This window comes from Nicotiana sylvestris, chromosome 8 (genome assembly GCF_000393655.2).
Source record: "Nicotiana sylvestris chromosome 8, ASM39365v2, whole genome shotgun sequence".
Lineage (NCBI taxonomy): Eukaryota > Viridiplantae > Streptophyta > Magnoliopsida > Solanales > Solanaceae > Nicotiana > Nicotiana sylvestris.
In genome coordinates, this window is record NC_091064.1 from 70793268 (window position 1) to 70865356 (window position 72089).

The 72089-nt window shown below is 41.1% G+C and overlaps 1 protein-coding gene and 1 long non-coding RNA gene across 2 annotated transcripts; both read left to right on the forward strand.

The window, feature by feature from the left end:
* The first annotated feature begins 22680 nt into the window (after window positions 1-22680).
* Window positions 22681-26895, forward strand: LOC138875189 (uncharacterized). Its single transcript, XM_070154013.1, has 6 exons — window positions 22681-23160; window positions 23452-23584; window positions 24326-24517; window positions 24627-24733; window positions 24848-25343; window positions 26843-26895. Exons 1-6 carry the CDS (start codon window positions 22681-22683, stop codon window positions 26893-26895), a joined length of 1461 nt encoding a protein of 486 aa, XP_070010114.1.
* Window positions 26896-48268: 21373 nt separating this feature from the next.
* On the forward strand, window positions 48269-52910 carry LOC104235030 (uncharacterized). Its single transcript, XR_713107.2, has 2 exons — window positions 48269-48702; window positions 52588-52910. It is a non-coding gene; the product is annotated as an uncharacterized lncRNA (long non-coding RNA).
* The last annotated feature ends 19179 nt before the right edge of the window (window positions 52911-72089 follow it).

Sequence of the window (72089 nt, forward strand, 5' to 3'; positions counted from 1 at the left end):
TACAAGATTGGAAAAATTCTGACCACAAGTTGTGGTGTGAGAAAGATTCCTAAAAGGGGGAATGCCCTGACCTTTGGATTTATTCACAAAACGGTTGCCTAGATGGCAAAAAGAGTACTAAAGTATTCGCAAGAGCTATAGGTTATGATAATGATAAGTGCATCAGTCAACATTCAAGGACGAATGTTCCAAAAGGGGAATGATGTTACACCCCATATTTTCGTACGTGAAAGTACGCCATAAGTAAATTGATGAAAGCTCGAAAAGGAGATGTTACATCCCGTATTTTCGTACATGAAAGTTTCGTCATAAGTTAATCAACGTAAGCTCGAGAATGAGATTATTTTGAGATTATAAGTATTAAGCTATTTCAAACAAGTAATACGTAAATTCGTGAAGGTGAGAGGGTGAGCAAATCGAAGAAAATGAGTTTTGTCGAAGTTTGACGTTTTGGGATAAAATACGGCCTAAGCTATAATACATGATATTTATGGACTTGTGTCATATAAGGTACCACTTGACCATGATAGTAAGTTATATAATGTTAAGAGTGAGTATTATTTTAAGTAATTTGAGATAATTCTTAATTATGTGGATAATTGGGTAATTATAAAGTTTTAGTGGGAGATTAACTAAGTAATTAAGTTAATTAAGAAATTATGGATAAGCCTAAAGGGACCCCAACGTGGTAGCAAGTCAATTAGGTGATAATGACTCTTAATTCATTTACTAGGTGGCATATTTAGAAATTTTTTGGGCTAAGTCATCACCTAAAAGTGGGCCCCACTCTTTATGATAAAGAAATAACCTCCCTACATCACTAAATGGAAATGGAAATGCTTGCTAAAAGTTACGGATGGGAATTCTCCAAAAATAATTCATATGAACCCTTACAATGCTTAGCAACGTGAGAATTGCGATTCTAAGGGAGTACGGTGCAATCTTTCTCAAGAATATCATACGGATTTTCCCCTACTTCGATCGTAACAACACGTGTTATATCGCGATTGTCGTGTGTTAGAGGGATTGTCAAGAGAACTGGATCAAGTATGTTAAGGCTATCCCTTCTTTCCTTTTGGCATGATCCAAGTAACGATATGTAAACTTAATGTTATTTCATAAATGGTTCTACTCTTAGTAACTAAGAAGGTCTACGTTATTCATTCGTGTAAAGTGATATTTAAGCATGTGTAAGTATGTTCTTAAGTCTCTATTGAGGTATTTGATAAAGATGTTAATGTTTATAATATAGCGATATATGCATCTTCATTTACCACTGTGCTACAGCCGGTTGGGCAGACATGCATCTTCATTTACCACCATGTTACGGCCAGTTGGGAAGACATGCATCTTCATTTACCACCATGATACGACCAGTCGGGCAGTCATGCATTTACCACCGGGCTACGGCCAATCGGGCAGTTACTACCGGTTGAGCAGTTATGTATTATTATTTACCACCGATTGGGCAGTTATGCATTTACCATCGAGCTACGGCGGGTCGGGCAGTTAGCACTGATCAGTTGCGCGGTCATGCATCATACGATATGGATAATAGTCTTAAAGAGAAGAATTATATATACAAGTATAATAAGTATGCATATACAGAGATTTAAGTTGATTCTTATATCTCTTTAATTAATGCTGACTTATTGTTATGTTTCAGTTCTGCCTTACATACTCGGTACATTATCATACTAATGTCCTTTTATTATAGACGTTGCATTCATGCCTGCTGGTATATGTAATCAGTTTGACGAGCCCTCATAGTAGATGAGGTTAGCATTCAACAAAGGATCGGTAAGACTCCACTTCATTTGGAGTGCAACTGAGTCTATAAGTCATCGTGTTAGAGTTTTGTTACAGACTTATTGTTAGGTAGGGGCCCTATCCCATTTGATGTCGAATAATCTTAGAGGCTTTGTAGACAGAGGTTCATTTTGTACAGTATGTCAGAGGCCTTGACTGCCCATATGTATTCATATTTTAAGAACGATGGTTCATTAATACAGCGTTTGCCCACTTATAGTTATACATTACGAGTTGTGTCCATATTGGCCCATGATAGTTACAAAAAAAAGAGTTACGGAGTGGTTCGCTTGGGCCAGTACGATACCGCACGCCTCCCCAGGTTTGGGGCATGACAAATCTGATGTTGATTGCCCACATATTCCTACCAAAGGAAATCAAGTCATGGGGTAGTTCCGAATACATAAAAATGACATTTGGTTCTTCTATTACAAGAGGGGGAGACCGGACCCTAGGTGGGTTGCCACGTATCCCACTATGGGATGTTAGATCGGGCGTAGTTCTGTTAAAATAAAACCCTAACCTTGTTGTCTTCAAATGTAGTACATATTGATTGCGACTGAATTGATAGGCTTCATGCTGACCCTGTCGTCCATTTTTGCTAGGATTAATGCTCCTCCCAAAAATACTCGATGGACCATATAAGGACCTTGCTAATTTGGCGCGAACTTCCCTTTGGCCTCTTCTTAATGGGGGAATATCTTCTTCAAAACTAGTTGCCTCGGTGTGAACTACCGAGGTTTGACTTTCTATTGAATGCGTTGGACATCCTAGTTTGAAACAGTTGACCATGACACATTGCATCCATTCTCTTTTCATCAATGAGCTTGAGTTGTTCTTGCCTGAAATCTATCCATTCTGCGTCATCTAACTTGGCTTCTTGGATAACTCTCAAAGATGGTATCTCGAATTCTACGGGTATTATAGCTTCTGTGCCATATACCAACATGTATGTCTTTTCCCTAGTAGATGCCTCATAGTAGTGTAGTAACCGAGTAGGACAAATGATAGCTTCTCGTTCCATTGCTTGTGATTGTCTACTATCTTCCGCAAGATTATCTTAATGTTTTTGTTGGCTGCTTCAACTGTTCCATTCATTATGGCCGGTAGGTTGTGGAGTTACGATGGATGATTCTGAACTTCTCGCAAATATCCCTCATGAGATTGCTGCAGAGATTGGCCTTATTGTCAGTTATGATTATCTTTAATTTGCCACCACCTTCTTCGTGACAGCCTTATATGTGGAAGCTTCGATCCATTTGGTAAAGTAATAGATGCCTACTAAGATGAAATGATGCCTGATTAATGCATCAGGTTCTATAGGTCCAATCACTTCAATTCCCTAGGCAACAAACAACCAAGGGGAACCTATTATGTTTAACTCATTTGGCGGATCGCGAATGAAATCCCCATAAATCTAACACATGTGACATTTTTGCACGTAGCAGATGCTATCACTTTCCATGGTCATCCAAAAATATCCAGCCCTCAGAATCTTCTTGGCTAAGGTGAAACCATTCATGTGGGGCCCACACTTTCCTTCATGTATTTCTTCTAATATTCTCGTTGCCTGAACGCCACCTATACACCTTAACAGACCCAAGTCCAGGGTACTCCTATACATGACTTCCCCATTAAGAAAAAAGTGATTTTCCAGTCGCCTTAAAGCTCGCTTCTGACCATTAGTGACACTTCTTGGGTATTCTCTTACTTCGAGGAACCACTTGATGTTGTGGTACCAAGGCTTACCATCTGGCTCTTCATATGGAAACAATATACATGCTGATCTTGAACCTCTATTTTGATAGGGTCGATGTAATTCTTGTCCGAGTGTTGAATCATGGATGACAAGGTTGCGAGAGCGTCGGGGAACTCATTTTGTATTATGGGAACATGTTTGAACTCGATCTTGGTGAACTTATTGCTCAACTCCTTTACACAATCAAGCATGGAAAGATCTTGACATTCTTGGTGGTCCATTTGCCTTGAACTTGGTGGATCAGCAGATCAGAATCTCCTACGACCAAAAGTTCCTTGATGTTCATGTCTACTGCCATCCTAATCCCGAGAATGCATGCCTCATACTTTGCCATATTATTTGTGGAAGGGAACCTTATCTTAGCTGAAGCTGAATAATGTTGTCCCAAGTCAAAAATTAGGACTGTCGTAACTCCCACTTCCTTGAAAGTGGCCGCTCCATCGAAAATCTTTCTCCACCTTGGATGTGACTCTGAAATGTCCTCCCCAAAAAATAACACTTCTTAATCTAGGAAATAAGTGGTAAGCGGCTTGTAATCCTTGTCCATCGAGTTTTCTGCAAGATGATCAACCAATGCTCGTCCTTTGATGGCTTTCCTCATCATGTACACAATGTCAAACTCACTAAGAAGAATCGACCATTTAGTCAGCTTTCCTGTAGATATTGGCTTCTGGAAGATGTACCTGAGGGGGTCGAGTCAGGATATTAGATATGTGGTGTATGCCAATTAGTAATGTCTTAACTTCTGAGCAGTCAGGGTCAAAGCACAACAAGTCTGCTCCAACAAGGTGTATCTAGTTTCGTATGGTGTGAACTTCTTGCTCAAGTAATAGATAGCTTGCTCCTTCTTTCCAGTCTCATCTTTTTGTCCCAACACACATCCGAATGCATTATCCATAACGGACAAGTATAGTAGCAGCGGCTTCCCAAGTTGAGAAGGAGCTAACACTTGAGGACTTAATAAATACTCGTTGATTCTGTCGAAGGCTTTTTGACATTTTTCTGTCCACTCTGTGACGACATCTTTCTTCAACAACTTGAAAATCTACTCACAGATTACTATTGACTGGTTTATGAACCTGGTGATGTAGTTCAATCTTTCGAGGAAGCTCATCACGTGTTTCTTGCTTTTGGGAGGAGGCAAGTCTTGAATGGCTTTAATCTTTGAAGGGTTTAGCTTTATCTATTTTTTGCTGACGATGAAACCTAACAATTTTCATGCGGGAACTCCAAATGCACACTTTGTAGGATTAAACTTCAAACTGTACCTTCACAACCGTTCAAGAAATTTTTCAAATCATTCAAATGATCCATACCCTTTCAAGACTTGATGATGGTGTCATCCACATATACTTCAATCTCCTTGTGAATCATATTGTGAAAGTGGGTCATTATGGCCCTCATGTAGGTAGCACCGACATTCTTGAGACCAAACGACATGACCCTATAACAATAGAATCCTTGCGGTGTGGTGAATAATGTCTTTTCTGCGTCTTCTTCGTACATCAGAATCTCGTAGTATCTAGCGCAACAGTACCGGTACCATGTTTGCCAATGATGTAGGTAGCGCAACAGTACCGGTAGCGCATCAGAATCCGGTATGGATAATGTAGGGTAGTTGAGATATGTACATCCTAATCTTCCCATCCTTCTCCAGTACCGGTACAATGTTTGCCAATAATGTAGGGTAATTGTGACCCTTACCATGTTTGCTTCTATCTTCTTGGTGACTTCTTCTTTGATCCTTAAACTCAAATCTGGCTTGAATTTTCTTGGTTTTTGCTTGACTGGTGGTCTGGCAGGATCAATGGGTAATCAGTGCGAGACAATGTCAATACTTAGTCAAGGCATGTCGTCATATTGCTAAGCTCTAAGTTGACATGTTTCTCCTATTTGTACCCCCTCTTTGAGCTATTTGTACCATATTTGAGATTTTGTTGAGGTTATTCTTCTAATTGAACCTGATAAACTGCTATTTCTTGATGAAAATTGTCTTTTCTAGCTGTGATAGCACACCTTACATATGCCTACATCATAGCATGTTATATATAACAGTCAAGGAGTATGAAACTTAATAATCATTGATCATGTACATGTATTCCCGCATATTTGCTTTCTCTATGTTATGAGCTGGACTGGTAGCCTGTGACCACACCGGGCGGATTGTGTTTATTAGCTTGTGAATTGTCTCTACAGCATATGAGTTGTCCATGCGGATCCACCTATTGATAGTATTAGCACGTGAGTTGTTCATGCAACATGTGAGTTGTCTGTGCGGTTAATTCTATTAGCACATAAGTTGTCCTTGTCGCATGTGAGTTATCTGTGCAGCGTCTGGATATGGATCCATCCTCCTAAGGTCACCCTTTCATGTTGCTCTCTTGATGGTGTACATGCGGATACTGAGAAAAACTGATCAGTGGTTTGGTTCGGATATGGAAAGGTTGATGCAATCTGGCCAGTTTCTGTTTGGATTTTTGCATTTCATCTTTATTTGAAATTTTCGTGGTTAACTAGCTAATTTAACTGCATAGTATCTCTATATGTGGAACATTGACTAAGAAGAATATTTGAGTAAATATGCACATACATACACAGATGTTTCTTCCTATGTTTTATAACTTGATTTCATTATTGTTCTGTACTTGTTAAAATGATGAAACTGTACAGGCTATAGCTAGTATCATTTATAGTTCTCGCTTCTTTTACCTCGTCGAGGTTAGTTATGATATTTATTAAGTACATTGGATCGGTTGTAATCTTACTACACTCTACACTTAATTTTGTAGGTCCAGGTGTGGGTACCAGTTATCAGCAGTAGACTTGCTTGTTGGACTGAGCTTCGAGAGGCGAGGTAGAGCTGCATTCTTGGCTGCAGTTTTGACTTGTATTTTCTTATGTATTGTTGTTTCAGTTCAGACAGTATGCCATTTAGTTTTTAGACTTGTATTCTGATCTAGAGCTCACGGCTCTATATTTACCAGTTCTGGGGGATTTATCTTGTATTAGCAGTATCATGTCATATTGAGATATAAGGCTTATGCTATTTCTATAATATTTTGCTATTTTGGTTCTTTATTGTTATATTGCGGCTTGTTGGCTGGCGTGTTAGGTGACATCACGACGAGTTAGGATTTTAGGTCGTGACAAATTGGTATCAAAGACAGGGTCATAGGTTTTACGAGTCGTGAGCAAGTTTAGTAGAGTCTTGTTGATCGATGCAGAGACGTCTGTACTTATCTTTGAGAGGCTACCAAACTGTTAGGAAAATTTTACTTTCTTGTTTTCTCATCGTGCGAAATTGTTATTTTTGGAAGTTAACCTTGACCCTTTTATTCTCTTACAGATGGTGAGGACACGTGCTATCGAATTAGGCGAACTGCCACCAATACCACCAGTTAGATCCGTGAGAGGCTGGGGCCACAGTAGAGACCGAGGTGTAGCTCGTACTACAACTAGAGCAGAACGTGTGGAGCCACCAGTTGCTCCAGCTAAGGAGCAGGTACCAGATGTGATTGAGCCGGTGGGACCAGCTTAGGAACCAACAGTGCCTATTGTGATTCCTGACCTCCAGGAGGCCTTAGTCAAGATTTTGACTATGTGCACTGTCACGACCTAAACCTCCTGCTAATATTTCTGTCTATCACCTTATTTTGAAAACTTTAACAAAATATTCTTTTGCTTTTAGCTCTCCTTGATGTATCCACTAGCTCTTCGGGTCATCTAACATTCTCTCTTGACTAGGGATGTGAGCCATACTAAGGTAAATATTTGTCCCTTCTAGGATTCTAGTGCCAATCTTCTAATTTTTTCTGTACATTCTAGTATTTCATATCTAAATATACTATTCTAGAGTGCACCATCGAGGTGTCATACAAGGAGAACTATTACCACATTTCCAATATCCTTGGGAAATGTTAGCTAATGCTAACAATCCATCCACCATTTTGGGTTACTCTAACCCCAGCTGGATCCTTATATCCCATCCTTCTCTTAAACAATATCTGTTAGCTCCCATAAGGCATAACTAAGATGGGTGTGACCAATTGTACATACCTCTATTACATTTGAAGGTAATTAAGAATACTTATATTTCTTTGCCTGAATTGTAAAAACTGATAATCATCACTAACTAGGTACCCCGTACCCTTCTTCACCTTGCTTATTTTACTTGCTGAAACTTGTATCTACCTTTTGATTCTCTTGTTGCTTTTTAAACCATATGGGTGGATAGATATTTATTCCTTAGGGATCCTTATCAAGAAGCTTACATGTCTTAGTACACACATAATCTACTGAAGACCTTACATTTACTCATCATAAGCATGATGCAAAATCGAGTTCCTCTAACTCAACTCTTCCACAGCCATATTCAGTCTCTTACCAACTGTCTTTGTGGATGTAGGTATCATCGTATTATGAATAAAGTAGAATTTTGGAGTTTGAATTCTTACAACTGAGCTCTACCATACGATCTAGAGTAAGAAGAAAGAGTGACATTCCTAAATGGCCTATTGCCTCCTACTTATAAGTGTGGCGCACAACGTACCCATAAACAAGACTCTACTATACATGGTTTGTAGACTCTCTAGGACAGAACTGCTCTAATACCAAGTTTGTCATGACCCAAACTGCAGGGCCGCGATGGGCACCCGGTGTCTTACTCAACCGAGTACTATCGTAACATATCTTTCTTATCATACCATCATGGGTAAGTGGACCAGAAAGACTATCATGAGATAACCAAAATAAAACATAAGGGAATACTCGACATAGGACGATCCAACATGATATACAAACTTATACTTGTGACATAAGGGCCTAAGGGATCGTAATGATTATTTGTACACTCAATACATAGGCCGACAAGGCCATACAATCATCCATATACATAACATATGTCTACAAGCCTCTAAGAGTACATAAATATCATAAAGGTCGGGATAGGGTGAAATCATCAACGTATACCAGCTTATCAGGTAGTGGTGCGTATATAACGCAGTAACCTTTCCCCATACCCCATATAAAAATAATATACGCGTATATAGTGCCATCTGGTCATGGGTCAATGTACATATATAAATGAATGCAATGCATAAGAAGTAAGTCAATAAGATCTCTTGGAATGTCATAAGATCAATATGCCTTCGGTTAATATCACGACATAAACTTTATTAACTTAAGTATTTTCTAAGACCAATGAACAGATGATATATTAATAGGACATATGGGGAATCAAGAACATATGTGTTTACCGTGAAAATGGTAACAACAATTAAATTTGTAAATGGGATTCTAAAAATACGTGATCTATTCCCGAGGTAGTTGCTAGAGCAATTGATGCTAATAATATGAAGTTTAATGATGGAACGCAAGCTAAAACGAGATAGTAATCGAAACGAAGGTCCTGCTACCCGGGTGTAGGTCTAATTTATGAGGGACCTCGGGGTCGATGACAGGGTCAAGTTCGAGCTATTGGGGATAATCGGGAATGGGATAACAACTAAGTATATAATCAAACAAGGCTTTTACGGCCAATACTGAGCTATATAATAAAGAGCAAGTAAGAGAACAATAGATATAAGGTGGCCTCGAGCCAGTGAGAACAAACAAGTTAGAAAGAAAAGAGAAAGAGAGAAAGAGATATTATTGCATTCGTGGAGAAAATGGAGCAACATCAGCCCCTTACAAGGTAGTGTGAGTCCCCTTTATATAGGAGGGGAACTCGACTGCAAGTACGTGGGCATTAATTACACAGTATGGATATGGGATGGCTTGACGTGATGCCTCAGCAGGGGCTCTGGATAGGCCAGCCTTGTCAGACTTAACCATGTGCCTCGAGAACTTCCCCTCTATCCTGGTTTTGATCTCTGTCTTCTCTGAGTCGGGCCTCGACGAGCCCCGAGGTCGGAAACTCGATCGTGGCTTCCTGTCTTCGGGGTCTTGAAGCATTCTTGCGAAATGACTCGACAGTGAGAAATCAAGTCCTCTGATTTTGCCGCGTACATATAGTCTCTATGTTTCCCAGAGCAAAATGATGGGAAATGATTTTAACACTTGACTCCTCGAGCTCCTTACGGTGATGTCATACCGATGATACAACTCCTGGCACGAGCTTTATGGCAATCGGGGCATCCATGGGCTTGTGTATTTTAGACTTCATTCAGCGCACTCCCGATTTTCTCTCTCCAAGGTAAAGGTACCGCTGTCCATTCGGTTTTTCAAGGAAGTATTAACTGCGTTCGTCGGTCAATCTTTCAAAGCCTTGATGACCGTGTCGTAACCTCCTATAAATGGGGGTGTTTTGGTGTTGTTTTTCCTATCCTAGAGCCTTCGTTGGCTTGCTTGTCTATGCCTTCCTATCATCTTCTTTTACCCTTGAACATCATGCTTGCGGCCCATGGCCTCAGGCCGTTTGGCGGAGCTCCCTTAGATCGTGTTGTAGCCCTTTGCCGGGACTTCCCTTTGCCGAGCATAATCATGCTGTCCCGTTACTGCTGTGGTCGTTGATATAATGGTTTTTGCTGCTGCTATTGGCCCGAGATGATGACGAATGGGGAGACGGTTTCCCCCTTATGTAGACAGTCATTCGGACTATGCACCACTGCTCACTCTCCTGCCCAGGCCTGGTGTGGCACTTCATCCCTTGGGTTCTTTCTTTCCCAAGGGATAAAGTGGCACTACCGGTTGTTGAGGCTGAGGCCCGCTGAATCTTCAACCTTTGGCTTCGGCGGGCCATGTATCTTTTCTTTGCCTCCTCTGCATCCCCTCCTTTTCCTCTTCTTCATCTTCTCCGATGGGAATCCCTTGGGGGATTGAGTTGGGAACCTAGAGGAGGTGGCGGTCGAAGGAATCGCCCTCGAGGATGCATGCTTAAGGGGGCGATGCTCGAGGACGCTAATACCGGAGATGGATATTCGAGGGTGGACTAAGCCCTCGGGTTTCATCACATGTACATCCTCTCGTTCCTCCGCTTTAGGTGTAGACCTTTGTAGGCTTTTGTAATTGTATGTAATGACCCCTCGAGGGTTGTTTGTACACGGATTTTTATAAATATGAATATACTCTATTGACTTCTGCTTTCGATCTTTGCCTTATTTCTGTATGTTCTCATGCCCTTCGAGGCCTTTTGCATGTCTTCTTTTATTATTGACCGCTGATATCTAACTTGGGCATGAACGTTTTTTTCGATCCTCTGCCGATCGCCATGGCTTTCTTCCAAACCCATCATCGTACCTCAGATTAATCCTAAATTGATCTGATAGGCTCGGGCTGTCGGGCCCTCCGAGTTGTATGGAGATAATACACCAAATTTTGGGGTCTTCGAGGATGTTATCCTGAATGAAGGTCAGCTTTGGGTACCTGGGGGTCCCTTTTGATCTTGATGCAGATAACCTTCTTAAAACGTATAGGATAGACTTATGCTAAGGAGTTGCCTGTACTCAGGCGCTGCCTCGGACCTTTATGGAGCTTTCATGATCGGAACTTCCTATTCTTATTCCTCTTTTTAAAAAAGGGAACCATGAGATTAGGTACTGCCTCACGTCAAGTGATGGTGTTGAAAGCTTCCCGAAGTCCGACTTCTTTGTGACAGGGATCCTTGAGGTAGAATGCTGCCTCGAGATTGGAGATAATACGTACGATTCCTTAAGTCCTTACTTCTCGTCGAAGGATGCTTTCTAGATCAGGTATCACTCCGTCGATCTGTATCGAGGCTGTTGGCTTCCCGGGGGTTACTCCGGGTAGGCTAGTTGTCGCTGCTTCTCACATAGATATGGGTCGGCTTCGGCTTCTTCACAAGACCTCACTATTTTTAGATAGCTGCCCTTCCGCTTCGGCATAGGGTTCTTCATTTCTTTAGGCGCAAAAAAGTGTTGGCGCACGCCCTTGCTCTGATCTGTTAGTTTTACCATAATCATGGCAAACACTTCGGGGCCGACGTGGCAAGGAGTGGGGAGTGCTGCTCCTGGCACTCAGGAACCGCGGGAGTTCGCTCTAAAAATGGTGTCTTTGATAAGAGGGGAACATCTGGAGATGGTGAGGGGATATTATGGATGGAGAGAGGGGATAGCGCTGCAAGTGCTTTCCCCGGATGAGAGTATTACGGACTCTACTGATGGGTTCTTGAGTTCTTGAGCGTATACTTATATCCTTTCGCATTTGGTCCCCTTGATAGGGTCGTGCTTGATTTTTGCTTGAAGTATCAAGTTACTTTGGCACAGATACATCCGTCGTTTTGAAGAGTGGTGTTGATGATGAGGTTCTTTACGGAGAAGGTTGGGCTTGAATTCATGCTTAACCACCTCGTCAGGCTATACCGGCCCTTTCATCACCAAGGCCTGCTAACCCTAAGGTGCCGTTCGTCCACGCCCTTTGTAGTTGATGATGAAGAGGACGGGGATCGAGAGTGGGCCAGTTGATTTATCCGGGTCAGGACGGTTGACATTATCCCTGTGGAGCTTTTGCCATTTCCCGAAGGGTGGAATTACGCACGTGAGCGGAGAGTCTTGTGCTTTTTCAGATTTAGCCTATAGCAAAAATCAGTTGAGTAATAATGTTTTCTCCCTTGTTGCAGCAACTTCATGGACGCCGGTCGAAGTCCTTGATCTGCCCGGATGGGTTCGGAGGCTGGTGACCCATTCGACCTGCGATGAGCGTCGATGGCGAGCTGTATTATGTGCTAGATGGGGAGTGAAATACTAAGGTATGTTCGTAGGCTGCCTTTGCCTTGGCCTTCGTATATTTGAGGTAACATTTCCTTCCTTTCTTTTCTACTGGCTTTGCCGTTCGCATGTATCGGATGATTCTTCGGGATGGCGCATTGCTCTTCCGAAGGGGAGAAAGAGGCATCGGCCTCCGATCCGAGGGACGAAGGTGATAAACAATTTGGCACCCGTAGTGTGGAAGAACTTTTAGTGGTGCTGAACAGGACCGTGTCTCCGAGGGGAGGGAATCGTCCGAGTCTGTTGTTCCCGGAGTATCTAATTCCCGGGTGGCAGTTCCTCCGAGTGAATATGCTTTGTCCAAGGCCGGTTCTTCTGGGGCCGAAGAGGCATTATCAACAGGAGTGTGTTCTGACTTCGAGGAAGTCCGTCGGCTTTACTTCGTGGTGAGTTTGGGCACAGTTTTCCTGTATTCCGTGTCCTTCTCCCTCTATTGAGCTTTGCTTGTGTAGGCCTGTGATAGGCTTATGTCTGAGCTGCTCCGTCAAGGGGCTAAGCTTTAGAAAATTCTGGACGAGGGCGAGTTCCTTAGGCTCCTTAGCGAGAAGAAGGAGGTTGAGTTGCTGCATTAGCGATATGAGGCATACCGGAGCTCGAATTACGAGAGCTATTTGATGGGGCAGGTAACTTTTTGCAGCTTATGCTTTGCTCCTTTTGGCCCGTAAGGTTAACCCCCTCTTTGTTATATTAGCTATAGAGAAAGATGGAGGCTTTGGAGTACCTCAAGGGTGATATCGACCGTGTCAGAACTGCTTGTGGTGAGCTAAGGGCTCAGGAGCAAGCTCAGGCTTTATAGGAGACAGGTGCTTCAGCCAAGGTCCCTGCCTTCGAAGCCCAACTCCACTTGGCTCGTGACAATTCTAAAGTTAAAGCGGATATGATCGCTAAACTTGAATCCGATCTCTCGAAGATCAGGGCTGAGAAAATTAATGCCCCGGCTAAAGCGACACTAAGCCAAACCAAGTCTGATCAGGAGATGGCGATTCGTATGAAGGACGCTGCTGATGCTCAAGCCGAGCTGAACCGAGCCCTCGACCAGGAGAAGAGGATCGAGGAATATGTTCGTTGCAGATCCCGAAGAGAGGTACTCGAGGAGATCGGTGCAAGGGGCTTTCTTATCTCGGAGGAATTGGCTCGAGCAAGGGCGGACGAGCGTGACACACGGTCACTTCTTGCTGACGACATGAAGAGCGAATTCTCAAGCTGTAGCCTTGTAGATTCCGCCTTTTCTTGCTTTGTATCAGATATTTGTAGAGCATGTTTATAGATGGCGCCTTTTTTGCGTACATAAGATAAGAGGAGACTTGAAGCTTTATTTCTTCTGCATCTCTTTCTGTATTGCTTTTGACCAGGCGGGCTGGTTTCGGAGTTTAGGGGGATCCTCGCAGGTCCGGAACTTATCGGGCAGGCTTGGAAGCTTTTAAGTGCGATTCTTGACGAGAGTAGGCCTCGAGGCCTCTGTTTTTTCCCAGCTATTTAGGCTCAGTCTCTGAGTCAGGCCTTGACTCGAGCTTGCATACCTTTAAATCTTCTATGCCCGTGTGGGCAAGTAGTAATTGCTCTTATTTTTTGCCCTTGGGCATTTGTCGTTTCGACTATTTTGGGTCCAATCTCCGAGTCGCATTGCGATTCCAGCTTCAATCGGCCCTCAAGTTCTTTCCTGCTTGCATGGGCGGACAATGGTGGACTTCATTTCTTGCCCTAAGGCGTTTTGTTGTTTAAACTATTTCGGGTCCAGTCTCTGTGTCGCATTGCGATTCGAGCTTTAATTGACCCTTAAGTTCTTTCGTGCCTGTATGGGCAGACAATGGTGGCCTTTTGTGTTTCGGGTCGAAGTGACCTTACAGGCGCGTGGCTCGGAAGTTCACTCGGCCGGCGACAATGGCATTTATGCCGTGCCCTTAGGATTATTGTAGTTTAACTATTTTGGGTCCAGTCTCCGAGTCACGTCGCGACTCGAGCTTTAATTGACCCTTAAATATTTTTGATTTTTAGACCAGCGATAGTACCTCTTATGCTATTTTGGTCGTTGAGACCTTTTGATATGTGGCCCGGAGGCTTGCATAGTTAACTATTTTGGATCCGATCTTCAAATCGGGTTACGATTCGAGCTCATTTTAATCCTCTAGTTGTCAATTTTCAAGCTGGCGATAATGGCTCTTACGCTGTTTTCAATCGTAGGGACCTTTTAGTGTGCGGCCCGTAGGCTCGCTTAGCTGGAGACAATGGCTCTTACGCTGTTTTGCCCGTGGGCTATTTGTAGTCTTATTTGTCACTCGTTAAGGTCTTTTGAAATAGTTTTGCCTGACCCATCGTCGGTTCTGGAGAACCTCGACTTCAAGTCGTTATCGGCGATGTTTGAGCACCTCGGAAGGTTTTTAGCTCCTAGGTCGAGTAGATCGACGCCTTGTGATTTGGAGCTGACATGGTCGATGCTCGTTTTTGCCTGTTGAGGGAAGCCTGTTTTAACCGGTTCTTTCCGAAGTATATTCAAAGTAGTGGCCTGCGACTTTTGTTTAGCGACGGTCGGGCATCCCCGAGTCGTGTTAGTTTGGCTGTATCAGCCGTTTTGACCATAGTCAATGTGTTTGGCCGGAGCCATTTTTTATCCCAAGTGATATCTTAGGTGTCTACACCGAGGGTATGCCCTTTCAGGACTCTTACAAATGCGACGTATTGCCTGAACTTCGGGATTTTCATGCTTATTAAGGTCTTACAGTTTGCCATGCCTGTTGAGGTCTTACAGTTTGTCATGCCTGTTGAGGTCTTACAGTTTGTCATGCTTGTTGAGGTCTTACAGTTTTTGTTGTAATATAGAATAGATCTGGATATGTCGAGTCTGCCCGCTAGGGGTCTTATAGTTTCGGGTTTTCTAGCGCATGACGATAAATGACAGTCTCTGAGTCATCAAATTTTTTTAAGCTTGAGGACCGCTTTTCGTGAGCTCGAAGTTGCCTTGTAAGGGCTTTATGAGCCCGGAGTTCCGACCCTAGAGTCGTGCGGGTGTTGAATTGCTGATGCTAAGTCTCCGAGTATCTCGGGACGCATTTGGTGGAGAGGCCTTCGCCGTGAGCTTGTTAAAATTCCCCTTTCTGGAGTATGAGATGCCGAAAGATATTCTTTATTGCTTGGTAAAACATACATTGTTTCATTGTTGTGAGCTCAGCCTGTGCGGGTATGGCTCCTCGGACCATTCGATCTGGTACATAATTCCCTATTGAGAATTAGTCTACCGCTTCTCGGTCCTCCCGAGGGGATGGTGCCTTTAGGAGAAGATCATCACGCATCATCGGACTATAGAAGAAGGCCTGCGACCTTATCGGATCCTCCTCTAGGGGTACGTTGCTCTGCTAATAATCTTGCTGACGAGGCCCTCTTCGGGGCGGAAGTCCGATTTAGGGGAAAGAGCATGGGGGACCCCTTTTCTTTTTTTTAAACGCCTAGGGATCTTCGGGTAGAGTTAGAACTTCCGAATGTCCTGGCCAGTTGTCTGCATACATGTTAGTGAAAAAATAACAAGGGAGTAAAGCAGTTCTTCCTCACCGCGGGATGCGTAGGTGACATTGTAAGATTTGGTATGTTCCTACCCTTTCGAGGCTTGAGTCCCGATACATCCCTCCGCTATGTTTTATCAGGCTTGGACGAAGATGTGGTTTGCTTACCCTTTGATCCTTCCGAGGGTAGGGGCATTGATGCCGACGACGTGCCATGTGGTAAAGAATTTCCTCTCGTCGCGTATTGCTTTCTATCGACTTATTTAAGTTCTGCCCTTTGCGAGGGGTTTCATTCTTTTGGCGAAATGGGGCCGACGCTGTCCCCGGGTGGTGTGCCGGGGATCGTCTAAACAAGACGTCTGTGCTTTGCGCCTCCTCTGATGGTACGGAGCTCGACATCCTGGCCCGAGATCATATGAGATCATATGGGTTGAATCAAGAGAATGGTCTTTGTGGCGATTGTCATTTGGAATTTGCCAAGGATTCGGGATGCGGGAGCGGTTTGGTCTGTTAGTCCGGACCGCCCCATTGACTTTGGTCCAACATCATTGTTGTATGTGTTCAAACCATCTGAATTCATGAACACATATTTTATTTGAAATAGATCAAATGAGGGAGAGGGTTACCAATGCGTCAGTGTGATGCCGAGGCGGAGTCCCGGTGTTTTTTTCCCTGGATGTAAGGGTGTCCTCCAGAATATTTCCCTGGGCCCGTTTTTCCCTCACGGCGAACATTTTCACTTTCCATTTTATGAGTCCTCGGAGGGTGTCACTGCTCCTTCACTGTCGTGGTAATACGTCGTGGCTTGTTCGCTTCATATTTCCCGGTTGCCTTCCTCCCTTGGGGATAAACTCGAGCCTGACCTCTCGATGGTACTCGGTGGTGATTTTTACTGAGTAGCACGCCTATCGTCCTTTTGAGCTGGTGGCCATTTTTGATCTCGTGGTCTCGCGCGCCCTGCGGTTCCCGCGCCGGGTTGTGGTTCTTTTGAAGGGGTCTTGGTCGAATAGGCCTAAGTTGTTTAGTGACCCTGGTTTTGCTTATGGTGATCACGATGTTTGGTATAGCAATATTGAAATCGTACTCCGCTGGGCGGGGTCCCTCTGCCGGTTGTGCCTCGTCCAATCTGGTTCTACTGAAGGTTCCTCGAGGATGTTGCCCTCGAGCTATTTCCCTACCGTTGCGAGGTAGGTTGCATCTTGTGGCGTTCCTCCTATCTGTGGTGCATGGATGGTACCTCCATCTATTTGGCATTAGTTTCTTTTCCGGGAGCCTGCTTGGGTATACCGAGCCCGTAGAGGTTCCTGGACGGTTGTCCACGACCTTGATTCATGGCCGGTGCCGGGTACGTGCATCCGACCAGATCTCGGCTGGGTATTTGAGCAAGCTTCGTTTGAAATGACCCGGAGTCGTCGGGCATGCTTCGTTTAAATTTCGGGCAAGGGCCTGTGTTGCCCAGTCATCCGAAGCCGAGAGCGATCTCATTCGTCCTATCACGGAATGAGGTGCGACTTCCTGTGGTGTTTCATTCTTTCTTTGTTCGGCCTCAGATGTGTCAGGCTCTTCTGTTACTGCTTCGATGGCATCGGCGTGTGCTTCTGTGGAGGAATATGCTAGTATGGTAAGCGAGTTTGTGAGGTCAGGCGCTAGGCTGCAGCGCCACATCATGGTTTCTTTTGAGAGTGTTTCCTCGAGTTTCTTCAACAAGATGGGCTCGAACTCATCATCTTGAAGGTCGCTGTCTTTTTCCGTGCACGTGTAAGCGGTGGTGCGTTCGTCTGGATACGAGGTCTTGTCACACCTAGGGAGCTATGGTGTTCCGGATTTCTGTGAAGCAGGTTCCAGGACCGCTTCCTCGGGGGACAACTATTGCATGAACATCCACGAACCTGACACAATCCTTTTGGAGAGATCCCCGAGCATCTTCATTATGGCGGGGTCTGTTATCGATCCGTTGTTGCCCGATATTTCGGGTACTTGTTCGTCGTAGGGAGCTGTTTTCGGCGCTACTATGCTGGGAGTCTTCGGATGGCTCTGCAGCTGAGCGATAGCCAACTGCTGTGCCTGTAACATTTCAAAAATATCGTGTAGACTAACTTCCCATATTTCTCGAACCGGGGTTTGTTGGGCTTTCTGTCGGTCACTGTGTTATATGCTCCTATCGGTGTGAGGGGTTTCGTCGACCTGCTGTGCATCCTGTGAATTCCTGTTCGCTAGAATCGGCCCCGGCATGTTATCGGGATTCTGTAGTGGTCTTTCGGCGGCCGGCATAGTCACGCCATTTTCCCCATGATTTTCGAGGTTGTCGTTCTCGACTCCGTTTATCGAGCCTGACATTTTGAACTAAAATCAAAGGATCTTTGGACAAGAAAAAGTGTGAAAGATAACGTGCGTTTGTGCAATGAAATCAGCAAGAAAATAATCACTATTATTTTTAGTCCCACGGTGGGCGCCAAACTGTTTACCGTGAAAATGGTAACAACAATTAAATTTGTAAATGGGATTCTAAAAATATGTGATCTATTTTCGAGCTAGTTGCTAGAGTAGTTGATGCTAATAATATGAAGTTTAATGATGGAATGCAAGCTAAAACGAGATAGTAATCGAACCGAAGGGCCTGCTGCCCGGGTGTAGGTCTGGTCGATGGGGACCTCGGGGTCAATGACAGGGTCGAGTTCGAGCTATCGGGGATAATCGGGAATGGGATAACAACTAAGTATATAATCAAACAAGGATTTTTACTGCCAATACTGAGCTATATAATGAAGAGCAAGTAAGAGAACGATAGATATAAGGTGGCCTCGGGCCAGTGAGAACAAACAAGTTAGAAAGAAAAGAGAAAGAGAAAGAGAGAGAGATATTATTGCATTCGTGGAGAAAATGTAGCAACATTAGCCCCTTACAAGGTAGTGTGAGTCCCCTTTATATAAGAGGGGAACTCGGCTGCAAGTACATGGGCATTAATTACAAAGTATTGAAATGGGATGGCTTGACGCGATGCCTCAGCAGGGGCTCTGGATAGGCCAGCCCTATCATACTTAGCCGTGTGCCTCGAGAACTTCCCCCTCTGTAATGGCTTTGATCTCCGTCTTCTCTGAGTCGGGCCTCGACGAGCCCCGTGGTCGGGAACTCGGCCGTGGCTTCCTGTCCTCGGGGTCTGGAAGCATTCTTGCGAAATGACTCGACATCGAGAAATCAAGTCCTCTGATTTCACCACGTACAATAGGCAACCCTAGCACTTCTAATAATAGAGTCATTTGTGAAAGTTCCACGTTTGCTCATTTCGTTGTATCATATGGATCATGCTAAAATAAAAGAAGGGATAGCTTTAACATACCTTAACTTAATTGAGTCCTTAATACCTTCCAAGTAATTCTTCAAACAACTCAACTCAATCTACCATAGCATAAGGAGATTCAAAATCAGTGTTGAGTAAAGGCTAAGTCCGCAACTTAAACTAGTATCTCGTTTATGTAAATTTGGGCAGCATCTACCCTATAACAAGGGCCTCCTCCAATACCATATACCAACAACAACAACCATAGCAATTCAATAAGAACAACATCAACAATAGGGTACAAAATATTTCATTAACAAGTCATCAACATATCACTACGAGCAGCAAGGTCGAATTGAATCCCTTTAGCACCCTTCAACCCCATTATCAATCATTTTTGAACTTAATAATATATCTAGTATATAAAAAATACCTTTTAAAGGATTTCCAACCTTGTACTCAATTTCAAAGTAACCCGAAATAGCCTAACACAAGATAATATCATTGTGGACAACTTCCAAGTGCTTTATAGCCATTTCTTTTCTAGTTACCAATTTCCTCAACTAGATTGACATGTAAACTAACATAATCATACTAACAATATCATAGCCAACTCATTTTCCATAATTTCCAGCCACATAAAGTCCATAAGAGCAACTTTCAAATCAATCCATCAAGAACAACAACATCTCAAGCTAATCCAAGTATTATCTTATAGTTTATCATCCTAACAACTTAACCAATATACAAGTAAGCTTAAGCATAATTAGTAGGTTGTTATACTCACCTTACCCAATAGTAAAAACTTTGAAATTTTAGCCAAACACAGCCCATAATTATCCTCAACGACAACACAACCTCAAAGAGGTGTTGTTTTTTAATAGAACTAAGTTTTGATATTGAAATATGGTGTAATCACTTTGGAATCACTTCAAATCCTTATGGTATCTATTTAGGAGGGTTAGGAGGAGTGTAGATATGAGGTTGGGTCAAAAAATGAGAAATAAAGGTCGTCCAAATCATTTTTAAAGTGAAGTAGGTCGACCACTGCCTAAGTGCGTCCCATTGGGAGCTGCTTGCGCAGTCTCGCAAAAACGCGAATTTCTCTATACTCTGATGTCGTATTGATGAAGGTTTAATGCGTTAGAAACTAGATTTGTAGATATTCAATTTGATATGTGGATCATCCTGTAATTCCAAGTATATTAGAAGAAAAGCTCTGCTACATTTGACCTAATTTTCAGCACATTATGAATGTAACTTGTGATGACCTTTGCCAACTTTTGTTCCACAACTCGCTTGACTTCAAAACATAACACACGACTATCATACGACTAAAATAACTCATAAAATAACCTTCTTATCATGTTAAGAACCCTAGTCTCACCCCAAAGTGTATGTTATAACATTCCAAACTTATCGACTTTCGACGAAACTTAGTTTTCGTTTAGCTTCTAAGCTTTCCAACCCTCTTGGTACTTGTTATTTGTGATCTTAAAGATTTGTAACCTCCAAGGTAACATGATTAACTTACTTTATGTACTTTCAAAAATGATCTCATTTCTGAGCTTACATCAATTGCCTTACAAAGTACTCTTACGTACGACAACATGGGGTATAACATACATGAGCCTGGTATAGGCAGTCTGTGTTCCGGCTGCACCATCCACTTCACAGACCAAAAAAGGCACCCACACTCATGCCGCACGTACCCCAGAGTAGCTATCTTAGGGACTCCATACACCGGGTGTATTGCCAGTTCAGCAGATTCTGTCGCTAGGGCCGAGGTTGGTCTTCACATGAGTGATGAGGAGTAGAAGAGGCTGGAGCGGTTTGGGAGGCTTAAGCCTCCAAAGTTTAGTGGAGCAAAGTCGGAGGAGACTCATGATTTTTTAGACCAGTGTTAGCGGATTCTTCGCCCAGCTGGTATTTTGAACACTTGTAGGGATTTATTTCCTACATTTCAGCTGACAGGGGAAACTTACCGATGATGGTAGGCATATGAGTTGAGCAGGCCAGCCGATGCAGTGCCACTTATATGGCATGAGTTCTCAGTTCTTTTCCTAGAGAAGTTTGTCCCACAGACTTGCATAAAGGAGTTGTGTAGGCAGTTTGAGCAGCTATGCTAGGAGGGTATGACCGTGACCTAGTATGAGATGAGGTTTGCAGAGTTGGCTCATAATGCAGCATGGTTGGTTCCCACTGAGATGGAGAAGATTAGAAGGTTCATTAATGGCCTTAGTTATGGATTATGCTTAATTATAGCTCGGGAGGTTGCGGCGGGTGCGAGGTTTGATGAGGTGGTCGATATTGCTAGACATTTAGAGCTAGTTCATAGGTAGGAGCATGAGGAGCAGAAGGCCAAGAGGCCTCGTAGTTCAGGTGGTTTCAATAGTGTCTCATCTGAAGGCCAGTCCTACTATCAGAGGTCATTCTTCTAGACTTGTTAGGAAGCTCGCCATGTTCCTCATGGTTCTTCAGTTAGCCACAATTCTTAGTGCATGCCCAGCTTAGTCATCATTCAGTGCATTGCCGACACAGAGTTCTTACCCTACTTCATCTGCTCAGGGTTCCATGGGCAACTATTCAGATCATCTTGGTTAGCAACTCCATCATAAGAGGGGTTGTTTTGAGTGTGAGGACTTGAGTCATCTCAAGAGGGATTGACCAAGACTATTAGGCAAGGTTTCACAGCAAAGTTCTCATCTTATTACTCCAGCAGTAGAAGCTACACACCCGCACAACCAGCTCAGGGTGGGTCCCAACCTGCTCAAGGCCGCCCTAGAGGGGGAGGTCGATCAGGTGGTGGTCAGGCCTATTGCTACACATTTCCAGCCAGGCCATAAGCAGTTGCTTCTGATGCCGTGATCACAGGTATCGTTCCAGTATGCCACAGAGATGTTTCGGTATTATTTGACCTGGGTTCCACTTATTCATATGTATCATCATACTTTGCACATTATTTGGATATGCCCTGTGATTCTTTGGTTATGCTTGTTCATGTATCTACACCATTGGGTGATTCTATTATTGTCGACCGTGTGTATATGTCCTATGTGGTGACTATCGGGGGATTAGAGACGAGAGTTGATCTCTTACTGCTTAGCATGATAGATTTCGACGTGATTTTAAGCATGGATTGGTTGTCACCATGTCACGCTATTCTGGATTGTCCTAAGTGATGTTGAAGATGCCGGGATTGCCTAGGGTTGAGTGGATAGGTTCTCTAGACTATGTTCCAAGTAGAGTGATTTCATATTTTAAGTCCCAAAGGATGGTAGGGAAGGATGTCTGGTATAGTTGTCTATTGTAAGGAATGTTGGTGCTAATGCTCTTATCGTTGAGTTAGTTCCGTTAGTAGGATACTTTGCAGATGTGTTTCCTGCAGACTTGTCAGGCATGCCACCCGATAGGGACATTGATTTTGATATTGTTCTGGTGTCGGGCACTCAACCTATATTTATTACTCCATATTGGCACCAGCAGAGTTAAATAATTAAAGGAGCAACTTCAGGAGTTACTTGATAAGAATTCATTAGGCCTAGTGTATCACCTTGGGGTGCACCGGTCCTATTTGTGAAGAAGAAGGATGGTAATATGCACATGTGCATTAATTAAATGCAGTTGAACAAAGTTACCATTAAGAACAAGTATCATTTACCATGCATTGATGAATTATTTGACCAACTTCAAGGAGCTAGAGTGTTTTCAAAGATTGATTTGAGTTCAAGGTATCATCAGTTGAAGATTTCGCATTCTGATATTCTGAAGACGGTATTCAGGACCCGCTATGGTCACTACGAGTTTCTTGTGATGTCATTTGGGATGACCAATGCCCCAACAACCTTTATGTATTTAATGAATAGTGTATTCCAGCCATATCTTGATTCTTCTATTGTAGTATTCATTGATGATATATTCATGTACTCAAGCAGCCAGCAGGAGCATGAGCAATATCTGAGGATTGTACTCCAAACCTTGAGGGAGAAGAAGCTATATGCTAATTTCTCCAAGTGTGAGTTTTGGCTTGACTCGGTGGCATTCTTGGGCCACGTGGTGTCTAATGAGGGGATCAAGGTAGATCCGAAGAAGATTGAGGTAGTTTAGAGTTGGCATAGACCGTTTTCAGCTACAGTGTTTTGGATCTTCTTGGGTTTGGCGGGTTATTATCATTGTTTTGTAGAGGGTTTCTCATCCATTGATGCACATTTGACTAGGTTGACCCGGAAGGGTGCCCCATTCAGGTGGTTTGATGAGTGTAAGGAGAGCTTTCAAAAGCTCAAGACTACCTTAACCACAACTCCAGTTCTAGTTTTGCCTTCAGCGTCGGGTTCATATATAATTTACTGTGATGCTTATCGGATTGGTATTGAGTGTGTCTTGATGCAGGAGGGTAGGGTGATTGCTTATGCTTCGCACCAGTTGAAGCCCCATGAGAAGAACTACCCCGTTCATAATTTGGAGTTGGAAGCCATTGTTCACGCATTGAAGATTTGGAGGCATTATCTCTATGTCGTGTCTTGTGAGTTATTCACAAATCATCAGAGTCTACAACACTTGTTTAAGCAGTAGAATCTAACTTTGAGGCAGTGGAGGTGGTTGGAGCTGTTAAAAGATTATGATATCACCATTTTGTATCATCCTAGGAAGGCCAATGTAGTGGTCGATGCCTTGAGTAGAAAGGCTGAGAGTATGGGTAGGCTTGCGAAAATTCTAGTTGGTGAGAGACCATTGGCATTGAATGTTCAGGCCTTCGCCAATTAGTTCATGAGGCTAGATTTTTTGGAGCCCAACCGGGTTCTTGCTTGCATGGTTTCTCGGTCTTCTTTATATGAGCGCATTAGAGAGCGTCAGTATAACGATCCCCATTTGCTTGTCCTTAAGAACACAATGAAGCACGGTGATTCCAAGGAGGTTTTTATTGTAGATGACTGGGTGTTGAAGATGTAGGGTCGGATTTGTGTGTTTAATGTGGATGGGCTACATGAGTTGATTCTTGAGGAGGCCCATAATTTGCGGTATCCCATTCATTCGGGTGCCGCTAAGATGTATCAGGATTTGAGGCAGCACTATTAGTAGAGGAGAATGAAGAAAGATATAGTAGAGTTTGTGGCTCGATGCTTGAACTGTTAGCAGGTAAAGTACGAGCATTAGAGGCTGAGCGGTTTGCTTCAAAGACTTGAGATTCCTGAGTGGAAGTGGCAGCGGGTTACCATGTATTTTGTTGTTGGTCTCCCACAGACTTTGAATAAATTTGACGCAGTGTGGGTTATTATAGATAGACTGACCAAGTCTGCCTACTTCATTCTGGTTGTGACTACCTACTCTTCTGAGCGGCTGGTTCAGATCTATATCTATGAGATTGTTCAGATTCATGGTGTACTGGTGTCCATTATTTCTGATCGAGGCACATGGTTTACATTGCAGTTTTTGACAGCAGTGCAGCGAGAGTTGGGTATGCGGGTTAAGTTGAGTACATCATTCCACCCCTAGGCGGACGGACAGGTCAAGTGCACCATTCAAATCTTAGAGGATATGCTACGCGATTGTGTTATGGATTACAGGGGTTTATGGAATAAGTTCTTACCATTTATGGAATCAGTTCTTACCGCTTGTAAAGTTTTCCTACAATAACAACTACCAATCGAGTATTCAGATGGCTCCTTATGAGGTCTTATGTGGGAGGCGATGTCGTTCTCTAGTTGGTTGGTTTGAGCCGGGAGAGGCTAGGTTGTTGAGAGCTGATTTGATTTGAGATGCCTTGGAGAAAGTCAAGTTGATTCAGGATGGCCTTCGTACATTGCAATCTAGGCAGAAAAGCTATGATGATAGGAAGGTTCGTGGTGTTTCATACATGGTAGGTGAGAAGGTTTCTCTTAGAGTTCTACCCATGAAGGGCATGATGAGGTTCAAGAAGAAGGGCAAGTTGAGCCCTCGGTATATTGGGCCTTTTGAGGTGCTTGAGAGGATTGGAGAGGTGGCTTACAAGCTTGCATTGCCACCTAGTCTATCGGGTATTCACCTAGTGTTTCATGTTTCTATGCCCCAGAACTGTTATGGTGATCCATCCTATGTGTTGGAATTCAACACAATACAACTAGAAGGGGACTTGACTTATGATATGGAGCCGGTGGCTATTTTGGATCGGCATGTTCGAAAGTTGAGATCAAAGAACATAGCTTCAGTGACAGTTCACTGGAGAAGCCAGCCAGTTGATGAGGCTACTTGGGAGACCGAGCAAAAGATGCGGAGAAGTTATCCACACCTATTTGAGACTCCAAGTATGATTTTAGACCCGTTCGAGGATGAATGTTTGTTTAAGAACGGAGAGAATGTGACGACCCAGCCGGTCGTTTTATGTATTGTAGCTCTGTTCCCCTATTTATTTCTTATTCTATGTTCATTCGTGGTTATGTGACTTGCCGGGGTGGTTGGTTTGGTTCCAAGGATAATTTGGAGTGAATTGAGACACTTAGTCCCAAGGTTGGAAGCTTAAGTTGAAAGAATTTATCGGAGTTTGACTTATTGTGTAAATAACTCCGGAATGGAGTTTTGATGGTTCTGATAGCTTCATATAGTGATTTTGAACTTAGGCATATGTCTGGATTTGGATTTGGAGGTCTGTAGGTTGATTTGGTGCATTTTGGCAAAAATTAGAAAGTTGAAGGTTTGGAAGGTTGAGAGGTTTGACCGAAACTTGACTTTGTTGATATTGGGTTTGGATTTTGATTCTGGGAGTTGGAATAGGTCTGTTGTGTCATTTATGACTTGAGTGCAAAATTTGAGGTCAATCGGAGTTGTTTGGGTATGATTCAGTATTAGTTTTAGAAGTTGGAAGTTCATTTGTTCATTAGGCTTGAATTGGGGTGCGATTCATGATTTTGATGTTGTTTGATGTAATTTGAGGCTTCGACTAAGTTCATGTTGTGTTTTAAGACTTGTTGGTATGATTGGTTGAGGTCCCGGGGGCCTCAGGTGTGTTACGGATGAGTTTCGAACCAATCTCTTCATGTTTAGATAGTTGATATGGTGTCTAGTGTATGCTTCTTCTCTTTTGCGAGGAAGGGAACGCGTTCGTGAAGCTTTGGAGGTCTTCGCGAATGCGAGAGGGTGGTTTCATTCACGTAGAAGAGAGGTCGGTTGAGGGGCATTGGAGCTTAAGCCTTCCCGTTCGCAATGGATGTCTCGCATTCGTGCAAGCATAGTCTACTTGGTTATCGCGTTTGCGACTAGGCCGTCGCATTCGCGAAGGGGAATTTTGTCTGAAGGCAAAGTTGTACTTCGCGAATGCGAGGCTTTTTCCGCATTCGTGAAGGGTAAGCACCTGGGCAGAATATTAAAAAGCCATTTCGAAGGTTAGAGTTATTATACCATATTTTGAGTTATAGAGCTCGATTTTGGGCAATTTTGGAGGAGATTTTCATGTATTGGATCGGGGTAAGTGCTTTGACTTGGATTTCTTTATTATTCACGATTTCATCTTAGTTTTTATCATTTATTTGGTGGATTAAAGAGAAGAAAAGGGAGATTTTAGTGAAACTTCCTAAAATGAAAAATGGGGATTTGAAGGTCGTTTTTAGGTTGGAATTGGGTAATTTTTGAATGGTTGGACTCGTAATTGAATAAGTGTTCGAAATTTTTGAATTTTATCGGGTTTCGAGGTGCGGGACTGAGTTTGACTTTTTAGGTTAACTTTTTGATTTTGGTTAAAGATCTTAGCTTTATCATGTGGAATCAATTCCTATGGCTTTTATTGATTATATTTAGTTGGTCTGGTTAGATTTGGATCGTTCGGAGGTGGATAAGCGCGGGAAGGGCTTGTTAGAGGAGTGATTTGGCTTGCTTGATGTAAGTATCTTATCTAAACTTGGTTGAGGTATTAGTTGCATGGATTATTTGTGATAGCTACGTGTTATGGGAGGTGCATATGTGTGGAGTTGAGTCCATATGCGTGCACCGGGGTATTATTTCCATGCTCAGGGTAGTTCTTAGGCTATGGCATGCCTTGAAATGATTGCTTAGCTTTAGGTTGAGATGTTTCTCCTATTTGTACCTCTTTGTGAGCTATTTGTACCATATTTGAGATTTTGTTGAGGTTATTCTTCCGATTGAACCAGATAAACTACTATTTCTTTATGAAAATTGTCTGTTCTAACTGTGATAGCGTACCTTGCATATGCCTACACTATAGCATGTTATTTATAATAGTCCAGGAGAATGAAACTTGATAATCATTAATCATGTACATGTATTCCCGCATATTTGCTTTCTCTGTGTTATGAGATGGACTGGTAGCCTGTGACCATGCCGGGTGGATTGTGATTATTAGAACGTGAGTTGTCCGTGTGGATCTAGTTATTAATAGTATTAGCAGGTGAGTAGTTTGTGCAGCACGTGAGTTGTCCGTGCAACACATGAGTTATCCTTGCAGAGTGTGGATATGGATCCATCCCCCTAGTGTTACCCTCTAATATTTCTTTCTTGATGGTGTACACCCGGATACTAAGGAAAACTGATCAGTGATTTGGTTCTGATATGGAAAGGTTGAGGAAATTTGGCCAGTGTCTGTTTAGATTTTTGCATTTCATCTTTATTTGCAATTTTTATGGTTAACTACCTAATTTAACTGCATAGTATCTCTAATGCGGAGTATTGACTGAGCAGAGTATTTGAGTAAAGATACACATACATACACAAATGTTTCTTCCTGTGTTTTATGACTTGATTTGATTATTGTTCTGTACTTGTTAAAATGATGAAACTATACAGGTTATAGCTGGTATCATTTATAGTTCTCGCTTCTTTTACCTCGCCGAGGTTAGTTACAATATTTATTGAGCACATTGGATTGGTTGTGCTCTTACTACACTCTGTACTTAATTGTGTAGGTCCAGGTGTGGCGACCAGTTATTAGCAGTAGACTTTTTTGTTGGACTGAGCTTCGAGAGGCGAGGTAGAGCTGCATTCTTGGCTGCAGTTTTGACTTGTCTTTTCTTATGTACTATTGTTTTAGTTCGGACAGTATGGCTATTTGGGTTACATATTTGTGTTCCAATGTAGAGCTCATGACTCCATATTTATTAGTTTCTAGGGCATTTATCTTGTATTAGCAGTATCTTGTCATATTGAGATTTTAGATTTATGCTATTTCTATAAAATTTTATTGTTTCTGATATTTATTGTTATATTTTGGGTTGCATTTTCGGTGTGTTAGGCACCATCATGACGGGTTGAGATTTTGGGTCGTGACAATTAGGTTCGGCAATATGTTTAGTTCAATTTGTCATATGATTGTTAGATTTGGACTGAATAGCAATCTTTCTGTAATGACCCGATCGGTCGTTCCGAGAGTTATGGCCCCGTTTCCCCCATTTCTACTTTAGTTTGTGTGGTTAAGCTCTTTTATGTTGTGATTGAGTTAATTGTCTTGGGTTCGAAATGATTGTAGAGATAAATAAGACACTTAGTCTCTTAAGTTGGCCTTTTAATTGAAAAAGTCAACCAGAAGTTGACTTGTGAGTGAACGACCCCGAAATTTGGATTTTATGATTCAGATAGCTTCGGGAGGTGATTTGGGACATAGGAGTGTGATCGAAATGTGTTTTGGAGGTCCGGAGAGCTCGTCATGTTGTTTGGTTGGTTCCTATGGAGATGAGGCCTTACGTATCAGCTTCGTATTCTCACGACTAGGGAGCGGGTGTTTGGTGCTACTTTTGAGGAGGTTGTTGACATTGCTCGCGAGATCGAGTCAGTTTGTCACTGGGAGTAAGATAAGAGGGAAGCCAAGAGGCCTCGGGGATCTGGTAGTTTTGGTGGTGCTCCTTTGAGAGGTCAGTTTCAACACGGCAGAGGCCGTCCATTCAAGCATGCTTAGTCAGTTCGCCTAGGTTATCGTGGGGCATCATTGGGTATTGGTTCTCACAGTTCTCATCAAGGTCAGTCATCACTCAATGCCCTTCCAGCCTAGAGTTCGTCTTGTGCTCCATAAGTTCAGGGCTCTTCTATGCCAGGTGCATCTGCTAGTCATTCCAGTGCTAGGGGTTCCCTGCAGTCCCCATCTCTAGCACCCGAGAGTTGCTATAAGTGTAGAGAGTTGGGTCATGTGTGGAGGTAGTGTCCTCATCGTCTTGGGGGTTCATCTCAGCAGAGGAGTCTGCCATTGGCTTCAGCACAAGTTACTTCACCACCACCCACCCACCCAGCTAGGGGTGGAGATCAGTAAGCTAGGGGTCGCCCTAGAGGGGGAGGTCAATCAGGTGGCGGTCAGGCCCGTTTATATGCACTCCCAGCTAGACCCGATGCTATTGCTTCAAATGCTGTGTTCACAGGTATTGTCTCAGTGTATCGCAGAGTGCCTCTGTATTATTTGATCCCGATTCCACTTATTCTTATGTGTCATCATACTTTGCTAGTTATTTGGATACGCCTTGTAAGTCTCTTGTTTCATTTGTTCATGTATCTACTCTGGTGGATGATACTATTGTTGTGGACCGTATGTACCGGTCATGTGCGGTGACTATTTGGGGTCTAGAGACCCGAGTGGACCTATTGTTGTTTTTTATGGTTGACTTTGATGTGATATTGGACATGGATTGGCTATCTCTATGTCGCGCTATTTTGGATTGTCATGCTAAGACACTGACTTTGGCTATGCTGGGTGTGCCACTGATTGATTGGCGAGGTTCGACTAATTATGTTTCCAGTAGGGTAATTTCATTCTTGAAGGCCCATCGTATGGTTGAGAAGGGTTGTCTTTATTACTTAGCCTTTGTGAGGGATGTCGGTGAAGAGACTCCTAGTATTGATTTTGTTCCTGTTGCAAGAGATTTTCCCGATGTGTTTCATGCAGACCTATCGGGCATGCCACCGGACAGGGATATTAATTTTGGTATTGATCTGGTGCCGGGCACGCAGCCCATTTCTACTCCACTGTATCGTATGGCACCAGCGGAGTTGAAGGAGTTAAAGGAGTAGCTTCAGGAACTCCTTGATAAGGGGTTCATTCGACCTAGTGTGTCGCCTTGGGGTGCGTTTGTTCTATTTATGAAGAAGAAGGATGGCACTATGAGGATATGCATTGATTATAGGGAGTTGAAGAAAGTTACAATTAAGAACAAGTATCCTTTGCCTCGCATTGATGATTTATTTGACCACCTTCAGGGAGCGAGGGTGTTCTCCAAGATTGATCTCCGTTCAGGTTATCACCAATTGAAGATTAGGGACTCGGATAATCTTAAGACGGCTTTTAGGACCCAATATGGTCATTATGAGTTCTTGGTGATGTCTTTTGGGCTGACCAATGCCCTAGTAGTGTTCATGCATTTGATGAATAGCGTGTTTCGGCCTTATCTCGACTCGTTTGTCATAGTTTTCATTGATGATATTCTTGTATACTCGCGTAGTTAGGAGGAGCATGCGGAGCATTTGAGAGTTGTGTTGTAGAGATTGAGGGAGGAGAAGCTTTATGCAAAGTTCTCCAAGTGTGAGTTTTGGCTCAATTCAATGACTTTCTTGGGGCATGTGGTGTCCAGTGAGGGTATTCAGGTTGATCCAAAGAAGATAGTGGCAGTTCAGAGTTGGCCCAGACCATCATCAGCTAGAGAGATCTGCAACTTTCTTGGTTTAGAGGGTTATTACCGCCGGTTTGTTCATGGATTTTCATCTATCGCATCGCCCTTGACCAAGTTGACTCAAAAGGGTGCTCCATTCAGGTGGTCGTATGAGTGTGAGAAGGGCTTTTAGAAGCTCAAGACTGCTGTCACGACCCAAACCGATGGGCCGTGATGGGCACCCGGTACCTTACTCAACCGAGTATCAACGTAACGTATCTTACTTATTACATCATCATATACACGTGACATACAGGCCTAATAGGCCAGTATAATCATTTATAAATTCAAACATAGGCTGACAAAGTCGTACAATCTTTCACGTACACGACGTATGTCTACAAGCCTCTAAGAGTACATAAATGTCATAAAGGTTGGGATAGAGTCCCGCCAGAACAAACAATACACGTCTAAATCATACTAACCAAACAAGCAACTCCGAAACAAATGGAGCGCACAAACATCTTCCGCTGAGCTGATAGACTTCTTGGAGGGCTCTCGACCTGTCTATTGTGACATGCGGGCATGAAATGCAGCATCCCCAGGCAAAAGGGACATCAGTACGGAAAATGTACCGAGTATGTAAGGCACATAAATAAGTACATAACATACACAGAAGAAATATAGAGTACTTGACTCAACCTGTAAATCTGAATAACTCTGTAAATCATGAAATACTTTTAACATCATGCATATGCGTATGAATGTCATGTCATGCATAGGTACATGTTTCATAACATCATCAGCCTCTGAGGGCATCCCATCATATCATATCGGCCACTGTGGGCAAAATCATCAATGTATAGCAGCTGATAAGGTGGTGGTGGGTATATAATGCCATAACGTTTCTCATATCCCATATACATATGTATACATACATATATACACGTATATAACTCCATCTAGTCATGGGTCAATGTACATGAATTCAATGCATGAAAACTACGTTAATAAAATCTTTCGGAATGTCATAAGACCATTTTGCCGTTGAGTAATATCATAAAGTAAACTCTTTTCGACTTTCGTATTTTTATGAGACCCATGAACAGATGATAAAATATTATGACACATGGAAATTAAAGGACATAGACATCTCTAATACTTCTATAAATAGAGTCATTTATGAAATTTGTGCATTTGCACGTTTCATTCGTATCGTATGGATCATGCCAAAATAAAGAAGGGATAGCCTTAACATACCTGAGCCGGTTCTATGGACAATCCTTCTAACACACGACAATTGAAACAAAACTCGTGACGGCAAGATCGAAGTAGAAAAAAATCCGTATGATATTCTTGAGAAAGATTGCACCGTACTGGTTTATAATTGCAAATTTCACGCTTTGTTGCGTTATAAAGCCTCAAACGACTTCCTGGTATTCAATCCATCTCTTTTCCAAGAATTTCCATGTTTCATTTGATAATGTGGGGAGGTTATATCTTTATAAAGTGAGTGGGCCCCACTTTTTGGATTACTTGGCCAAACAATTCTCTAAATCTTCCACCTAGATTTCAAGACTTGCGTAGTCATTATTAAGTCCTTTACTTGCTGCCACGTTTTTGCCTCTTAGGCTTATCCAATCCAAGATCTTAATTAGTCACTAATTATTAATTAACTAGTTAATTCCCCTATTAACCAATAATCAACCAATTACCCAATTATCCACATAATTAAGAATCATCTCAAATTACTTATAATACTACTCACTTTAAACATACCTTATACACCTTACTATCATGGCCATATGGTACCTTGTAAGGTGCTACTTCATAAATATCGGGTATTTTAGCTCGGGCCTTATTTTATCCCTAAATTGCCAAACTTCGACGGAGCTCATATTTTTCGAATTGCTTACCCTCTCACTATATCGAATTAACTTATCACTTGTTCGAAATAGCCTTATACTTATAATTCCAAAATAAATCTTATTCGCGAACTTACGTCGGTTAACTTACGATGAAACCTTAACGTACGAAAATGCGGAATGTAACATCTCATTTCCAAGATTATATCAATATACTTATGGCATACTTGCATGTACAAAAATATGGGGTGTAACATCATTCCCCCCTTTGGAACTTTCATCTTCGAATGTTGACTGATGTGCTTATCGTCCTCATATCCCATAGCTCTTGCGAATATTTTAATACTCTTCTTTCCATTTAAGCAACTGTTCTTTGAATAAATCCAAAGATCAGGGCATTCTCCCCTTTAGGCCTCTTTCTTGCACCATGGTCTGTGGTCGAAATTCTTCCAATCTCGTAACTCTTTCTATCTTCTGTCATGCAGCATGTACGACTTTTTCTTGTATGTGCGCCTATGTGACTCTTCTCTCCCCTTTCCTCCAACTTTTAGCCAATCTATAGGTCTCACTTTGCAAATATATACATAGCTTGATAAAATGTTCCTCTGGGCATTTGTAGGTATACTGAAGTTCTTCCCTCAGTATTTTGTCGAACTTATGAATATTGTTATACCTTATTTCATAGATCCATTTATCCATTCGTATGGACTTTAGTGCCATAACTCTTACTTTGTTTTATCATTACTAAGATCTGCTACCAAACTCCAGGTTACTCTCGGTACTTATCCTATATACATAAATCTAAGTCCTTTAATGCTTCTTCATTACTATTCATCCTAAGAATGATGGCCTAATCTCATCTTATACTTTGTAACTTTTATCCATACATTGTTGATTCACCTCAATATTGATCTACAATATACCACTGATAACTTGAAACTTCTTACGTAATACTTTGCCCCTAGGGCTTATTTTACCTCAAGGAATATTCACAATGATTTTCATAATCGTATTTCATAGTGTCTCAATGTGATTCACCTTATGGGGGTATCCTAATTTCGTGCCGCCAGCGAAATCTTTTATCCTTCTCTTCTTTTTTTCGAATCATTATTCAAATGAAGGCCCAAACAACATCCTTTATCTGTCACAGTTATACCCTCATTTTATTACCAGGTAAGCATTTCACTCCTTCTAAATGCTATTAATCTTAGACTCCTTTGAGTTTATTAAGGCTACAGTGAGCTTTGTATAACATAGAGAAACTGTCTGCTCTTCTTGTTTTCATGGGCTTAATCCTAAAGACTTATCCATTCTCGTCACCTTTTCACTTGCCTTTCCTCATCCTTACTCATGTTTCCTTAAAACATTGTTGCTCTACCATACTTTAGCTTGCGACCTATACATATCCATTTATAAACTTTCCTTCAACTTGCTTGCACCATAGATTTCCTTATGTTATTCTGGAATGTCAAGCGAGACATCACATCGTCTCCAACTTTTCTCTACTCTCTTAACTAGATCTCTCAGTACATAGAAATCATAGGCTAGAAGACAAGCCGCCGATGATGTCGTTATCATTCCCGGTTATTGGATCCCTGTGGTTATAGCCTTCTATCCAAAGTATGGACTATTCACGATCTTCTGCATTTGAGAATCTCTTACGTTGTTCACCTTTACCTTACCTTAAAATATCGCATCGTATCTTCTATCTCTTTCCTTACCTCCCTTCCACCTAGGTGTAATTCACGTCCATAACTTGAAGCTCTATTATAATAATCACACCTCTGGTACATACACAATCCGGTGGGAGCTTCGTACTGACCTCTTATAAGGCTGGTACTTCTTCTAACTGGCTTCCTTGTAGAGCCATTATAGACTATGGTTGTTGTGTTATTTCTCTTGAACATCTGATATTAAGAGTGATTCTGTCATGTTCTCAAGCATAACTTCTATAGTTTTTCTAGGTCCAATAATCAGACTCCTGATTTACTTGGGTGATGTAATTCTTTAGTTTCCTTTTCCTTTTGATCAGCCTTTATGTAGGCTTAAGCTATCTTCCGATCTGTGGCTCATGGTATCAGTTATTACCTTAGCCTTTCATGAGAGTTATGGAATATCCATGATACAATCTTCTAACAATTCAATCCTTTGTCTATGCCCTAGGCTCAATTATTTCTTTTCACTTATATCGGAGTCTTCTATGGCTGTATGATTGTCAACAAATATGCTGCCTGGATAATGCTCCAAAATCTTGAGTGTATCCATAATGTACTAACTCTGGATTATTGATCGAATAATTCTTTTGTTCCATCTTAGCTTTCTTTCAACGTAAGCTATCACTTTTCCTGGTCTTTCTGCCACTTGTTGCATCCATATATAGCTTCTTAGTGCCCACACTTGCCAGAGTTTTCATACAACTAATATGATCTCGAATATTACTTTTAATTTTTACTTCCCGTTTATTATCCACGGTAGGTTCCACTTTCCTTTGGAATGCTTACAGTGTTGTTGTGAGACTGTCGTTATAAGAACATTCCCTCCTTAGGTCACTGAGCATGGGTTGAGGCCTTCTTCCTTAGTTTCTCAACTAGTCATTCATTGTAGTTTTTAGGGAGGACCCTCTAACTCTTGTAAAGTTGTGAGCTTATTACAGACCTTTTGATGTCCTTCCTTGCCTATAATTATCTGTAGTTACTTACTTCTACCCTCTTGTACTTGTAGGGTTGCTAATGAACTTGATATTTTGACTGACTTCCCAGTGGCACTTTTTTTTATCTCCGTAACACTTATATGGTACCTTTAACTACCCCAACTCTTATCTAAATATTTCTCAATGATCACGATGTCATGTCTGCGAGACTGAATTCACCATATTGGGTTTTACTATATTTATCCTGCAGGATCTGCTGACTCGTCTTTAATCTCCTGTTTAACCATAACTAGGCTCTTCCCAAACCAATTACTAACTACTCGTTGGCCCATTATCATATTAATGTTTCTTGTAATGTTTCTTGGGTTATTTTCTTTGTCTTAACTTACATCTCGCACTGGCTCCTTATCTATCAATAACATCTCAGGCAGAGACCCTTAGTTTCTTTCCTTGATGTTGTGTTTGCATAATGTTCTAGAATCGTAACATATCTGTAGGCTTTGAATAAGAGCAATCTTTTTTTTTTATCACATTCTTCCTTTACCATTCCATAATTACTAGAATCACTTAATTCTTATTTAATGCCATATGCCACATCACACCATATTCCCCCCTTTAGGGGAGTACTGAGATTTAGAGCTACGACGACCTACCTATAGATGTTTTACCTCTTCATTTTTTGTGACCTTTAACATCATCAATGACCCTTACTCTTTTTGCAGTAATCCTTATGTACCAAGGATAAAAAAATTCCTTACCCACGAGGGTGACACTTAGTGTAACTAGCACACTTAGTCCTTTAAGCTTAACTTTACTTACATTGATTTCTTTAGGAAAACGTCTTCCTTAATGACCTTTAAGGGTTATTCTTCTGAATTTCTCATAAATCTTCTTCTGTTGTCCATCCTATTATCACCGGAATGCAATATAAAATTCTGATGATGTCGACCATTATCAAATCACTCAGTCCCTAATTCATATTTAGTTTATCTTGATCACTAGTCCATATTAATTTCTATTAATCCGGTGTCTAATTTTTCCTTCTGTTAATCACGTTAGAGTTGCGAACTTATTTCTTGAAATGAGTATATGACTTTATGGTCTATATCCTTTTATTGTCTCAAGGCATGTCATCTTTTGTCTTTTCCTTCACATGACTGTAATCTCTGTAATACTGTCATCATTGTTTTTGACCTACCATTGTCATTCATGTATCACATCTTACTCATAATGCTTTATTAACTCTCTTCTTATCTCCTGCTAATTATCTATGTCTACTGCTTTACTCTGAAAAAACTCGAACAAAACATTCTTTTGCTTTTGGCTCCCCTTATTCCATCCCTTGGCTCTTCCAATTTCCTAACATTCTTTCTTTACTGGGGGCAGGAGCCACACTAAGGTAATATTTATTCCTTCAAGGCTTTCAGTGCTCATATCTAGCTTTTATATTTTAGGGTGCACCATGTAGGTGTCTCACGAGGAGATCCATTAGCGCATTTGCAATATCTTGAATTTCAACAACACAAACAATCCACTCACCATTTTGGTTTACTCTAACCCCAGCCAGGTCCTGATGTTCCGTCCTTTTCTTAAACTACACCTGTTAGCCCCCTTAGGGCATAACTGAGATGAGTACGGCCAATTGTACATACCTCTATTACTATTGAGGATAACTCTTAATGCTTATTTTTCTGCCGAATCTGTAATACTGATAATCTTCATTAACTGGGTGCCTCGTACCTTTCTTCACCTTGCTTCTTTTACTTCTTGAAAGCATTGTCTTTTGCCATAAAGGTGGATAAATATTCTTGCCTTAAGGTTCCTTATCAAGAGGCTTACACCTTTCAGTACACCCATGATTTGCTAAAGACCTCACCTTTACTTATTATAAGCAAGATCCAAAATCGAGTTCCTCTAAATCAATAATTCCACAGCTATATCTCTTATCAATCATCTTTTTGAATGTACGCATCGTCTTATTACGAATAGAAGTTCCAGACTTGAATTCTTATAAGTGAGCTCTACCACACGATCTAGAGTAAGAAGAAAGAGTGACAATCCTAAATGCACTGTACCCTCCTGCTTATAAGTGTGGTGCACGACACACTTATAAACAAGACTCTACTAGACACGGCTTGTAGACACCCTAGGACAGAACTGCTTTGATACCACTTTTGTCACGACCCAAACCGATGGGCCGCGATGGGCACCCGGTACCTTACTCAAGTGAGTACCAACGTAACATATATTTCTTATTACATCATCATATACACGTGACATACGGGCCTAATAGGCCAGCATAATCATTTATTAACTCAAAACATAGGCCGATAAGGCCATACAATCTTTCACATACACGACGTATATCTACAAGCCTCTAAAAGTACATAAATATCATAAATGTCGGGACAGAGTCCCACTATAACAAACAATACATGTCTAAATCATGCTAACCAAACAAGCAACTCTGAAGCAAATGGAGCACACCAACATATTTTGCTAAGCTGATAGCCTACATGGAGGGCTCTCAACCTATCTATCGGAACCTGCGGGCATGAAACGCAATGTCCCCAGGCAAAAGGGACATCAGTACGAAAAATGTACCGAGTATGGAAGGCACATAAATAGTACATAACAAACATGGAAGAAATATAGAGTACTTGACTCAACCTGTAAGTCTGAATAACTCTGTAAATCATAAAATACTTTTAGCGCCATACATATGCGTATGAATGTCATGTCGTGCATAGGTACATGTTTCATAACATCATCAGCCTCTGAGGGCATCCCATCGTATCATATCGGCCATTGTGGGCAAAATCATCAATGTATAGCAGCTGATCAGGTGGTGGTGGGTATATAATGCCATAACTTTTCTCATATCCCATATACATATGTATACATACATATATATACGTATATAACTCCATCTAGTCATGGGTCAATGTACATGAATTCAATGCATGAAAAGTACGTTAATAAAATCTTTCGGAATGTCATAAGACCATTTTGCCGTTGAGTAATATCATAAAGTAAACTCTTTTCGACTTTCGTATTTTTCTGTGACCCATGAACAAATGATAAAATATTATGACACATGGAAATTAAAGGACATAGACATCTCTAATACTTCTATGAATAGAGTCATTTATGAAATTTGTGCATTTGCACGTTTCATTCGTATCGTATGGATCATGCCAAAATAAAGAAGGGATAGCCTTAACATACCTGAGCCGGTTCTATGGACAATCCTTCTAACACACGACAATTGAAACAAAACTCGTGATGGCAAGATCGAAGTAGAAAAAAATCCATATGATATTCTTGAGAAAGATTGCACCGTACTGGTTTATAATTGCAAATTTCACGCTTTGTTGCGTTATAAAGCCTCAAAAGACTTCCTGGTATTCAATCCATATCTTTTCCAATAATTTCCATGTTTCATTTGATAATGTGGGGAGGTTATATCTTTATAAAGTGAGTGGGCCCCACTTTTTGGATTACTTGGCCAAACAATTCTCTAAATCTTCCACCTAGATTTCAAGACTTGCGTAGGCATTATTAAGTCCTTTACTTGCTGCCACGTTTTTGCCTCTTAGGCTTATCCAATCCAAGATCTTAATTAGTCACTAATTATTAATTAACTAGTTAATTCCCCTATTAACCAATAATCAACCAATTACCCAATTATCCACTTAATTAAGAATCATCTCAAATTACTTATAACACTACTCACTTTAAACATACCTTATACATCTTACTATCATGGCCATATGGTACCTTTTATGGTACTACTTCATAAATACCGGGTATTTTAGCTTGGGCCTTATTTTATCCCTAAATTGCCAAACATAGACGGAGCTCATTTTCTTTGAATTTCTTACCATCTCACTTTCTTGAATTAACTTATCACTTGTTCGAAATAGCGTAATACTTATAATCCCAAAATAAATCTCATTTGCGAACTTAAGTCGATTAACTTAAGACGAAACCTTAACGTATGAAAATGCGGAATGTAACATCTCATTTTTGAGCTTATATCAATTTACTTATGGTGTACTTCCATGTACAAAAATATGGGGTGTAACAACAACCTTGACCATATCTCCAGTGTTAGTTTTGCCATTAGCTCCAGGTTCATATACCGTGTATTGTAAAGCTTCGAGAGTTGGTATTGGGTGTGTGTTCATGCAGGAGAGTAGAGTTATTGCTTATGATTCTCGTCAGTTGAATCCCCATGAGAAGAACTACCATGTTCATGATTTGGAGTTGGCTGCCATTGTTCACGCGTTGAAGATTTGGAGGCATTATTCGTATGGTGTGTCTTGTGAGTTATTTACAGATCATTGTAGCTTCTAGCACTTGTTCAAGCAGAAGGATCTCAATTTGAGGCAGCGGGGATGGTTGGAGTTACTAAAGGATTATGAGATTACTATCTTGTGTCATCTGGGGAAGGCCAATGTGGTGGCCGATGCTTTGAGTTGAAAATCGGTGAGTATGGGGAGTTTGGCACATATTCCAGTTGGGGAAAGACCTCTTGCAGTTGATATTTAGGCCTTGGTCAATCAGTTCATGAGGTTAGATATTTCGGAGCCTAGTCGGATATTGGCTTGTTTGATTTCTCGGTCTTCCTTATTTGATCGCATTATAGAGCGCCAGTATGATGATCCTTATTTGCTTGTCTTTAAGGACAGAGTTCAGCACGATGGTGCCAGAGATATGATTATTGGTGATGATGGGGTGTTGAGGATGCAGGGCCGAATATGTGTGCCCAATGTAGATGGGCTTCGGGAGTTGATTCTGGAGGAGGCCCATAGCTCGCAGTATTCCATTCATCCGGGTACCGTATCAGGATCTAAGACAATATTATTGGTGGAGGAGAATGAAGAAGGACATTGTGGGATTTGTAGCTCAATATCTCAATTGTCAATAGTTGAAATATGAGCATCAGAGATCGGGTGGCTTACTTTAGCAGATGGATATTCCGGAGTGGAAAGGGGAGCGTATCACCATGGACTTTGTAGTTAGGCTCCCATGGACTTTGAAGAAGTTCGATGCTATTTGGGTGATTGTAGATTAGCTGACCAAGTTGGCACACTTTATTCCTGTGTGTATTACCTATTCTTCAGAGCGGTTGGCAGAGATCTATATCCGGGAGATTGTTCGTTTGCATGGTGTCCCAGTTTCCATCATTTCAGATAGGGGCACTCAGTTTACTTCACATATTTGGAGGTCTGTGCGGCGAGAGTTGGGCACTTAGGTTGAGTTGAGCACAACTTTTCACCCTCAGACGGACGGGCAGTCCGACACTATTCAGATATTAGAGGACATGTTGCGTGCTTGTGTCATTGATTTTGGAGGGTCATGGGATCAGTTTCTACCGCTCATAGAGTTTGCTTATAACAATAGTTACCAGTCGAGTATTCAGATGGCTCCATATGAGGCTTTGTATGGGAGGCGATGTAGATCTCCAGTTGGTTGGTTTGAGCCGGGTGAGGCTAGGCTATTGGGTATATATTTGGTATAGGATGCTTTAGACAAGGTGAAGGTGATTCAGGAGAGACTTCGTACGGCGCAATCGAGACAAAAGAGTTATGCTGACAGGAAGGTTCGGGATGTGTCCTACAAGGTTGGTGAGAAGGTTTCACCCATAAAGGATGTTATGAGATTTGGGAAGAAGGGTAAATTGAGTCCTCAGTTCATTGGGCCTTTTGAGGTGCTTCGGAGTATTGGGGAGGTGACCTATGATCTTGCTTTGCCACCCAGCTTGTCGAGCGTGCATCCGATATTTCATGTTTCTATGCTCCGGAAGTATATTGGTGATCCGTCTCATGTTTTGGACATCAGCATGGTTTAGTTTTTTTTGATGATTTGACTTATGATGTGGAGCCAGTAGCTATTTTGGAGCATCAGTTTTGGAAGTTGAGGTCAAAGGATATAGCTTAAGTGAAAGTGTAGGGGAGAGATCGGTCCATGGAGGAGGCTACCTGGGAGACCGAGCGGGAGATGCGGAGCAAATATCCTCACCTATTCGAGTCTTCAGGTATGTTCCTTAACTCGTTTGAGGATGAACATTTGTTTAAGAAGGGGAGGATGTAACGATCCAGCCGGTCATTTCATGAGTTACCGCTCTGTTTCCCCTATTTCTACTTCTTATTGCCTTGTTCAGCTGTATTATATGTTATCGGGTTGGTTGGCTCGGGTTCGGAGAGGTCTTGGTAAGGTTTGAGACACTTAGTCTTTTTTGAGTGAACTTAAGTTGGAAAAGTCAAACGGATGTTGACTTATGTGACAAAGGGCTCGGATGTGAGTTCCGATGGTTTGAATCACTTCGGGAGCTGATTTGGAACTTTGGAACGTGATCGAATGTGTTTTGGAGGTCTGGAGGCTTGAATTGGCAAAATTGGAATTTTGGCGTTTTCTGGTTGATAGGTGAGATTTTGATATAGGGGTCAGAATGGAATTCCGGAAGTTGGATTATATCCGTTGTGTCATTTGTGACGTGTGTGCAAAATTTTAGGTTATTCAGACAAGGTTTCATAGACGTTTGATCGAAAGTGGAATTTGGAAATTTTTGGAATTCTTAGGCTTGAATCCGAGGCAAATTTGGTCTTTTGATGTTATTTTGAGCGTTCCGAAGGTTGGAACAAGTTTGAATAACGTTATGGGATAGGTTGGCATGTTTGGTTGAGGTCTCGAAGGCATTTGGTGAGTTTGGATAGGTTGGCATGTTTCGAGTGGGCTTTGTTCCCTTAGCATATTTTGATGGTTGTGTACTGATTTTGGTTAGATTTAGAGAATCCGGAGGCCGATTTGAAAGGCAAAGGCATCGCGGGATAGAGTTTGGACCAGATAGAGGTGAGTAATGATTGTAAATGTTGTCCTGAGGGTTTGAAACCCCAGATTTCACATTGTTGTGCAACTTTGAGGTGACGCGCACGCTAGATGGCGTGCGTGGGGTCGTGCACCGTTGGGGATTGTGACTTAGTCCATCTCGTATGACTGTTTAATTGCGTAATTGATTGAAAACTATTTGACATCATCATGTTTTGGGCTGAATGCCATATTTGGGCCTCGTTCCAACTGTTTTGGACCCTTAGGGGAATTTTACTATTATTCCTCACTGTTTTGACTTTATATTTGTACTCAGTCATGCTATATTCCACTATTTTCATAACTCAGCCATGTTTACTCTGTTTTGACATCTTAAATGATATTTTGAGCTAAGCATCATATTTTGCTCTGCCCGAGTGGCTTTTAGAGATTTCTGACTAAGTAAGGTCGAGGGCCTGTGTTGTGAGGCTATTATGGGATCGGGCTGCGCGCCGCAGTGGTATTGTCACGACCCTAAACCGGACTCAGTCGTGATGGCGCCTATCGTGATGCAAGGCCAGCTGACACAAACTCCCAATCCATTTAAACAGTTATAATAATTCAATTTAAGTCATTAATAGGTGATAAATCCCAAAATAAAGTGAAATAGAACAAAAGCAGAAATAAACACATCCCGACATCGGGGTGTCACCAGTCATGAGCATCTAAACATCTGTCTAAAAGTATGAAACAGACTATAGAGTCTATTATAGAACTAGTACAAAAGTAATATAAGAGGGAGAAACAATGGGTTGCGAACGCCGAACAACTACCTAGTGAACTACGAACAACCTGCTGGAAGCAATCAGCACTCGCTAGCGGTACTTGAGGCTCTTGAATCTGCACACGAGGTGCAAGGAGTAATGTGAGTACGCCAACTCAGTGAGTAATAAAAGTAAAAGTAGTTGAGCGATAAGAAAACACGTAAAACACAGCAACATGCTATGTGAAATTGGATTTGATAACAAATTAATAGTAGGTCCCCTATTAAAACAACAATGTACTTCAAATTTTATTTCCGACTCACTCTTCATTGTAAGGGCTCGCTTACCCAATTCTCATCTTCTTGGTGTAATGTAGAAAACAAATTCTCATATTTTCCTCCGAAGATAAATTAGTAGCCAAAAGAGGAACAATCAGTTACTCCTTTCAAGCTCATATGTATTACTACAACTTATCCTAATATTAAAGTAAGGGATGTAACAAATAGGGAGTCTCTTTTACCCTCTTGTTATTTATAATGTGCATTGAGGACATTGCACAATTTTATGTGTGGGGTGAGGAGATTGTTTGGATTATTTTTCGTGCTATCCTAGGTTAGTTATAGTATTCTTTCTTAGTGTAGTAGTTTTTATGTAAAGAAAAAAATAATATTTAGAAACAAAAAACGAAAATTTGAAGAAAACAAAAGCTCAAAATTTTGACTTTTCCTGACGATGGATCTCCTTCTTGAGGGATTAAAGTCTAATAAAATTACAAAAAAATAAAAAACACAAAAACATGTTTTTAGCTTTCTTTAGGTAGCAATAATCCCCTGTGATTTTTCTTTGTGCCTTGGTTCTTTTATATGGGATGCAGTTTGAACCGGGTAGTAGTTTTTATTTTATTTTTAGAGTAGCTAAGACTTTAGGGAATAAATGGAAGAAAGATGAGATTCCTAAGCGACCTTGACTTGTTTTATAATAGCATATTTAGGCTTTGGCATGTGTAGTATCTTCCCTATGATTTGAAATTATTGATGATGCCTTGTTTAATTAGATATCATGTCTTGTGACACCTATGTCGCATTTACTTGACTTATGTTCATTTTGTGCTTAATGCTCAATATCTCGTGGCTCTATGAATACTTGCATTAGTTTGAGAGTTGGAATGGGGCTGTCCTTAGTGAATCATGTGCCATGTGTAGTGAGATTTTTGTGTAGTCTATGTATTGTACTTGTGTCTAGAACTTGCTCGGTATGTAAGTTGAAGCGAAATTTTAGGTGATGCTCGATTTGAAAAATGATTTTAGGCTTTCTTTGATCTTTTTGAGCTTATTACTTACCATGAATAAAATTTATCCCTAGTTAACTCTTTTTAGCCTATAGACTTTTATTTGGCACCCACGTTACAAGCCTATACCCTTTTTGTTCATAATTGACATTTTTTTGATTCTTTTACCTCTTAAAGCACTTTAATTATGAAATTAGCGCTAAAAGAAGTAAGAAGGGACTAAGTGTGGGGTATCTTTTGAGTGGAACTAATGAAAGAAAGAAGGGTGTACTTATTTTGTAAAATAATACACCACTAGCAAAATTTGAAAAAGAAAAAAAAAAGAAAAATCTGAAATAAGTGAAGAAAAAATATAGGTGAATAATTGTTGTCTTGTTCTTGCTAGTGGGTATAACTTAAATTAGTGCTTAAAGAAAGAGGGAAGATTGTTGGGGGTGTGTCACGACTCGAATCAGAGGGCCGCGATGGGCACCCGGTGCTTTACTTAACCGAGTACCAACGTAACATATCTTTCTTATCATACTATCATGAGTAAATGATCCAGAAAACCGGTCATGAGATAACAAGAATAAAACATAAGGGAATACTCAACATATGAAGACCCAAAATGATATAGAAACTTATATATGTGACATACGGGCCTATAAGGCCGATATGACCATTTGTAAACTCAAAACATAGGCCGATAAGGCCATACAAGTGTCCCTACACCTGACATCTATCTACAAGCCTCTAAGAGTACATAAAATCATAAAGATCGGGACAGAGCCCCGCCATACCAATCAATACATATCCAAAGCATACTGACCAACTAGGCAACTCCGGAGCAAGTGGAGTGCACCAACACCTTCGCTGAGCTGATAGCCTACTAGGAGGACTGTCAACTTATCAATCGGGACCTTCGGGCATGACACACAGCATCCCCAGGCAAAAGGGATGTCAGTACGAATAAAGTATCGAGTATGTAAGGCAGGAAAGCATAAACAAGAACAGTAATGTAAGGAGAGATAGAGGAGATACAACCTATAACATCTGAGTGCCTCTGGGGGCTACTGACATGAAATGCATAATACATATATATACATGAACTTTTTAAGAACATTCGCCTCTGTGGGCATCATCATCATCATATCGTACCCGGCCTCAAAGAGGACTCGGTAAAAATGTACCCGGCCATCATAAGGCTTGGTAGAATCGTACCCGGCAACGTGGAGCTCGGTTAACCCAACCGATCAGTGGTTGCACAATATGTGCCATACCCGGCTGACTATAGCGCGGCTCGGTAGAGTAAAATAGATACATATATATAATGCATGCTCGACTCATGGAATCACGTTCTAACCCTTTCGGAGTGATGTAAGGTCATTGCACCTTCGATTAACATTATGGACATCCCTACCATCAATATGAACCTTAGTGGGATTTAAGGATCATACACACTTGTTTAGAATAACTTTATAAGGAAAGAACAACATGGACAACCTTAGTTTCTAGGAGTAGATCCGTTATGAATTAGCGTACCGTTTATGTTCATGTCACTTTAGATCATGCCAAAAGAAAGAAGTAAGTGCCTTAACATACCTTGTATATTCTTCCCAACCTCAAGCTATGCAATTTCACGGCTCCTTAGTCTACAATAAGAGAAATGACACTCTCGTTATCGTTTAAGCGTCGTAACTATTATGTATCGACCGCAACCTATTTTACAATGAAACGGACAGAACCTCCCCTATATATATGACTTCACACTAGTCAAAACAATCACAAACATCCCAACATACCCCTATCACTTCATACACAACACGACAACCATAATAGTGTCAACCAACCCGAAAATGTTACGACGAACGACCAGCAAACAACCTTGCCATTATGTGGTGTTTCTCCACAACCTTCCTCATCTCAACTCCATAAAAATAGTAGTAAAAGATACAACCCAATACCAACACGAAATATCCCAAAAATATTCCCACAAGTTCATCAACTCAAAAATAATTTTTCAGTTTACTTAAACACGTTTCGACTTGTCTTTTCTTTCAAATTGGGAAATACAACCAAAAGTACATCATTATACCTCTTATCCAATAAACCAGCCATGAATTCAACTTAAAAATAAGTTTACAACCAGCCAACCATTACACAAGAACAAACAACATACCATTCTTTCGAAACTAGCTAGGTCTATTCTTTACGATCGAGTTACAACTCGCAAACGCATAGATAATGGAAAGAGAAGCATAAACTTACCTTGTATTGAGTATAACCCACGAAACCTGGTGCCTTTTCATCAAAAATAAGTTCCTCAACACGGCTACAAGAAGGAGAAAGAGAAACTAGCAAGCTGTCCGGACTTTTCAGCACTAGAATCGCGTCGTAAAACCCGGAATACCCTAGGGTTTGTGTGGGATTTTTGGGGAGGAGTTGCAGGGGTTCAATTAGGTTTTATTGGTCTGAAATATAGGTGAAATAACTGAGTTTATAATCCCTTAAAATTCCCCTCTTGACCGACTTAGTTGAGGCCTCTCTTTTTGGCAAGTAGGTGATGCACCTACTTGTCACCTACTAGCTGCGCGGTCTCGCGAAAATGCAAATATCTCTATACTCCGAGATCGTATTGATAAAAGGTTTAATGAGTTGAAAACTAGACTCATAGATCTTCAATTTAATATATAGATCATCCCTTGATTCAAAGTATGTTTGTAGAAAAGCTCAACTACATTTAACCTAAGTTTCAACTCATTTTTGAATGTAACTTGTGATGACCTTTTCCAACTTTTGTTCCACAACTTGCTTGACTTAAAAACATAACACACGACTATAATACGACTAAACTAACTCATAACATAACCTCATCATCATGTTAATCACCCTTGTATCACCCCAAAAGTATAGGTTATAACATTCCAAACTTGTCGACATTCGACGAAACTTATTTTCTTTGATTCATTTAGCGCCTAAGCTTTCAAACCCTTTTGGTACTCGTTATTCATGATCATAAAGATTTGTAACCTCCATTATAGAAGGATTAACTTACTTTATGTATTTTCAAAGTTGATCTCATTTCTGAGCTCACATCAATTGACTTACGGATACTCTAACATACGAAAATATAGGGTGTAACAGGGTGATTGTAGTTATGAAACTAAAGTGGATTGAGGAATTTGCATTCAAGTTATCATGTGATGTGTTAAAGTGCTTAGTAGCTTGAGTCATTATTCCTAAATATATATGCTACCCACCCCTTAGCCCACATTACAGCCACGAAAAAATCCTAATTGATTTTAGACCGAGTGAGCCTGCTTTAGTGGAGATTTACTTTATGGGCAAGCTTATGGTACCAGTTGCATAAATGTGACTTCTTTCGTGAGAGTGAGAGATTTTCTTTGATATATGTGAGACCTTAATCTATATTTGATCATGATATTCGAATGTGTGAACTCAACTTACTCTATTTGCTTTTGTTGTGAGTGCACATGGTTTCGCGAGGGATAGGCAACATTATTAGATTTCTCTACGATGTTGAGTGTTCAAGCCATGAGTGCATTGTGACATTGAGTAGGTTTTGAGGCTAGGATTGTTATAAGCATGTTGTCTATGTTTGAATATTTTTGAAGTTTGCCATAAGAAAAAAAGGAAGTGTATGTGATTTCATATGCTAAAGTTTAATTGTTGCTATCAACCATAGTTATTGGTGTAGTGTGCTTCAAATGTTTAAATATAAAGTGCTAAAAATAATGCAAATTGCTTGCTTACTCGAAGACGAGCAAGATTTTAAGTGTGGGGTGATGATATTCGACCAAAAATTCATATATTTACCTATTGTTGCCTCACGTTCTAGTATTTTTAATCAACTTTTGAGTATTAATTATATTACTTTGTGCTAAATATTATATTTTAACTGTATAGGAATAAAGAAGTATGAAGATAAAGAGAATTGAAGTAAAATTGAATAAAATACGAAAGAAAAAGAAAGAAAATTAAAATAATAATAATAATAAGACAAAGGGGGACACCCTTTGGTATTTCCCCCCAAGTGAAGGACAAGAAAAATGTAAATAAGCAACAATTAGAGAAGGCATATGGCGCTTAAAGAAAGAAAAACGTATACTTGTGTGTGCGTTTGACCGCAATAGTGCCTCTCTTAGCCTTGTCCTTCATAGCTATGCCTTTGTACTCTTCTCCATTTTTAGCTAAAATTCAACCTCCAACAATCAAGTACAGCTTTTGCCTGCCCATTTCAAGCAAAATAAGACCTTCTCTCATCTATTTTGGCGTGTATCGATGACCAAGAGATGATCCTCCCATTTTTACACTACAAGACTTGTCGAATCTCTCCGCCTCAGTCAAGATCTTACCATTTCGTGAAAGAACTGAGTGAATCACGTGAATCCCTGCTACTATTCCAACATTCGGATTTGAATAGCTCTGTTTGACTTTGTTTGAAATCTGAAAGTTTTAATTCCCGCTCATGAAACCCTAAATCTTTGTTTTTGGCCTATAAATACCTCTCCAAGTCTCATCCGAAGGGCATTCTGGAATCTCCTCTAGAAAACCAAGTTTTATCATCCGAAAATTCCTCAACAAAGCTATTCATTTGACTATCATCTTTATAGGACCCTAGTGTTATTTTTTTTAATCTCTATTGGTTTCAATCTCATCAAAAGGGAGTGGATCTGAAGCCTCAAAGCTCAAGTTCACTGTCTCCAAAAAGGTTAGCTCTAAATCGAATTTCTATTGCTTCATTCGTTTTAAAATTTGTTGGGTTTGAGATGGTTAATTTTTAAGTCAGGATTTAGAGATACATGTCTAGACTTGTGATGTTAAGATCTACCTAAATTCTTTCATCATGTTTTCTAATTGTAATACGACAATGTTAGTGATTACGAGCTCGTTAAAATTCTTTTTCTTCCGTTTCTCTTTTATATTATAAGTTTCTGGAAATGTTATTGTCTTGTTGTCACAAACCTAAAACGGACCCGATCGTGATGGCGCCTATCGTGAAACTAGGTCAGCCGACACAAACCCCCAAAACCAACCAAACAATTATAATAAGTCATTTATAAGCTAAAATCCCAAAATGTAAGACAGAGTAGAACAGTGCGGAAACAAAACACGGCCCGACATCGGGGTGTCACCAGTCATGTCTACAACTTGTCTAGGAATGTGAAAAGGCAACATATTCTGAAACAAAGCTAATGCAAAGCTAAATAAAGATAAGAAGGAGAAGCACTGGGCTGCGAACGCCAAGCAGCTACCTAGTCAACTCCGAAAGCCTGCTGAAAGCCAAATCAACACTCGTTATCGCGACCCGATGCTCCTAGATTTACACACAAGGTGCAGGGAGTAATGTGAGTACGCCAACACAGTAAGTAATAAAAGTAAAGACAACTGAGCAGTAAGAAAACACATAAACCACAACATAACGCTACAGCAAAATAGTATAAGTCCAAAATAATGCAGTAACGCAATAACACTCGTAAAAACATCTCAGTTCAGTAAAACCTTTTTTAAACAACATTCAATAGTTTCAACCGAGTGATGAAAACAGTGAGAAAAGAATAGAAATGTAAACAGCCCCTCGGGCAAATCATATACCACAAGCGCTCCTCGGGCAAAATATCAATAGAACCAGCCCCTTGCGCTACCTCACACTCACTCGTATCAGCCCCTCGGGCAATAACATGAAACAACAACAACCCCTTGGGCAACATCACATCTCACACTAAGTACCCCCGCTCACAGGGGGCGTGGAGACTCTTGGAGGGGCTCCTACAGCCCAAGCGCTCTAACAAGCCATCTCGTGGCATAATCAAACAGGTCCTCGGTCTCATAACAAGCCACCTTGAGGCATAAAAAATCAGGCCCTCGACCTCAAAATCATGAATCAGTACAACACTACTGCGGCGCGCAGCCGGACCCCATAATATCCTCACAACATAGGCCCTCGACCTTACTCAGTCAGAAATCTCTCAAGCCACTCGGGCAACAGTAAAACATAATGCTCAGCCCAAAATGTCATTTAAAATATCAAAACGAAGTAAATATGACTTAGTTATGAAAACAGTAGAATACAACATGATTGAGTACAAATGTGAAGTCAAAACAGTGAGGAATAGTAGTAAAAATCCCCTAAGGGTCCAAAATAGTTGGCACGAGGCCCAAATATGACATTCAGCCTAAAACATGATAATATGTTCCAAAACACAATGATATCAAACATTTTTCAACCAAATACGCGACTTAACAGTCATACGGGACGGACTAAGTCACAGTCCCCAACTGTGCACGACCCCACGCTCGTCATCTAGCGTGTGCATCACCTCAAAGTAGCACAACGATATGAAATTCGAGGTTTCATACACTCAGGACAACATTTACAATCATTACTTACCTCAATCGGGTCCAAACCCTAGCCTGCAATGCCTTTGCCTCTCGACTCGGCCTCTGGATGCTCCAAATCTAACCAAAAACAAATTTACACCATCAAAATATGCTAAGGGAACAAAGCTCACTCCAAAATAACCAATTAACACCAAAAATTCCGAAATTGGCCAAACTCGACTCACAGGCCCACGTCTCAGATTCCGATAAAATTCACAAAACTAGAGTCCTTACACTCTCACGAGGTCATGCGCACCAAATATACCAAAATCCGACCACAAATGACCGCTCAAAACCCTAGATTAAGGTCACCAATTTCCAAGGCCTAAATTCCCAATTTTGCTACTAATTTCCATAGATTTCAAGCTTAAACAGTTAAAAACCATCATAGAATCAATTTTAGGGTCCAAAACCCTTACCTCCACGAAACCCTCTTGAATTCCCTCTTCAAATTGCTCTCCCAAACTCAAACTTGCATCTGAAAATGGTGGAATAACCGAAAATTCGCGAAGGACTTAATTTATATGTTCTGCCCCAGCTAAACCGCTTATGCGGTCAAAAATCTCGCACTTGCAGACCCGCACCTGCGGTCCTAGGTGCGCATCTGCGAAAGCCACTTATCCGCTCAAGGACAATTGCACTATCGCAGGTGCGCTCGAACCTCCGCATATGTGGTTCCAGATCCTCTCGCCCATTTCCGCATTTGCGACTGCTCATCCGCTTCTACGGTCCCGCACCTGCGATCCCCAAGCCACAGGTGCGGTTATGACAGGAACTTCAGCAGCTTCATCTGCAAATTTCCAACTCCAAATTCCCCGTCAACCATCCGAAATCACCCCGAGGCCCCCGGGACCTCAACCAACCACGCCAACAAGTCACATAACACTATTCAAACTTGTTCCAACCCTCGGAACACTCGAAACAATGCCAGAACACCAAATCACCCTCAGATTCAAGCCTATGAATTTCAAAACCTCGAAATTCCGCTTTCTATCAAAAAATCTATCAAACCTCATCCGAATGACCTGAAATTTTGCACACACGTCACATATGACACAACGGACCTATTGCAACTTCCGGAATTCCACTCTGACCCTTATATCAAAATCTCCGCTACCAACCAGAAAGATGCCAAAATTCCAATTTCGCCAATTCAAACCTAAATCTACTACATACCTCCAAAACACATTCCCATCACGCTCCTAAGTTCCAAATCACCTCACGGAGCTATCCGAATAATCGAAATTCACATCCAAGACCTTTTTCACATAAGTCAACATCCGGTTGACTTTTTCAACTTAAGCTTACTCAGAAAAGACTAAATGTCTCAAACCTTTCGAAAATCATTCCGAATTCGAACCGACCAACCCGATACCGTATAACACAGATGAACAAAGCATAAAGAAGCAGAAAAAGGGGGGAAACGGAGCGGTAATTCCTGAAACGACCAGCCGGATCGTTACACTTGTTGATGCTTTATTCTCACATAGGAGTAGATTATAAATGTATTGATGATTAATATGCTATATATCGAATTTATGATCTAGTAAAGTATTTTCTCATAGCTTTGCCGAATTTCTTCTTTAACTAAATGAGTAGTTCTAAGGTTATTTGTCTAAGTTTTAAAACACCAGGTTTGAACTTTAGGTTTCTTATTTTGCCGAGTCATATATCATAAATTAGTGATTAAGTTAAATGAAATTGGGTTAAGTCTTCTCTCTGGTTCCCTTCAGTTGCAATATAAATTTGTACACTTCCATAAATTAATGATGTTACTTTATGCTTAGATATCATGATGTTAGGAATTATTTTATTCATGTCTATTGAAAAAAACCATGTAGGAAGATTTAACGGTATGTTCATAATGTTAAATCTCAAGTTCAAATTACGCTGCTTTGATTTATGTGGAAAATGGCTACTGTTTCTATCCTTTATATTTAGATTATGTCTCTCACATACTACCTGCTTGTGTGAATATCCCATAATATGTATGAATGGTGTCCCATTTGTTTGTAATAAGTAGTTTATTGGTTTAGTTTTGCACTATTTGGTTGAGCAAATGTATGTATGTTTACTTGGATACATTTGAATTATTTTGGAGGCACACTAAGAACGATGAGTTCCTCTGTCCTTCATTAAATAGCATATATGATTTTATTCTATGAGTATCTCTAACCTCTTCCTTTACTTTATTTTCTTTGTTTCGTATGAACAGCGGAGCCGAAGAGTCCCTTTTTGAGACTCGACGATGCCGCGCCAACCATGGAGTCAACATCCGTCTCACATTCTCATTATTGCTTGAGATAGCCGCAAGAAAATTATCCCTTTGGGATGCTGGCAGAAGAGCCAGTCAATCACTCTTTTGAATTTCCATATTGCTCGTTTCCTTTTTCTGTGTTTCCTGATTGTTCCTCTAAATATGTGGCTTGTTGGGACCTTATTTGATATATGATACTTTATAATAAGCATAGTTTTATCACATAGCAATATATAACCAAAGTAAGAAAACTTTAAATCAACACTCTGATTATTTCTTCACTCTTTTACCTATTTGCTATTATGGCTTAACGTGATGACTTAGAACAATAATTTGGTTTCAAATAGTTGGTTGGGGAGAATTTTATAATGTTGTCAAAATAGGCCATCTCAACTAATTCAGAAGTCAATCACAAAGAGACTCAAATATTTTAAATATTGTTTTAAACTAATCGAGTCTGACACGTTTTTGTTAAGCTTAGTTTAACTATAAAAATGGTTTTGCTCCGCATTATCCTCGTACGTTGAGGTCCAACTGTTTGAGAAATGAATCGGTCCATTTCAAGATAATTTTTTCTCTGAATCGAATTATTATCTTTTTATTAATTTATTAATTATATTATACATGTACAATTAGCCTTAATTGAGTTTTAATCCGAATGATAAACCATTTTAATATGGATTTTAAACAGTGCCTTACACCTTCTCTTTAAGATTAAATAAACCCTCACCTAGAATCTCTAAAGTTTAGTAGACCATATATAGAGTTAATAAAATTGGTGTCCTAATTCACCTTTAATATAATTATGTGGCGACTCATTAACTACAATAGAATTTGGAATTACCAATATGTTGTATCTTAGTTTAATATGGGGTATAACATGGTGCACTCTAAAATAGTACAACTACATATGAGTACTACAAAGATAGGCACTAGACACCTGGAAGGGATAATTATTACCTTAGTATGACTCCCATCCCCAGTAAAGAGAGAATGTTAGGCAACCCAAAAAGCCAATGAAGGGAGCAAGGGGAGCTAAAAGCAAAACAATGTCTTGTTGGAGTTTTCAGAATAAAGTGATAGACATAAATGTTAGCAGGGAAATAAGAAGAGAGTTAATAAAGCATTATGAGTAAGATGTGATACATGGATGACAACTGTAGATTAAAAAAATGAAAAAAATGAAAAAATCACAGAGTCTATAGTCAAGTGAAGGAAAAGACGATAAGTGATAGGCCTTGAGACAACAAAAGAGCATATGCCATAAAATCATATCCTCATTTCGAGAAACAAGTTCATGACTCTAACATGATTACCAAAAAGAAAAGTTAGACCCCTAGAGTAATAGAAATCAGTATGAACTGGGGAACAACATAAACTAAACATGAATTATGGATTGAGTGATTTGATAATAGTCGGTATCATGAGAAACTCAGCGATTGCATTCCGACGATAATAGAATGGATGACAGAAGAATAACCTCTAAATGTCATTCAGGAAGACGTTTCCCCAAAGCAAGCAGTCTGAGCAAAGTTAAGGTTAAGGGATCGTGTGTGACAGTTGCACTAAGTGTCACCCTCTCAAGTAAGGAATTTTGTTATCCTTGTGTCACGACCCAAAATCCAAACCCGGTCGTGATGGCGCCTCTCGTGAGGACAAGGCCAGCCAATCAACAAAACAGTACATCTCTTTATAATTACTTAGCAGGAATAAGTCTAAATCATGGGCAATATAATCTTAAATGCGAAATAAACGTGATAGAACAAGGAAAACCATCCCAACTCAGCCCGAAATCGGGGTGTCACAAGTCATGAGCTACTACAGAGTTTACTAATATTTTACAAAGTCTGGAATTATCATAAATAACAAAGATAAGGGAGAAAACGGGGCTGCGGACGTCAACAGCTACCTCGTTACTCCTAGTCACCCCCAACTCACCAGCACACAACATCAGCCCCTCGGGCTCACTCCCAACTCACCACACACAAGTAACGGCCTCTCGGGCCCACTCCCAACTCACCTGGGTACCCTGCGCTCACTGGGGGTGTGTACAGACTCTGGAGGGGCTTCTACAGCCCAAGCGAAATATCAATAGGCCCGAAAGCCTTCACACATCACACTCGAGGCCTGAAAGCCTCCTCACATAACACTCGAGGCCTGAAAGCCTCCTCACATCACTCAACATATCCTCACGTATGGCCCTCGGCCTCAATCAGTCCAGAAAATAATCATAAGCCTCTTGGGCATCAGTAAAACAATAGTGCTCAGCTCAACAGCATTATAAATATCATTAAATCTCGAGTTGAGTATAAATGTAGCTGAGTTCACAAAATAATATAATTCAATTGGACTGAGTTCAAATAATATTTCAATTCGTGAGGAAAATAGTGATGTAAATTCACAAAAGATTTCAGATAATTGGCACGAAGCCCAAATATGGCAATAAGCCCAATCATAGTGAAAAACAATAAATCTTTATCAATTACGCGGTAAAAATATCAACTGGGATGGACCAAGTCACAATCCCCAATAGTAAATGACCCCGCGCTCGTCATACAATGCGTGTCTCATCTCAACATAGCAGTATGTTGTGCAATCCGGGGTTTCAAACCCTCAGTGCCTCATTTAAAATCATTAATCACCTCGAACCGGTAAAATCTATAGATTGCGACGCCTTTGCCCCTCAAATCGGCCTCCACGCGCGTCGAATCAAACCAAAATCAGAGCGAATACATCTCAATATGCTAAGGGAAAAATACCCAATCGAAAATACTCGAAAAACGCTAAAAATCACGAAGTTGGCAAAACCCGAGCCCCGGGCTCACTTCTCGAAAAATTACGAAAGTCACATCACCGGATTCCTCGTCTCGCCACGAGTCCGTACATATAAAATTTACCAAAATCGGAGTTCAAATTACCCCTCAAATCTTCAAATCTTATTTTCAAATCCCTAGGTCCAAAATCCCCAATTTACACCTCAAAAACATGTAATCTAGTCGGATTATTCGATGATAATTCAATATTATGGAGTAGAAATAATCACAAGTGACTTACCTCAAGATTTCTCATGATTTCTTGCTCAAAAATCGCCCCAAACCGTGTTATTTTGCAAGAAAATAGGTAAAAAAAAACGAGCAGAAACGCAACAGCTTTTAATAAGCAAATCTGGTCGCTAAAGACCCAAATCTGGTCGCTAAAGGTGCTAATCTGGTCGCTAAAAGTGCCACACCAGACCTGATGCACCAACACTCTTTAATTTCACTAAAAAGGCTCTAACTCCTTTATACGAACTCAGAATTAGACGATTCTTGTTCTTATGAGTCACAAATAATAATACGAACACAACCCTTCAATCGAAACTCAATTCGGAGCTCATTTGCCTAGTGCGATATCCATTTCGCTCGTTAAACAATTACTCATGTTTCGCGTCAAAAACCCAATCAAGACTTGATGAAATTAGACCAAAATTTTCAGATCAGTCCTATAATTCATTATCAAAATTCCGGAAGTCTCGGAATCAAATTTGAATCTCTAGAACTAAAAATGAACCTTTAGATCATTACATTTATGCTCAAAACGGCAAAAATCTTCCAAAAACTCTTCCAAAATTTGTCCGAGCCTCATGGGATCCCAACAAAGTATACTAACAAGTCCCATAATATGACACAAACTTAGTTGTTTCTTCAAATCACCAAAAACAACGCAAAAATACTAAATTCACCTCGGATTCAAGCCTATGAACTTTGAAACTTCTAATTTTCACATCCGATGTCGAAACACGTCAAAACTAGTCTGAATGATCTCAAATTTTGTAGACAAGTCCAAAATGACATAACGAAGCTACATCAACTATCGAAATTCCATTCCGAGCCTAGGATCAAAATCTTACCTATCAACCGAAATTCGCCAAAATACTAACTTTGCCGATTCAAGCTTAATTCTACACCGGTCATCACAAAAATATTCCGGACACATTCCTAAGTCCCAAATCACCTAAAAAATCTATCCGAACCATAAAATTCGCATTTTTAGCGCTCTAACACATAAGTCAATATCCGGTTGACTTTTCCAACTTAAGCTTCCTTAAAAGAGACTAAGTGTCTCAAACCTTACCAAAATCATTCAGGAATGACTTCAAATTTTGCACACAAGTCACATTCGACATTACGGACTTTCTCCAACTTTCGGAATCGCATTCCGACCCCGATATCAAAATTTCCACTTCGGGTCGAATTTTCCCAAAAACCTTCAAATTTCTATATTTAGCCAAATGGCTCCAAAATGACCTACGGACCTCCGAATTCACTTCCGATCGCTCTCCCGAATCCAGAATCACCATACGGAGCTACTCCCAGTCTCGGAATTCCAAACGGACATCAATAACACTGAAATGCACTTTAAGCCAAACTGATGCAATTTCTTCTAAAATGCTATCTTCCACAATAGGCGCCAAAACGCTCTCGGGTTATCCAAAACCCGATCCGGGTATACGCCCAAGTCCGAAATCATCATACGGACCTGCTGGAACCTTCATCCTCGAACTGCTGAATGACGCGCCGGAGCTCAAAACGACCAATCGGGTCGTTAAGTTCTCCCCCACTTAAACATACGTTCGTCCTCGAACGTGCTGAGAACTACACTGAAGTAGTCTGAAATCACTTGTTTAACACCTCATGCACCTTCCCGTGCTACCACCACTCAGTTGAGCATATTAGCTCGATAACTCTGTAGATATACTCCCTTATTCAAGCAAATAAGCCATTAGGTCCAATTCCAACATCCTGAATTTCCTGCCAAGCCTGTTTCCATCATACGACCACCATATCAATCTCCACACGTTGTACCCAAACACGGATGCATAACTTTGCTGAATTCACACTTTGCATCACTTTACTCATAAGACCACAATAACATTCTTTAAACATAATAGTCAAAATTCCACAAATCTGATGCTCCCATTGCATCTCATGACCTACATAGGTCTTGCTCTAGTTTTTACAACACCGATACGACTGAAGAGATGTGCCGAAATTCATAAAGAATCAACAATTCATTGGATCTATACTCCTGACAAGTTCCATTACTTTGTCTCAAACCAAAGAATGATCTTTGCTCTATAATATACTTCATATAATCAGTTTGCACTGATCCCAAATCTAGTAACCTCGTCTCACCTAGTACGAACTGCTCAGGCAATAAGTCACCTCGGACATAATCAAAAATCCCACAAGACGCCACAATGTGCCAGTGGGCTACCAATTTGAACGCAATACAAAAGGAAGGCGAACTCTGGGAGGAACTACTCAACTCGCACACTAACATGGACTTCCTAAGAAAACAGGGAAACAGAACAAATAAAAGCAAATATGGGCACTGAACTGAACATCACACTGTTGCGGCGCGCAACCCGATCCAAACAACATACCCATGGCGGTGTGCCACCCGATTCACATATAGAACTCGCATAAGGAGATACACGTCGAGCTGAATAGCTCACCACATCCAAATACCGAATATCGGTCATAAACACACTAAGGTGCATAATACCATTCCCAAGGAAACATATAGCGTTATAGGCTACAACTCAAGCACAACTGAGGTGCGATACATGATCTAAGTCTCAAGAGCCATCCTGCTCATATAACATCACCGCTGAGCGGAACCTCAACACATAAGGAATTTACCAAGCCGTCTCACAACTCATACATCGCAATATATCTTTACATGAATTATCTGACCACGAAATAAGACCGCGACTATCCTTCCATAAAGAGCGCATTGCTGAAATAAACACAACTGGCCTGACGTAAGGCTCACTTCCACATTTAAATCTATCCCCCGACCTCAAGTCGATCCTGATCGTGTCAAGCTAGGCCAATAATATTTCACAGGTCTATAACCCAATAAGCAGAGTGCCCTCCAGGCATAAATTCTCAAATGGATGATATTACCAAAATCCTCATGCTTGGTTTAAATTTCTAATTAATCAAGTGACTACATGTCACACTTATACAATCTTCCTGTGGGACAAGCTCCCACCATCTTCCGAAATAATTAACGGGTTCGCACATTCAAACCACTGGCTGCACTAACGCTGAAAAGTGATCAAGCATCCCTAACCAGGATGCAAAGCCTTTCTCACAGAACACCGGTCTCAAGTGATACTGACATCAATACCCATCTTACTCAAAACACTGGAACTCCTTTCCTGCTCATCCGAGCTTGTGACATCACAGTCATTGACCAAACTGCGACCTTGGTCCTTACTTCAAATTCCATACCACTCACTGCACCTCACGTGCCGATATACGATAGACATGATTTCCATCACAACTCTGGAACCACCGATAGGCTAATATTTCATCACATAAGACTTTCCATTTAACTTACTTCGGGATAACTATAGCAACATACATGCGAATTCTCATAACCGTCAAATATGCCAATATCTAAGTAGTGGTCCAAGCCACCATAACCCTTCCGGGATTTGCCTCCACATAACAAGCCATAACAGAAGAATGCTTCTGAACAAAATCAATTACGGTGGCCGACAAGCCTCACACGTACCACCACAAATCACTTGCATAACTTGCTCACGCTGAAGGAACTGATCACTGACACCAATATGCCAATTCAACTATGGCTAATCAACCTACCTCCTTCAAATTTACCCTTAATTGCCTTGGAAATAATACTTCTCCATTCAACACATAACATACTCCATCTGCACTCCTCCGGAGTAACCTTGAATCACGAGACCATGCTGTCTCAAATCCCACGAACCATTTCATATCTCCCAAATGCTACACCGCAAGTCAAACTATTATAGAACATTTTAGGCACCTTCTCATAAGCTGCTACAAAGCTTGATTCTTATCTGTATCTATAATGTCGACATCATTAGGCACCACACTTTGCCCTTTGAATTAATGAGGACCGTTACTGAGAGCCACCCGCTCCGACTTGGCCCCGAATGCAACCACTCTACTGAATTTTATAACATATGAATACCCTCTCTATGAAGCACCCAGCGGGATCACTTCCCTCGAAGCCTGCACCTATACGAGGCATAAATCATGAATCTTCCCCCAAGTCTGAACATGAGCCAATAAGGCTAACCATAACATGCATTCAACAATTCATTTACTCAAATTACCACTCATGGTCCTTTTCCGTAGCTGCAATAACCCATCAATATGCTAATAACCAGAATTCACGTAGGTAATTAACCATGCAACCCAATCGTAAGCGGTGGGACTCTGCCACTTAGCTCAAAGCCACTATTACACAACTTTTGAACACATTAGAACCATTCTCTCAAGTCATTTACCCTTATTCAAAATGCAATTCACCTGATCCAAGGAACATAACCACACGTGCCTTATTAGCACTCTGACACCGCAGGGTATGACCTCATTCCAGTACAACCAAACATCTTCCTGCTCCATGCACCGAGCATTCTTTACCAACGACAACTTAAAACATACTGTGATTCTCACACATCTATAAAGCACCATGTAGCCTTTGTCCAAGTTTTCCCTTACTCGTGCCATCTTCGCACCAATTTCCGTAACCAGAGCTGATTCGCCAGCATGCCTCAAACCGAAACCAACATAGCACATGACCGCACAATTATCTAATCAATAGCAAACTCCCCAACTTGGCTCGAAGCCATAGATCACAACACATATACACTATTGCTGCCGTAATACCATAGTGATATTAAACTCACTCATTCATTCACTCACACAACAGTTAAGCCCACTATTAGGCGACAATTGTTTTTTTTACTAAGTCCCAAATTTTTCAAAAATTTCGGCAGAGTTTCCTTTGTAATTGGGCCTATCCACCTGCCAGAGAATCACCAAAACCATCCTAACAACACATCCACAACTTGACAAAGCATCACAATGAAAAATCAAACACTTAATAGTCCACCTATCATCCAACATGTCTCCATCGTCACTTCCAAGTCATATAGATACATCTCGCAGTTGTAACATACTCATCACGTAGCTATCTATCCATCATTCCCACTAATAGGGACAATACCGAACATATAAGTTCAAAACACTTGCTCACATAATCAGGACCCCAGTGCTCAAGCCATAGGCAATTATCCGGCCTCAAGTCTTCCCGACTGGCCTAACATCAAACTCACAGAGATTACACCTCGCCCATCGATCGGGGAATTACAAGCCATCAAGGCACATCTAATACTGAGCATTCGTTCGCGCATACGAATATGTGGAAGGAACCGTAAAAGTTACTTTTTCAAGCTGAATCAAGGAGGCACGATTAAGAATTCAAGAATGTGAAGTTTTTCCTAAAGGTTTTGCAGCCTCCCGAGGATAAGTACAGATGTCTCCGTACCGATCCGTGAGACTCTACTAAACCAGCTCATGACTCGCGAGACCTAGTAACCTAGGCTCTGATACCAACTTGTCATGACCCAAAATCCCAACCCGGTCGTGATGGCGCCTCTCGTGAGGACAAGGCCAGCCAATCAACAAAACAGTACATCTCTTTATAATTACTTAGCAGGAATAAGTCTAAATCATGGGCAATATAATCTTAAATGTGAAATAAACGTGATAGAACAAGGAAAACCATCCCAACTCAGCCCGAAATCGGGGTGTCACATGTCATGAGCTACTACAGAGTTTACTAATATTTTATAAAGTCTGGAATTATCATAAATAACAAAGATAAGGGAGAAAACGGGGCTGCAGATGTCAACAGCTACCTCGTTACTCCTAGTCACCGTCTGGCCTGGAAAGAATCAGCGCTCAAGAGCGAACTCAGCTCTGCCTGTATTTGCACACATGGTGCAGGGAGTAATGTGAGTACTCCGACGCAGTGAGTAATAAAAATAAATAATGATTGAAAACATGAAATCTCATAACGGCACAATATAGCGCTATCCCAAGCTATAAAATTAGTTATACAGTAAAACAGTGAGTATCAGATAATTCTTCTTTTAAAACAGTAAAGACAAATAATTTCCACAGTAAGCATAAATCAAAAGCTTGCCCCTCGGGCTCAATATGTAAATCTTAGTATAGTATCAGCCCCTCGGGCTCACTCCCAACTCACTAGTACACAACATCAGCCCCTCTGGCTCACTCCCAACTCACCAGCACACAACATCAGCCCCTCGGGCTCACTCCCAACTCACCACACACAAGTAATGGCCTCTCGGGCCCACTCCCAACTCACCTGGGTACCCTGCGCTCACTAGGGGTATGTACAGACTCTGGAGGGGCTCCTATAGCCCAAGCGAAATATCAATAGGCCCAAAAGCCTTCACACATCACACTCGAGGCCTGAAAGCCTCCTCACATAACACTCGAGGCCTGAAAGCCTCCTCACATCACTCAACATATCCTCACGTATGGCCCTCGGCCTCAATCAGTCCAGAAAATAATCATAAGCCTCTTGGGCATCAGTAAAACAATAGTGCTCAGCTCAACAGCATTATAAATATCATTAAATCTCGAGTTGAGTATAAATGTAGCTGAGTTCACAAAATAATATAATTCAATTGGACTGAGTTCAAATAATATTTCAATTCGTGAGGAAAATAGTGATGTAAATTCACAAAAGATTTCAGATAATTGGCACGAAGCCCAAATATGGCAATAAGCCCAATCATAGTGAAAAACAATAAATCTTTATCAATTACGCGGTAAAAATATCAACTGGGATGGACCAAGTCACAATCCCCAATAGTAAATGACCCCGCGCTCGTCATACAATGCGTGTCTCATCTCAACATAGCAGTATGTTGTGCAATCCGGGGTTTCAAACCCTCAGTGCCTCATTTAAAATCATTAATCACCTCGAACCGGTAAAATCTATAGATTGCGACGCCTTTGCCCCTCAAATCGGCCTCCACGCGCGTCGAATCAAACCAAAATCAGAGCGAATACATCACAATATGCTAAGGGAAAAATACCCAATCGAAAATACTCGAAAAACGCTAAAAATCACGAAGTTGGCAAAACCCGAGCCCCGGGCTCACTTCTCGAAAAATTACGAAAGTCACATCACCGGATTCCTTGTCTTGCCACGAGTCCGTACATATAAAATTTACCAAATTCGGAGTTCAAATTACCCCTCAAATCTTCAAATCTTATTTTCAAATCCCTAGGTCCAAAATCCCCAATTTACACCTCAAAAACATGTAATCTAGTCGGATTATTCGATGATAATTCAATATTATGGAGTAGAAATAATCACAAGTGACTTATCTCAAGATTTCTCATGATTTCTTGCTCAAAAATCGCCCCAAACCGTGTTATTTTGCAAGAAAATAGGTAAAAAAAAACGAGCAGAAACGCAGCAGCTTTTAATAAGCAAATCTGGTCGCTAAAGACCCAAATCTGGTCGCTAAAGGTGCTAATCTGGTCGCTAAAAGTGCCACACGCGACCTAATGCACCAGCACTCTTTAATTTCACTAAAAAGGCTCTAACTCCTTCATACGAACTCGGAATTAGACGATTCTTGTTCCTATGAGTCACAAATAATAATACGAACACAACCATTCAATCGAAACTCAATTCGGAGCTCATTTGCCCAGTGCGATATCCATTTCGCTCGTTAAACAATTCTCATGTTTCACGTCAAAAACCCAATCGCGACTTGATGAAATTAGACCAAGATTTTCAGATCAGTCCTATAATTCATTATCAAAATTCCGGAAGTCTCGGAATCAAATTTGGATCTCTAGAACTAAAAATGAACCTTTAGATCATTACATTTATGCTCAAAACGGCAAAAATCTTCCAAAAACTCTTCCAAAATTTGTCCGAGCCTCATGGGATCCCAACAAAGTATACTAACAAGTCCCATAATATGACACAAACTTAGTTGTTTCTTCGAATCACCAAAAACAACGCAAAAATACTAAATTCACCTCGGATTCAAGCCTATGAACTTTGAAACTTCTAATTTTCACATCCGATGTCGAAACACGTCAAAACTAGTCCGAATGATCTCAAATTTTGCAGACAAGTCCAAAATGACATAACGAAGCTACATCAACTCTCGGAATTCCATTCCGAGCCTCAGATCAAAATCTTACCTATCAATCGAAATTCGCCAAAATACTAACTTTGCCGATTCAAGCTTAATTCTACACCGGTCATCACAAAATATTCCGGACACACTCCTAAGTCCCAAATCACCTAACAAATCTATCCGAACCATAAAATTCGCATATTTAGCGCTCTAACACATAAGTCAATATCCGGTTGACTTTTCCAACTTAAGCTTCCTTAAAAGAGACTAAGTGTCTCAAACCTTACCAAAATCATTCAGGAATGACTTCAAATTTTGCACACAAGTCACATTCGACATTACGGACTTGCCCCAACTTTCGGAATCGCATTCCGACCCCGATATCAAAATTTCCACTTCGGGTCGAATTTTCCCAAAAACCTTCAAATTTCTATATTTAGCCAAACGGCTCCAAAATGACCTACGGACCTCCGAATTCACTTCCGATCGCGCTCCCAAATCCAGAATCACCATACGGAGCTACTCCCAGTCTCGGAATTCCAAACGGACATCAATAACACTGAAATGCATTTTAAGCCAAACTGATGCAATTTCTTCTAAAATGCTATCTTCCACAATAGGCGCCAAAACGCTCCCGGGTTATCCAAAACCCGATCCAGGCATACGCCCAAGTCCGAAATCATCATACGAACCTGCTGGAACCTTCGGATCCCAATTCCGAGGTCGTTTACTCAAAATTCCAATCCTAGTTCATTTCTTCAATTTTAAGCTTTCAAAATGAGAATTTCCATTTAGATTTGACTCCAAACTTCCTGAATTTTAATTCTGACCATACACACAAGTCAATATACCTGAGATGAAGCTGCTCATGGCCTCAAACTGCTGAATGACGCGCCAGAGCTCAAAACGACCGATCGGGTCGTTACAATCTCCCCCACTTAAACATACGTTCGTCCTCGAACGTGCTGAGAACTACACTGAAGTAGTCTGAAATCACTTGTTTAACACCTCATGCACCTTCCCGTGCTACCACCACTCAGTTGAGCACATTATCTCGATAACTCTGTAGATATACTCCCTTATTCAAGCAAATAAGCCATTAGGTCCAATTCCAACATCCTGAATTTCCTGCCAAGCCTGTTTCCATCATACGACCACCATATCAATCTCCACACGTTGTACCCAAACATGGATGCATAACTTTGCTGAATTCACACTTTGCATCACTTTACTCATAAGACCACAATAACATTCTTTAAACATAATAGTCGAAATTCCACAAATCTGATGCTCCCATTGCATCTCATGACCTACATAGGTCTAGCTCTAGTTTTTACAAAACCGATACGACTGAAGAGATGTGCCAAAATTCATAAAGAATTAACAATTCATTGGATCTATACTCTTGACAAGTTCCATTACTTTGTCTCAAACCAAAGAATGATCTTTGCTCTATAATATACTTTATATAATCAGTTTGCACTGACCCCAAATCTAGTAACCTCGTCTCACCTAGTACGAACTGCTCAGGCAATAAGTCACCTCGGACATAATCAAAAATCCCACAAGACGCCACAATGTGCCAGTGGGCTACCAATTCGAACGCAATACAAAAGGAAGGCGAACTCTGGGAGGAACTACTCAACTCGCACACTAACATGGACTTCCTCAGAAAACAGGGAAACAGAACACATAAAAGCAAATATGGGGACTGAACTGAACATCACACTGTTGCGGCACGTAACCCGATCCAAACAACATACCCATGGCGGCGTGCCACCCGATCCACATATAGAACTAACATAAGGAGATACACGTCGAGCTGAATAGCTCACCACATCCAAATACCGAATATCGGTCATAAACACACTAAGGTGCATAGTACCATTCCCAAGGAAACATATAGCGTTATAGGCTACAACTCAAGCACAACTGAGGTGCGATACATGATCTAAGTCTCAAGAGCCATCCTGCTCATATAACATCACCGCTGAGCGGAACCTCAACACATAAGGAATTTACCAAGCCGTCTCACAACTCAAACATCGCAATATATCTTTACATGAATTATCTGACCACGAAATAAGACCGCAACTATCCTTCCATAAAGAGCGCATTGCTGAAATAAACACAACTGGCCTGACGTAAGGCTCACTTCCACATTTAAATCTATCCCCCGACCTCAAGTCGATCCTGATCGTGTCAAGCTAGGCCAATAATATTTCACAGGTCTATAACCCAATAAGCAGAGTGCCCTCCAGGCATAAATTCTCAAATGGATGATATTACCAAAATCCTCATGCTTGGTTTAAATTTCTAATTAATCAAGTGACTACATGTCACACTTATACAATCTTCCTGTGGGACAAGCTCCCACCATCTTCTGAAATAATTAACGGGTTCGCACATTCAAACCACCGGCTGCACTAACGCTGAAAAGTGATCAAGAATCCCTAACCAGGATGCAAAGCCTTTCTCACAGAACACCGGTCTCAGGTGATACTGACATCAATACCCATCTTACTCAAAACACTGGAACTCCTTTCCTGCTCATCCGAGCTTGTGACATCACAGTCATTGACCAAACTGCGACCTTGGTCCTTACTTCAAATTCCATACCACTCACTGCACCTCACGTGCCGATATACGATAGAACATGATTTCCATCACAACTCTGGAACCGCCGATAGGCTAATATTTCATCACATAAGACTTTCCATTTAACTTACTTCGGGAGAACTATAGCAACATACAGGCGAATTCTCATAACCGTCGAATATGCCAATATCTAAGTAGTGGTCCAAGCCACCATAACCCTTCCGGGATTTGCCTCCACATAACAAGCCATAACAGAAGAATGCTTCTGAACAAAATCAATTACGGTGGCCGACAAGCCTCACACGTACCGCCACAAATCACTTGCATAACTTGCTCACGCTGAAGGAACTGATCACTGACACCAATATGCCAATTCAACTATGGCTAATCAACCTACCTCCTTCCAATTTACCCTTAATTGCCTTGGAAATAATACTTCTCCATTCAACACATAACATACTCCATCTGCACTCCTCCGGAGTGACCTTGAATCACGAGACCATGTTGTCTCAAATCCCACGAACCATTTCATATCTCCCAAATGCTACACCGCAAGTCAAAATATTATAGAACATTTTGGGCACCTTCTCATAAGCTGCTACAAAGCTTGATTCTTATCTGTATCTATAATGTCGACATCATTAGGCACCACACTTTGCCCTTTGAATTCATGAGGACCGTTACTGAGAGCCACCCGCTCCGACTTGGCCCCGAATGCAACCACTCCACTGAATTTTATAACATATGAATACCCTCTCTATGAAGCACCCAGCGGGATCACTTCCCTCGAAGCCTGCACCTATACGAGGCATAAATCATGAATCTTCCCTCAAGTCTGAACATGAGCCAATAAGGCTAACCATAACATGCATTCAACAATTCATTTACTCAAATTACCACTCATGGTCCTTTTCCGTAGCTGCAATAACCCATCAATGCGCTAATAACCAGAATTCACGCAGGTAATTAATCATGCAACCCAATCGTAAGCGGTGGGACTCTCCCACTTAGCTTAAAGCCACTATTACACGACTTTTGAACACATTAGAACCATTCTCTCAAGTAATTTACTCTTATTCAAAATGAAATTCACCTGATCCAAGGAACATATCCACACGTGCCTTATTAGCACTCTGACACCGCAGGGTATGACCTCATTCCAGTACAACCAAACATCTTCCTGCTCCATGCACCGAGCATTCTTTACCAACGACAACTTAAGACATACTATGATTCTCACACATCTATAAAGCACCATGTAGCCTTTGTCCAAGTTTTCCCTCACTCGTGCCATCTTCGGACAAATTTCTGTAACCAAAGCTGATTCGCCAGCATGCCTCAAACCGGAACCAACATAGCACATGACCGCACAATTATCTAATCAATAGCAAACTACCCAACTTGGCTCAAAGCCATAGATCACAACACATATACACTATTGCTGCCGTAATACCATGGTGAGATTAAACTCACTCCTTCATTCACTCACACAACAGTTAAGCCCACTATTAGGCGACAATTTTTTTTTTTTTACTTAGTCCCAATTTTTTCAAAAATTTCGGCAGAGTTTTCTTTGTAATTGGGCCTATCCACCTACCAGAGAATCACCAAAACCATCCTAACAACATATCCACAACTTGACAAAGCATCACAATGAAAAATAAAACACTTAATAGTCCACCTATCATCCAACAGGTCTCCATCGTCACTTCCAAGTCATATAGATATATCTCGCAGTTGTAACATACTCATCACGTAGCTATCTATCCATCATTCCCACTAATAGGGACAATACCGAACATATAAGTTCAAAACACTTGCTCACATAATCAGCACCCCAGTGCTCAAGCCATAGGCAATTATCCGGCCTCAAGTCCTCCCGACTGGCCTAACATCAAACTCACAGAGATTACACCTCACCCATCGATCGGGGAATTACAAGCCATCAAGGCATATCTAATACTGAGCATTCGTTCGCGCATACGAATATGTGGAAGGAACTGTAAAAGTTACTTTTTCAAGCTGAATCAAGGAGGCACGATTAAGAATTCAAGAATATGAAGTTTTTCCTAAAGGTTTTACAGCCTCCCGAGGATAAGTACGGACGTCTCCGTACCGATCCGCGAGACTCTACTAAACCAGCTCATGACTCGCGAGACCTAGTAACCTAGGCTCTGATACCAACTTGTTATGACCCAAAATTCCAACCCGGTTGTGATGGCGCCTCTCGTGAGGACAAGGCCAGCCAATCAACAAAACAATACATCTCTTTATAATTACTTAGCAGGAATAAGTCTAAATCATGGGCAATATAATCTTAAATGCGAAATAAACGTGATAGAACAAGGAAAACCATCCCAACTCAGCCCGAAATCGGGGTGTCACAAGTCATGAGCTACTACAGAGTTTACTAATATTTTACAAAGTCTGGAATTATCATAAATAACAAAGATAAGGGAGAAAACGGGGCTGCGGACGTCAACAGCTACCTCGTTACTCCTAGTCACCGCCTGGTCTGGAAAGAATCAGCGCTCATGAGCGAACTCAGGTCTGCCTGTATTTGCACACATAGTGCATGGAGTAATGTGAGTACTCCGACCCAGTGAGTAATAAAAATAAATAATGATTGAAAACATGAAATCTCATAACGGCACAATATAGCGCTATCCCAAGCAGTAAAATCAGTTATACAGTAAAACAGTGAGTATCAGATAATTCTTCTTTTAAAACAGTAAAGACAAATAATTTCCACAGTAAGGATAAATCAAAAGCTTGCCCCTCGGGCTCAATATGTAAATCTCAGTATAGTATCAGCCCCTCGGGCTCACTCCCAACTCACCAGCACACAACATCAGCCCCTCGGGCTCACTCCCAACTCACCACACACAAGCAACGGCCTCTCGGGCCCACTCCCAACTCACCTGGGTACCCTGCGCTCACTGGGGGTGTGTACAGACTCCGGAGTGGCTCCTACAGCCCAAGCGCAATATCAATAGGCCCGAAAGCCTTCACACATCACACTCGAGGACTGAAAGCCTCCTCACATAACACTCGAGGCCTGAAAGCCTCCTCACATCACTCAACATATCCTCACGTATGGCCCTCGGCCTCAATCAGTCCAGAAAATAATCATAAGCCTCTTGGGCATCAGTAAAACAATAGTGCTCAGCTCAACAGCATTATAAATATCATTAAATCTCGAGTTGAGTATAAATGTAGCTGAGTTCACAAAATAATATAATTCAATTGGACTGAGTTCAAATAATATTTCAATTCGTGAGGAAAATAGTGATGTAAATTCACAAAAGATTTCAGATAATTGGCACGAAGCCCAAATATGGCAATAAGCCCAATCATAGTGAAAAACAATAAATCTTTATCAATTACGCGGTAAAAATATCAACTGGGATGGACCAAGTCACAATCCCCAATAGTAAATGACCCCGCGCTCGTCATACAACGCGTGTCACATCTCAACATAGTAGTATGTTGTGCAATCCGGGGTTTCAAACCCTCGGTGCATCATTTAAAATCATTACTCACCTCGAACCGGTGAAATCTATAGCTTGCGACGCCTTTGCCCCTCAAATCGGCCTCCACGCGCGTCGAATCTAACCAAAATCAGAGCGAATACATCACAATATGCTAAGGGAACAATACCCAATCGAAAATACTCGAAAAATGCTAAAAATCACGAAGTTGGCAAAACCCGAGCCTCGGGCTCACTTCTCGAAAAATTACAAAAGTCACATCACCGGATTCCTCGTCTCGCCACGAGTCCGTACATATAAAATTTACCAAAATTGGAGTTCAAATGACCCCTCAAATCTTCAAATCTTATTTTCAAATCCCTAGGTCCAAAATCCCCAATTTACACCTCAAAAACATGTAATCTAGTCAGATTATTCGATGATAATTCAATATTATGGAGTAGAAATAATCACAAGTGACTTACCTCAAGATTTCTCATGATTTCTTGCTCAAAAATCGCCCCAAACCGTGTTATTTTGCAAGAAAATAGGTAAAAAAAAACGAGCAGAAATGCAGCAGCTTTTAATAAGCAAATCGGGTCGCTAAAGACTCAAATCTGGTCGCTAAAGGTGCTAATCTGGTCGTTAAAAGGGCCACACCAGACCTGATGCACCAGCACTCTTTAAATTCACTAAAAAGGTTCTAACTCCTTCATACGAACTCGGAATTAGACGATTCTTGTTCCTATGAGTCTCAATTAATAATACGAACACAACCCTTCAATCGAAACTCAATTCGGAGCTCATTTGCCCAGTGCGATATCCATTTCGCTCGTTAAACAATTACTCATGTTTCGCATCAAAAACCCAATCGCGACTTGATGAAATTAGACCAAAACTTTCAGATCAGTCCTATAATTCATTATCAAAATTCTGGAAGTCTCGGAATCAAATTTGGATCTCTAGAACTAAAGATGAACCTTTAGATCATTACATTTATGCTAAAAACGGCAAAAATCTTCCAAAATCTCTTCCAAAATTTGTCCGAGCCTCATGGGATCCCAACAAAGTATACTAACAAGTCCCATAATATGACACAAACTTAGTTGTTTCTTCGAATCACCAAAAACAACGCAAAAATACTAAATTCACCTCGGATTCAAGCCTATGAACTTTGAAACTTCTAATTTTCACATCCGATGTCGAAACACGTCAAAACTAGTCCGAATGATCTCAAATTTTGCAGACAAGTCCAAAATGACATAACGAAGCTACAGCAACTCTCAGAATTCCATTCCGAGTCTCGGATAAAAATCTTACCTATCAACCGGAATTCGCCAAAATACTAACTTTGCCGATTCAAGCTTAATTCTACACCGGTCATCACAAAAATATTCCGAACATACTCCTAAGTCCCAAATTACCTAACAAATCTATCCGAACCATAAAATTTGCATTTTGAGCGCTCTAACACATAAGTCAATATCCGGTTGACTTTTCCAACTTAAGCTTCCTTAAAAGAGACTAAGTGTCTCAAACCTTACCAAAATCATTCAGGAATGACTTCAAATTTTGCACACAAGTCACATTCGACATTACGGACTTGCCCCAACTTTCGGAATCGCATTCCGACCCCGATATCAAAATTTCCACTTCCGGTCGAATTTTCTCAAAAACCTTCAAATTTCTATATTTAGCCAAACGGCTCCAAAATGACCTACGGACCTCCGAATTCACTTCCGATCGCGCTCCCAAATCCAGAATCACCATACGGAGCTACTCCCAGTCTCGGAATTCCAAACGGACATCAATAACACTGAAATGCATTTTAAGCCAAACTGATGCAATTTCTTCTAAAATGCTATCTTCCACAATAGGCGCCAAAACGCTCCCGGGTTATCCAAAACCCGATCCGGGCATACGCCCAAGTACGAAATCATCATACGAACATGCTGGAACTTTCAGATCCCAATTCCGAGGTCGTTTACTCAAAATTCTAATCCTAGTTCATTTCTTCAATTTTAAGCTTTCAAAATGAGAATTTCCATTTAGATTTGACTCCAAACTTCCTGAATTTTAATTCTAACCATACACACAAGTCAATATACCTGAGATGAGCTGCTTATGGCCTTAAACTGCTGAATGACACGCCGGAGCTCAAAACGACCGATCGGGTCGTTACACCTTGGTACCGAAGGATTACCGCAAGGCGAGTAAGGTTCATCGATGATGTGAAAAGATGCCCAAGATGAAGAGGTAAAACATTTATAGGTAGATTGCCATAGCTCTAAATCTTAGTACTCCCCTAAAGGGGGAATATGGATTGATGTGGCATTATGTCAGAATTAAGTTGTTCTAGTAACTATGGA

Coding starts and splice junctions, on each gene's coding strand:
- LOC138875189 (XM_070154013.1), top strand. CDS start 22,681: ATGCAGTTGAACAAAGTTACCATTAAGAACAAGTATCATTTACCATGC. Junction 23,585..24,325: donor TTATCTCTATGTCGTGTCTT/GTGAGTTATTCA, acceptor AATTTGACGCAG/TGTGGGTTATTATAGATAGA. Junction 25,344..26,842: donor ACACCTATTTGAGACTCCAA/GTATGATTTTAG, acceptor TGGTCTGGTTAG/ATTTGGATCGTTCGGAGGTG.